A 72089-nucleotide genomic window follows, 5' to 3' on the forward strand; every position below is an offset into this window, starting at 1 on the left:
TACCCCCGACTCTATGTTTAAGTGACTACACTACTCATAGAGCCGTTATGCTGTCGAACTAGTGTCACTCATGTATGCTCTTACGAGCAAATTTTTCATATATCAAATGTGGATAATATTAGTAAACTTTTATGTGCTTTGTTATGATATTACAAATTGCTATGTGTTGAGAGTTTATGATTTTATGTTCGATGGTAGGAGTGTTTAAGTTCGTACCACGCACTTAGTCAATAGGGTCACAACCTCACGAAAACTACGTACACTCAACATCTTTCCGTTTCATGACAGAAAGATGCCTCTCCGACCTACTCGCGGAAACCCAGGGCCAACTCCACCCGAAGTTGACTCAGCCGCGTTCCAGGCAGCTGTATCTGCTGCGGTCATTGCAACAATGGCGCAAATTCATCAAGGGAACAATGGAGGAGTCATTAGGGAAGGGGCCGGAAGTTCGAACAACGGAACGAATCAGGGACCCACCAAAACATGTACCTACAAGGACTTCACAAACGCTAAACCACAAAGTTTTAACGGCACTGGAGGAGTGATCACCCTGAAGCGATGGATCGAGAAGGTGGAGTCGGTATTCGAGATATGCGATTGTCCTGAGCAGATGAAAGTGAAGTTCGCGGCCTGCACTTTTGTCGATCAAGCGCTCACCTGGTGGAACGGACATGTGGAAGCCATGACACTCCCTGTAGCCAACTCTATGCCGTGGGCGGAGATGAAAGAAATGTTAATGGCTGAATACTGCCCACGAGGTGAGATACAGAAGATGGAGCAAGAGCTATGGAACCTCACTGTGCAGAATGCGAATATCGATGCCTACATATCGAGATTTAGTGAATTATCTCTGTTGTGCCCGGGTATGATCACCTCGGAAGGAAAGAAGATTGAGCGATTCATCTGGGGACTAACATCACCAAGTCAAGGGAATGTGATAGCTGCAAACCCCGAAACATTTGACAGTGCAAAAAGATTGGCAAAGAAGCTGTATGACCATAACAACAAGAAGGGCGAGAAGCCAGTGGAGGCTGAGAGAAAGAAGGAAGGTGATGGCAAGAAGGGAAAGAATAATAAGAGGAAGGGGCGCCAGGGCCCCGAGACCTCTAAAAAGCAGCAGACAGTGGCGGTTAACGCTGTCACCGTACCGATTCCAGCCGCACCACATGCTCCAGCCTCAGCTGCTTCAAATGCTTCAAGACCTTATTCCGGTAATCTTCCCAAGTGCAACAAGTGCGGTTTCCATCACCATGGAGACTGCAAGGAGTTACAGTGCACTAGTTGCAACCGAAGGGGACACACGGCAAAGTACTGCAGGGCTTACCCTCCCCAAAACCAACAACAGGGAAACAGCAACCACAACAACAATCGCAACAACAACAATGTCACCACCGGCGGCAACAATGCAGGGCCTAGCCACACCTGCTATGGGTGTGGAAGGACTGGGCATTTCCGCCGAGACTGCCCTAACAACAACAATCCAGGAAACAGAGGAACAGGAAGGATGCTGACCATGGGTCAGGGAGAGGCGATTCAGGACCCCGCTGTTGTTACTGGTACGTTTCCCCTGAATCACACTTATGCATGCATCCTATTTGACACCGGAGCTGAGCGAAGTTTTGTAAGCGATAAGTTTAAGCATTTATTAAAACAACAGCCCCAGAAGCTAAATGAAACCTTTACGGTGGAAATGGCCAATGGGAAAACCGAATCTACCAGGGAAATCTACATCGGATGTACCCTAACCCTCAATCAACACGTCTTTCGAATAGACTTGATGCCTGTATCAATTAGGAGTTTTGATGTGATTATTGGCATGGACTGGTTAAGCCCCCACCATGCTGAAATTTTGTGTCACGAGAAGGCCGTTCGCCTTCGCCTTCCCAATCACGAAACCCTAGTAATTTACGGAGACAAACCTAGCATGAACCTTCGCCTCATCTCGTGTATCAAGGCACAAAACATCTACGAAAGAACAACTTGGCGTTCTTGGCTCACATAGTTGATAAGACCAAGGAAGAGGTTAACGTTCAAGACATTCCCATAGCATGTGAGTTCCCAGACGTGTTTCCAAAAGATCTTCCAGGAGTACCCCCGGAGAGACAAGTGGAATTTCGAATCGACCTCGTTCCAGGAGCAACTCCTCTCGCTAAATCACCCTATCGGTTAGCTCCTGCTGAGATACAGGAATTATCCAGCCAACTCAGCGAACTCTTGGACAAAGGATTCATCCGCCCTAGTTACTCGCCATGGGGAGCTCCAGTCCTCTTTATCAAAAAGAAGGACGGATCTTTTAGAATGTGCATCGATTACAGAGAGTTAAATAAACTCACTGTTAAAAATCGCTACCCACTCCCACGAATCGATGATCTATTTGACCAGCTCCAACGAGCTAGTTATTTTTCTAAGATAGATCTACGGTCCGGATACCATCAACTCAAAGTCCAGGAAGAGGATATTCCAAAAACCGCTTTCCGAACTCACTACGGACATTATGAATTTGTCGTAATGCCCTTCGGTCTGACAAATGCCCCTGCAACATTTATGGACCTAATGAACCGAATCTGTCAACCATTCCTCGACAACTTTGTCATTGTTTTCATCGACGACATCCTCGTCTATTCTCGAAGTAAAGAAGAGCATGGCCAACATCTCCGACAAGTCCTAGAAACTCTGCGATCGGAAAAGCTATACGCCAAACTCTCCAAGTGTGAGTTCTGGCTCCAGAGTGTGAACTTCCTAGGTCATGTAGTTAGCCAAGATGGAATTCATGTGGATCCCTATAAAGTCAAAGCGGTTGAAGGATGGGCAATCCCGACAACACCTACGGAAATCCGGTAGTTCTTGGGTCTAGCAGGCTACTATAGGAGATTCATTCAAAACTTCTCTAAGATCGCCAAGCCACTTACCTCGCTTACACAAAAGGGAATACCATTCAAATGGACGGACAAACAAGAAGACGCATTCCGAACCCTGAAACAAGCTCTCTGTAGCGCCCCAGTACTATCGCTACCGGAGGGAACGGAAGATTTCGTGGTCGACTGTGACGCGTCAAATCAGGGCTTAGGTTGCGTCCTCATGCAGCGTGGAAGGGTGATAGCTTACACATCTCGCCAACTAAAAACACACGAAGTAAATTATACGACCCATGACTTGGAATTGGGAGTTGTGGTCTTCGCTCTGAAAATTTGGAGGCACTACCTGTACGGTACGAAGTGCACCATCTTCACGGACCACAAGAGTCTCCAGCACATCTTGAACCAGAAAGAGTTGAACATGAGGCAACGAAGATGGGTTGAATTATTAAACGATTACGAGTGTGAGATCAAGTACCACCCAGGCAAGGCCAACGTGGTAGCCGACGCATTAAGTCGGAAGGAGTACTCAAATCGTCGTGCGAAAACTCTCTCTATAACCATTCAATCTCACCTAGTCACTCAAATTGCGGTAGCCCAGTCCGAGGCCATGAAAGCGGAAAACAGGGCAAGCGAAGCATTGCGCGGGATGGAGAAGAACCTAGAGGCAAAGGAGAATGGAGTATACTACTTCATGAACCGTATTTGGGTCCTTAAAATAAGAGGATTTAGGGAGGTAGTTATGAAGGAAGCCCATAAGACGCGATACTCCGTTCATCCTGGTTCAGACAAGATGTATTTGGATATTAAACAACACTACTGGTGGCCTAACATGAAGGCAGAAATTGCTACCTATGTTAGTAAGTGCCTTACGTGTGCCAAGGTAAAGGTGGAATACCAGAAGCCCTCAGGGTTATTACAGCAACTGGTAATTCCTGAGTGGAAATGGGAGGGGATTTCTATGGATTTCGTGACCAAGCTACCCAAAACGTCGGATGGACTAGACACCATATGGGTAATAATCGACCGACTGACGAAGTCTGCCCATTTCCTGCCAATCAAAGAATCCTACAAGATGGAGAGATTGACGCGTTTATACATTCGAGAAATCGTGAGACTCCACGGAGTACCAGTGTCTATTATCTCGGATAGGGACAGTAGGTTCACTTCACGTTTTTGGCAATCACTCCATAAGGCAATGGGAACTCATCTCGACATGAGCACTGCTTATCATCCGCAAACGGATGGTCAAAGCGAACGAACCATCCAAACGCTCGAAGACATGCTCCGTGCATGCGTGATAGACTTTGGGAAGTCTTGGGATACCCACTTACCTTTAATCGAATTCTCGTATAACAATAGTTATCATTCGAGCATCAAGGTCGCTCCTTTCGAAGCACTATACGGGCGTAAGTGTAGATCACCGTTATGTTGGGCTCAGGTAGGTGATGCCCAACTAGCAAAAACGCATACATCAGACAAGGCACTAACAGGACCGGAGATCATTCGTGAAACCACGGAAAAGATCGTTCAAATCAGAGCTCGATTACAAGCATCGCGCGAACGACAAAAGAGCTACGCCGATAAACAATGAAAGCCCTTAGACTTTCAGGTCGGGGATCGAGTACTGTTGAAAGTCTCACCCTGGAAAGGGGTTATTCGTTTCGGAAAACGGGGAAAACTGAACCCATGATACATTGGACCTTTTGAGATCGTCGCCCGAATAGGTCCAGTGGCGTATAAGCTGCAGCTACCCATAGAGCTAAACAGTGTTCACCCCGTGTTCCATGTCTCTAATCTAAAGAAGTGCCTATCGGATGAAACACTCGTCATTCCCCTTGACGAGATCGAAATCAATGAGAATCTCCTGTTCGTTGAAGAGCCGGTTGAAATCATGGACAGAAAGGTGAAGCGTACCAAGCAAAGTCGCATCCCGATCGTGAAAGTACGGTGGAACGTGAAGCGTGGGCCAGAATTCACGTGGGAACGCGAGGATCAAATGAAGCAAAAGTACCCTCACCTATTTTAGCATTCTCAAATCTAGCTTTCGAACAGAATTTCGGGACGAAATTCCCTCTAACGGGGGGATGATGTCACAACTAGAAATTTTGTGTCATGTAATCACTACATTCAGGTAAAAGTGTAGAATCAAAAACCTAAGTGCATGTATGATACTTACTCTATGACAACAAAATTTCAATCCAATACACCATACAAATACTACTAATAGTCAATAAGCAATTGGAAACCCTAGAAGTTTGTGTTAGGTCCATTTTGGACTAGGACTTCCTTATTGGACTCATTGGGCCAATAAGCTTCCAATTTGACTATCATGGGTTTAGAACCTTTTAATGGGCTCTAATTGGACCTACCTTCATTTATTCCAACAATTTGGGCCACATTGGGCCTAGAAGGGAATAAATCAACTTCATGAAACATTATGGGCCATAATTAATTTAAACTAGCCCAACAAAGTATAAAAATCACCATCAAATTTTATAAGGCCAATAATCATTCAATTTAACTTCTATATGGGCCTAGGGGCAATAAAGCCCAAAAATCTATTCTTTCTTTCCAAATGTCGGCCCAAAACAAGCCCAAGAAGAAGGGTTGACTTAGGCAAGCCACCTCATTATTATATGGTGGGTATCCAAGCTAATATTCATCATACATCCACGCTTTACTCACATTCCCATGCAACTTCTCTCTCTCCCTCTCCCTTCTTGTTTCGGCCGATAGTAACACACACACACACACACCTCACAAACTCTCTCTAAATTACTCAAGAAATCATCCCCTCTCTCCATTCAAAAATCTCGAAAATTTGGCTTGAAACCTAAGGATCATCATAAAGAAATTCATTATCTAAGGTAAGTTAATGTTTAACTTATGATCTAACTCCCTCCACTTCATTAAAATCTCTTCTAAATTCATTCACTCTTATGATCTTGCATCCTAGAATCACCTCAAGGTCGAAATCTTCATCTAAGGGTGCTAAGGCCAAAAATCACTTCATTTCTTCCATCTTTTCTCCAAAAACCGAAACCACACCCTAAGGTGAGCTTCATACCCCCTTATTTTCAGTTTTTATAAGTTTTGTGTGTGGGGGGGGGGGGGGGGGGGAATACAAGCAAATGTGTAGATCTATCATTATGTGTATGCCTTGTATGATTTCTATGTTTATTTACATACTTTTGTGTGTTTATGGTGTTGAAACTAGTCAAAAGGACCTAAAAATCGAGATTTGTGTTATGATGCATGAAACAAGTGCTAAAACATATCATTATACCTAAGCCATTACTAGAAAAATAACCAAGTTGGTTTAGATGAACATCTTGGGCTAAAAATCACATTTTTGGACTTAAAATGCTAAGAATATGAAGTTTAAGGGCCCAAAATGTAAAAATACAAATTCTGGAGGTTAAGAAGTGTCAAAACAGTTTCATAAAGGAATTTTTCCAGAAGTATACACTTTAGAATGTTTAAAATGTAAATTTCTAAACTTAATGGGCTAAAAATGAACTTTTCGGCCCAATAGGGCCCAATATGCAAAATTTTCCAATTTGAGGGGCTGAAACTGTGTTTTTCCGTAAAACAGTGGACTACTAGTGTTCCAAGTCCTTTTCAAGGGTTAAAAATGCTTTTCATAATTAAAAAGGACCAAAGTTGCAAAATTTTTCCAATTTGGGCCAAAAGTGTAAAAATTGCGAAAAAGAGAGGTTACAGCCGAGAAAACTGTATTTTGAGGGACTAAAACTGTTTTCAACTAAAAATGTGCTGAAAAATATCAATTTCAATAAGTTTTGGTGTTAGAATGCCAAGAAAAATGGTTTAAGGACTAAACCGGAAATTAATTTATTCAAAGGGTTGAAAAAGTAAATTTACAAAATAAAGAGGGGCTGTAAACAGAAAAATTTCAATGTTAATTCAATACATCCGTTGTGATCAAATATTGACACTGCGACTACCGACGAATTACAACATACAACAACACCAAAAATCGCTATCAAACGAATTGATTCGGTCTCGAATCAATAACAAATCTGAAACTACTAACACGACGACAACTCGATTCATACACAGAAAATTTGGGAATTCGATACACACGTGAGAGTGCACAGACGTCGATACACCATCTTTGGGCCCAAAAGTGTAAAATCTTGTTTGTTGGGCCTAGCTAGCCCAATGACCTGATCTTTAGGCCCGAAGACATCAACCTTACGAGTTGTTGGGTCTTACATGATCCAACACAGCGTAAAAGGACTTTCAATGGCAACGGGCTGCTGGTCCCCAAGGGTCCTTCGGTACTGCTAGCAAAGTCGAGAATTCACCAAATGCGAGTTGGGCTAAGGGCCCTTCGCATTCACTATAGCCTTGAACGACGTAGGGAATTACCTGGGGCTTTGCACTCACTTTTTCCCCTCGGTTGTGGGGCTACATGAGTCCGGGTGGTTGGGTTAAGTGAATAGTGCGAGCGACGCCTAAGGGAATCGTTTGTACGGTTGTCAGCGGGTCATTTTCATTAATGCACGGTTACAACAATTCACAATCCACAATTAATCCAACGTCCCCGGAGCTCAACGAATACACCTGTCGTAACGAAATAACGAAACATAAAATTATTTAATGCAAAGTAATGGGAAAACGTCGGGTTTTCCTAGGATTTTCAATTATTACACCTACGAATTACATACCGAGCTTTACAAATCGTACTCTTACATTTATAGAAACAAACAAGCATACTTTCGGATCTTCACACCTTTTATACTATACAATTTTCAGAAAATATCGGATTTTCTGGTGGTTTTCAAAACGATACAAAACATTGGATTTCAAACATTACTTATGAGCTCACCAACATTTCATATGTTGACGTTTTTCAAAATACTTGTATTCTCAGGTAACAGATAAAGTGAAGGAAGAATTGTACTCTATGACGTTTTGCTGTTGTTTAATTAATATCGAACAATTTACTTTTGGGAATGTAATATTTTGAAACTATGTACTGAATGTAAACGCTACCAATTGTAATATTCCAATGCTTGGTATTGTATGATGTTATGTTTCATGTATATTCATTGTGATGGTATTCAATTGAGTCACGACAGCCCCCGGACGTTTCCGCCGTCTGGTTCGGGGGTGTGACAAAGACCAAACGAGTAGAAAGAGTGAAACTGGGATGTACGCTGGGCGTCATCCCAGTACGTGCAACGTAGGGGTCGAGCATCCCCAAGTCGAGTACACCCAACATAGAGAGCTGGTACACGCAACGTACGCGTTGTCGTTGACTTTTGGTTAACTTTTAGGGTTTGGTCAATTTGTGGACTATTAAGGCCACGTAGGGGTAAAATGATCTTTTACTCTTCTGTGAGTTTGTAGAAGGGTTGGTCTAGCTTCATTGAGAGTCGTTATTAATTAGGGACAATTATCGTATTGTGATAGGCGGAGGCTAGACCGGTGATTCGAGTTCGAGATTATCTGAGTTCTTACGAGGTGGGTCTTCTCACTATACTTTACCATGAGTGGTATCTATATGCGACCGGATGGTCTTTTGTGCTTATTTGAGTTATGTGATATTATTCATTTTGTATATGTGATATACATGCTATATTTTGTGTTTACTGAGATCGGACCGGAAGGTCCAACCCGAGTTGTGGGACCAAAGGGTTTCCACTAAGACAGGACCGGAGAGTCCAAATCGAGTTGTGAGACCGGAGGGCCCTTATTGAGACACATGACCAGAGGGTCCACACCGAGACGCATGAGACCGGAGGGTCCATGCCGACTTATACCCATGAGAGACATATTATTTGTGTATGTGGTATTTTGGGGAACTCAATAAGCTTCGTGTTTACCGGATTATGTGTTATGTGTTTCAAGTATTTCTCAGGATCGCGGGAAGACCCCGACTTGATTGTACACACACCCGCATTGGAGATTTATTTTTTGGAGGGTCTTGGATTTGTGATAAACAATTTTTGAAATATGCGTTGATAATTGATACTTGAGATTTTTGTGAAAATGTGACATGTGTTTTATTGTGTTTGAAAATTTACGATGTTACATTATGGTTATTTGAAAACAGGATATTTGAGCATAGTAACGATTAGGTACAATGCATATGATTATGTTTGACCAGCATTACTTCTAGATACTATTTTATCCTAGGAAATTAGTCATTATAACATCTAGGTAATATCTCTTCCTAGACTATCGAACATCATTACTCTTAGAGATAATATCATAGGTTACAACTAGGTATAGTATCTATAGCTACATTATCCTAAGGTTTCATTCTTTATAAATCGATTTATATTTATAGATATAAATATATTTTGATAAACTAGTTTGATAAGAATGTATCCCCCCCCGGTAAAACTTTTAAAATAGTAAAATGGGGTCGTGAACTCACTCTAGTAGCGTAGTCTAAAGCATTCATGTTATTGTATCCGAAGCTTCGCGCCAGTGAGCACCTCTATTTATAGTGCTTGTGTGCGCGACTCACTTCATGCGCGACATGCACTCGACTCGTGGCTTCATCAAGGGTTTGCCACATGTCACACTTCTGATGGTCCACATCTCTCTAATCTCGACGAATCTGGGTGTCAAACGTACACGTCGAGCATGGCGCACACTTGGCGTGCACCTCTAAAGCTTTTGTAAAAATCCATATATTTCTTATATGAATCTTGTTTCTTACCCTCTTTATATATTTGTGTAGCTCTCTAAGAGTACTACAACTTTCATTAATGTTGTGTTGCCAAATTTTAACTTTTATTTTTAACTCGTATTTCACATTTTTCTAAAAATCGTATATTCTTCATACAAACTCCGTTTTTGACATTTTTTCTTTTTAAAGTCCTTATCTTTCGGAGTACTACGATTTTTCTTTTAGTGACATTAGCCAAAACTCAACTGATTTATTTATACCATTTTGACGTTAATAGTGTTATTTACATGGTTGGTTTTTATTTTTTTTTATAAAATCATAAGTCCTCTAATCGGAGTCAGATTTTCACAAAATTTATATCCTTGAGGCCGCTTCGTTGTGTACTTTCCAAATACATTGATCATTATAAAAAGTGGTGTAACTTTTTGATCACTCGTTTTTTACTCTATCATTATCATTATTATTATCATATTTTTCTTGAAATATAAAACTTTCTATTATCATTATCTGTCGATGCCAATATTTGGTGACAGAAATTTCCCAATTGTCACAGATTGATCGTCTTTGTTTCGGTTCGGCAGTCGGCATCAGAGTAGCCAATGAGAGAGGGAGAAGAATGCTCATTCCCATGCTCCACATTCAACAAGTCTTTTGGCTCGTTGGTCATTAACAAGTCAATTAGTAAGTCGTATGCATAAGCTCCACTACAACAAAACGAGCATCTAGCAACCTTTTAGAAACAACATTTTTAGGGTTTAGCCGGATTGAAACTTTGGATTTAGCCTGAAAGGTGATGAAAATTCTAGCTTTTTTCATGGTCTCATTAATTGGAGAAAAAGCTAACGGGCACTTTTTTTGCTAATAAGTTTGATAATTCGATGTTAGTGAGACCGAATCCTATGATTGGCTCTTTTAAATAGATTTTCATGTAAACAAGATCTTCCTTAAGATGTCTTTTTGCAACTTGAAAATAAAAATTAATTCAAAATTGAAACTTAAGTATTCAAAGTAATGTATTCGAATTTCGAGATAAATAGATATTATTTGTAGAGGACGTATTCTCTTGCTGTATCCCACACACCATCATTACCATGCATGACTTCATTATCTCAACCTACCTTCTTGTGGATAGCTTGAGGTGGTGATGCTGCAGCTACTGATGTTGTCCCTGCTTTTTAACAAATAAGAAAGATGAGCAAACATAAGAACAGAATCAAGATTTCATGATCATATTTCTTCAAAGGAAAAATTAAGTGGGCAAGAAGGGTGATGTTTTTGTAGCTATTTTCAACAAATTATTGCTTTACATACCATTAACTAGAACTACCTTTTTTCTTGTCGACTACTTTGTGACCCCAACAACTCCAGCAGCCACCCCTCAAACCAGAATTCCCTGGTGATGGTGGTATTTTTGACACTACTCCTAATCGTTGTGCTTCAACTGTTATCGTAGAAGAAATGAGGGTAAATGCAAAAAGAACAGTCAAGAAAAAAGCCATACCCTCTAATCTCATCTTCAAAAACTGTCAAATAATTAATGATATATTTAGCATTCTTGTTTCGTTTATATAAATGTACATATTCTAACAAAGTCAATTGTAAATATTTGGGTTCACATGGAGACCTGATTCATATTCAAATATATTTCAATACAAGTTCCACGAAACATCAATATAAATCCCCAATTTTCTATTTGAGTGGATGGAGCTAGTTGGATATAGGTGGCAATTCTCTACATCTAGAGCGACATGACACGAAGTTAAACGTGTTTGGGTTGAGTTTCTCTGATCCGCCAACTTGTTTACTATATGGGTCGTGTTCGTTTTTGCAAATAATTTCACGGGTTGACCTACGAACCTGAATCTACCCCATGAATCAAAATCCGACTCACGAACATGTAGAATTAAACAAGTTATACAAGTTGACATGTTTATGGGTAATTCGGGTAAAAGTTGAGTACAACAGAAATATTTATATGGGTAGTGTCCGGGTTGAGCTTTTATGACCCGCCAACCTGAACACGACACAACTGCCACCCCTAGTTGGATATTCGGAATATGGAATCATATGCAATGCATTGAATTACCGACGACGGAGCAGCGAAAAGGTACTTACTAAATGCATGGATTTTTCAAATTTAAAAGAGATCACTGAGATGAGAGATGCGTAAATTAAAAAGATTGTTATGATTTTATGAAAAAAAAATGTTCAAAATGAGAACGTACGTTTTAAATTAATATTACTCACAAATTAAAAGTCTCACACCGATGGTAAACCTGCAGTAAAAGTGGAAAACTAAGTCATGGTTGAACCCAAAATCTCGTCATGTTTGCTAGAAGCATCGACTTTTTAAAGATGCAACGCATGTTTGACTTCAAATTGCATATGAATTCTTCCAACCTTAATTTGTTGAAAAATGCATCCATACCTAATATACAGATAACATATATAAAACTTTTAAATAAGTTAGTAAATATCAAAATGTACCTTGAATGAGATAAATTAATGTAATGTTTTTCTTAAACCGAAGACTCGAAATGCCTTACTCGAAGATATTGAACTTTTGACATTAAATATCTCGTCATGTTTCAGAATTATCTAATTATTTTAGCCACATTTTAAGTTTTATGGATGACATCAAGTTTAACAAAATGGGTAAGAAGTTCAGGTAAACGCATACTTTATGCTGAGGAAATGATTATGTAACGAGGAAACATATATATATATATATATATATATATATATATATATATATATATATATATATATATATATATATATATATATATATATATATATATATATATATATATATATATATATATATATATATATATATATATATATATATATATATATATATATATATATAGGGCTAGTTATAATATAGATGATAAGTATTGTATGGATGTAAGGATGAATGTGGACCAAGAGTTTAAAATATATATTCTAATAGAATACATATTCTTTGAATGAACATTTTGAATAATAACAAAATTTTAAACCATGAGTTGAAGGATAACAAGATTCTTAAAGAATATTATTAATATTATTGAAGAATCTATGGTCCAAAAACAAACAAAAAAACAATATTTACTATCACATTCTATAAAAATACAATGTCATTTTTTGCATTTTTTGTCACATTCTATAAGAATACAAGCTTTATAGTAAGTCAGTCTTGAAAACAATCTTCATTCTATAAGAATACAATTCATCAAAGAATCTTCATTCTCATTTTTGTTTCATCCACCATTGTTGTTCCAAATAACTTTGCTACATTCCGAGTGGTCCTGGAAAAAAAAACACAAACAAAAAATGAAGTTCAAGAATATAAATACATACAACTTGTTGCCTCAATATACATCATTCTTGATACAAACTTTTTCTTGACCGGTTGAGATTCAAAATTTCATTCTTGAAGAAGAAGAACATTCTTCAACTATCATTTGAAGAAGATTTGAAGTGCATCTTATAGAATAACATGTAAAACAAATTATGAAATGATCAATTAAGCATACTGTTAACCAAAATACTCACAGGTAAAATGAATCTAGAATTGCAGGAAGAAAACTTTGATCAATTGAATTGACAAAAAAAATAAAATTAAAAAACACTGATTTAGATTGAGGGATCGAACAACATACTGATTTTGTGGAATCGAGAACTCACTTGGGAGAAATTGATGATGGCTAAGAGAATACGGTCGGCTGAATTGATGAAGCACACAGTGGTCAGGAGGGCAGCAGCCTCCTTCGCATCTCCCCAGATTGTGTGTTATTGCTGCTTGACTTGACCCTCTCGGATCAGCCTTCTCCCTTCTCTTCACATTTGATTGTCGGAGCAGACCTTGCGCTGCTTTTCCCCTTCGGCCTCGCCGACCCAGGAGACGACGACCTCCCCTCTTCCCTCTATCTCTTCAACCTCTTCGAACCCCGAAGACGATCTCGATTAGTCACGATAACCGGAATGGAGAACAACGCACCTGAGAACTTCCCTCTGACGATCTTGACATCTTCAATGGAAGCAGGAGGCGATTTTGTGTCGACGATCTTGACATCTTCGATGGAAGCGGGAGGCGATTTTGTGGGTGTAGATGAAATAGGCAGTAGGGTTTTAAATAAAGTAATTTTCCTAAAATAAAGGATGAAAGATTTAATTAATTATTTATTAAAATTAAATAATACTTGGCACATATTAATCCCTACATCCACACAATATTTGTTAATCAATATTTGAACCTATATATATATATATATATATATATATATATATATATATATATATATATATATATATATATATATATATATATACTTGTAAAGGAAATATTTTTCTTTTCACTACAGTTATTTGAAACTCCTATGATTTTTCAGTATCTTTGTAATAATGATTATAAGTTAGTTAATAAGTTTAACTAAATATCAAACCTAAAGTGTAATCATATATAAACCAAATTTCAATATTAAAAAATATTTTTACTTCTACATATAAAGTTATGTTTTTTTAACTTTTAACATATTATACTTAATTTAATTGTTGGATTTAACCATTATCATTTTAAGGCTATAACTTTTGAACAATTAGTATAAAATACTTAAATTATTAATTTAAATGTAATATTGCAGGGTCAACTAAAATATAAACTTTAGTTGAACCTAAACAACTCAAAAAATATTTTGTAAATAGTTAAAAATAATCAATTATAGTGTCTTTCTAATAATTATTATAATTTGGTTAATAAGGTTAAATAAATATCAAACCTAAAGTATAACTATAAATACACTAAATTTCAATATTAAAATAATATCTTTATTTCTATTTATAAAGTTATGACTTTAAATTTTAACATATCATACTTAATTTATTAAATTTAATATGTTGTTGTATTGTAAGGTCCTGAAACGGATCTTACCAGTGATCAAACAACCAAAACAATGAATAACAATGAAAAAGAAGTAGAAACAGAAATCAGAACAAGCTTGCACATGCTTCTATTGATAAAAGACGTCTGGTAAACTTGTGAATATCTACCGTAAACTCTGAGGCATCAACAACCATCAAATGACCTAGCTAGCATCTATATATAGTGGACCTGGGCCAGCCTTGGGTTTACGACCGTAAACTCATCACACGACCATAAACTACACACAAACTAACAAAAGTTGCATATTGACTCAAAAGAACCTAGTACAAACGAAAGCCTAGACCAAACCATTAACTGGACCCTTCAATCTCCCCCTTGGTATGGTGCTAGCTTGAAGTTAATCTTTGTTTACCACCATCACGTCTGCCTGTCCCATTGCCCCGTTCCACATGCGCTTATTGATAATCTCGGAAACCATAGACGTGTACTTTTTTGCTGCTTGTTCAAAAAGTTCCTCGACAACTACTATTTGAAAAGCACTCAGGTGATGAATGTCCCACCTCCAGAACTGGAACAAATCCCTTTGATCATACAGATGAATGCACCCAGTTTTAAGCTTGATAACATCAGACGCTGTAGTCTCGTCGAAAACCCAATACTCCATGGAGCTTAGAGATCCATCTGGGTAACTTTGAAGCACAGGGATTTGTTTGACCTGATTGGTTGCAGGCCACATCACCACTTGAAGAGGATGACCAGTCTTGGGATCGATGACATCAGGGTAATGCTTGATAATAGACTCAGCAGTCTTCATCGAGGGAAAACCCCTTTTCACCTGGTCTTCTAGAAAATGTTTGAACTGAGTTGCCTATGGATTATCCGAGGGATTTGAAAAAGGAGATCATGACAGCTCTGATAAATCCACCCTAGTCCATGAATTGAAATCATGACTGTCTTTGTAGAGCTCGGTGTTGACACTCTTTCTTCGAACAATCCACATATTAAGAGGATCATGAAATCCCCAAGAAATGATCCAAGATTTATCACCATACGTATCTCTAAAGCGAACGGCTCCAAGATCCGTAACAGTGAGTTTTGCTTGATCCGCAGGTACATTCTTGTCAGAACTCCTCTTGAACAAGAGTTGTCCTTTTCTTAGCAGCTTCAGCTTGTCTATCACACATGATTGCCTCAACATGGGGAGCATGAACGGGCTCCTCTTCGAAACGATTAACAACCCGTGAAGTCTGAGCGGTTGGCATGGTAACAGGAAAAGCTTGAGCATGTAGATTAATCTTATACTCATCTGCAGATGTTTGGTATCTGTCACCAAGATCACTTTCAAGCTTTTTCTTCAACTCAAAATAACTGGAGGTCAGGAGATTAAAATGGTCTTGAAGATCAGAAATCTGCTTTGTCTTTATTGCTCTATCATCCTGAAGATCAGACACTTGAGACTTCAATTTAGCATTCTCATTCAACAAGTCATTGACTTGAATATCAAGTTTGATGTTCTTTTGATCCAGGATACTGATCCTCTTGTGAAGCTCATAAATTGACGGTTTGTTTGATCCTTGACGACCTTCTTCGAAAGAAATCCCTTTGCCACGCGAAGAAGGATCTACATTTTCATACTGAGCAATATGCACAGCTAATCGCACAGATGCATCATCAGGATCTGTCCTAGGAAGAGAGAATCCTAGTGGAGTAGAGGAGCCACCGGCTTCAAAATTGGTGCTAGGACCTCCATGAAATGGTTCAGTTGATACGATAGCAGGTATAGTAGTTGGTGTAATCAGCACATCATGAGACAAGTCAAAATCCAAAGGCCCAAACCTAGGATCATGTCTTCTTCTTTTAGATGGAGGCTGCAAGGTCTAGTTTGTTGCATCATCACCCTGAAGTGGTTCAATAGTAGGTGAGACAACGTCAAGGGGAGGAATCCCTAACACTGTCACCATTGGAGTTGTAGAGACAACCACTTGTTATGAGGTTATGGGTGTTGATTCGAGAGCGTCTTCTGTATCCCTTCTCTCTGTTGCCGTGTGAGTAACATCACTGAGATTATTAAGCAACGAGTTGAGGTTGACATTAGACAGAAAGTCATCATTAGTTGGAATCTCATCTCTATCGAAACCTGTGAGATCAAGGTCTTCATATTGATTAGGCTCAGCAGTATTCTTGGAAGACCCTTCATTGTTATCTCCTTCAACTTGGACTGTTTGTAGGTCATGCTTCTCAGCTACTGATACAACAGGAGCAACAAACTCTTCCCCTTCTTGATTTGATACGGTGATCACATCTCCTTCCGAGATCACCTTTTCTGATGAAGTGTGCTCCGATGATATCTTATCTGAAGATCCGTGGGACTCGGTTGCTTCATTCGGCTCAACAAATCGTCCGAATTTAACCAATGGATACAGTCCTTGAAAGATCACCTTCCCTTTGTGGTTTTGTTTAATGAGCCCAATAGTGTGAGGTCCCAAATACTTCATATCAAGCGTTTCTCCCTCATTTACCAAGTCAGGAAATTATTTATTGATGAAGAGTTGAACGAACCGAGGGTACATTAGGTAGGTATCCCGAGTGGTGGCATTATTGTTGACCACAAACTCGTCCAGGATAAACCTAGAAAAGTTGAAGTCAATCCCCGCAGCAAGAGAAACAATAGCACAAGTGTTTCTCAGGAATATTTCATCCGCACTGGACCTTCTGCCGAAGATGCAGCTCACGAACACGTGGGCTAGAAATCTCCAATAGGGCGGCAGAAGCTTCTTCATTGTAGGAGGAGAATCACCTTCATACCCCATCTTCTTTAATATCTTCTGAGCATCTTCAATACCAATCTCCGTGGGAAAGCTCGGAAGGTTGTTGATCAACAATGTCTTTCTCACAAACGGCTCATCGATCACAATTTTGCATCCTTGAACGATTGCGTCCACAATCACAGCCTCATCATCATCTCTTGTCATTTTGGCAGTCTGTCAGAACTCCCGTATGATTTTCTGATAGACAACAGTGTTCATGGTGATGACTGAGGCCAAATAGCATTCACGTAATCCATGAATCATTGATTTGAAATCCACATGAGCCACTGGAGGATCAGCGAGAACCATTGTCAGATTGTGCATGTCTGCAAACTTTGATGCTGCCATTTTGTCTGCACTAAAACACACCAAGTAAGACAAGAGAGAAATTTAAGCAAATAATATTTTAAATGATTTAATTTCGAGCCCAAAAGAGAATTATTAATTTTTAAAATTAAATTTCAAGTCAAGGGGAGTTTACGGTCAACGGGGGTTTACGGTCGTAAACTCGTGACCATAAGCCTGTGGTCGCAAACGAAGTTTACGACCGTAAGCTCTTCACGGCCTTAAGCTTGGGCCGTAAACCTCGACAATCCCTTTTTCGTCGATTTTAGGCTCAAAACTCGTTTAATCTCTGAAATAAACGCATATCCATGGTCGAAAACATGATACCTTCGAAGTGATCGGAGCAATTTCACATAAAACGAGAAAAAAATTTCGAAGCGAGAGAGAGAGAGAGAGAGGAGAGTTTGCGGCCGGAAATTGAATAATGAGGGTGATTCCGGCTGTCAACTCTATTTATACCCTTAATCCTTTTACCTGTCGACTACATAGTATAAGACACAAATTAATATTTTCAAAAAATTTCAAAAACAAAACCTTTTGAGGATTAAAATTAAAATTAAAATAATATTAAATAAAATAAAATTAATTTGTAAAAAAATATTTAAAAACTAACAATTAAATTTTAACAATTAAAAATAAATAAATAAAATAAAATAAAAATAAACTAAATACAAATAAAAAATAAAAATAAAAATAAAATAAAATAGAGTAAAATATACAACCTAAAAGTTTTAATTACTGAGAATAATTTTGTGACATTGGGATCAAAGTTGTTGGAAAGCCCTATTCCACTTGTCGGTACCCTTATTTTCATGTCTTCGTCTGATCGATCGTCAGTATTGTGGTTCACTTAAGCACGAAACATTTGTGACAGAATTTGGACAATTGACGAATGATATGACATTTTAGCCCTTATTCTTAAATATATTTCCTATGGACCATTTAGCTGACGACAACCAGGGATATTGTTGTCCACCTAAATTGAGCAGCAAGATCTACAGACAATCCGTATGAGTTCAATTTTAATTGTACTAGAACGTGTTTCCCGCTTCCTAATATGCCCCAGTAGTCAAGGATTTCCAGAATACTCCTTACACCGGGTGAGCAGACAATTATTGAGAGAGAAGATAGATTTAGAATGCATATGCTATACATCCAGGTCGGATCTCTTCCAATCATGCAGAGGATGAAACATATAACTAACTGAAGTTCTAGAGAGATTGAGAAGAGAATGATGCATATACTGTGTACCAGGTCGGATTATGAGTCACGTAGAGGAGACAGTATATGGCTAACAGATAGAAAGAATTACATAGAGAGAGAAGATGCAGAGAGATAGAATTGCATATGTTACAGTCCAGGTCGGATCTCTCGATCATGCAGAGGAGGCAACATATGACTAACAGACAGAAAGCAAGAAAATAACCTTCTACAGACCTATTTTATCGGAATTTCCCAGTCACCCCATCAAAACCGGAATTAAGGACAGAATCCGCACATCGAGGAAAAGTTAATCCACAGTTCTAGATACGGGTTCTTTTAATGCGACCGGTAGATTCTCATGTATATATCCCTGCTCAACCTATCCGAGCGTCGTGTTGTCAGGCTAAACGGATCTAAGTAGTTCAATGTTTGTCAAGTCCTTGAATTCCTTAAGTTCAACTTTTCCTGGTCAAGTCCATTTAAAAATTTTCGCGCCTACCAGCGCATCAAGCACAGAGCGTAGACAATTCAATTTTGGTATGTTACGCAGATTCAGATTGCCCGTTATCACTTGATAATATCATTTCTCATCACAACACCTACAAACAAGACTGTTAGCAACATTTTTAATTTTCTAGAATTTTATTGTTTTTGGATTTTTGGATTATTTCTCCCCCTAAATTTGTGCATGGGTGAGAATGAAAATAAAAATGAAATAAGATGCGCAAATTTAAACTAACCTATCTACAAAAACAAAAATAAAATAAATAAATAAAAAATAAAAAATAAAAAATAAAATTTAAGAAAAATAACGAAAAACTTAAAAATAGGAAAGAGAAAAACTTAATCCTCAAAACGAATCATTTTCAAAAATCCCACAAGCACATCGAAGCGAGCTTTGTTAAAAGGCTTAGTGAACAGATCCACCACATTATTAGCAGTGGGAACTTGTTCCAGCCGGATGAGTGAACGTTCATAACAATCTCTGATGAAATGAATTTTAATATCGATGTGGTTTCAGAATGTTGGACAGGATTTTTGGCAATTTGAATAGCTACCTCATTATCACAGTAAATGGGGGTTTCTAGGTAATTCAAACCGTAGTCCAACAGCTGATGTTGGATCCAGATAACTTGAGAGAAACAAGAAGATGCAGCAACGTATTCTGCCTCCGCTGTTGAAGTTGAGACAGTGTGTTGTTTCTTGCATTGCCACGACACTAGCCTGTCACCAAGATATTGACACCCTCCTGAAGTAGATTTCCTGTCAAGCTCACAGCCTCCATAATTACTGTCAACAAAAGCATATAAATCAAATTCAGAATTCTTCGGATACCAAAGACCCAACTTTGGGCTGCCTTTGATATACCGAAAAATTCTTTTGACAGCAATAAGATGCGAAATTTTAGGATTAGCCTGATAACATGCGCATTAACAAACTGCAAACATGATGTCAGTTCGGCTTGCAGTAAGATACATCAACGATCCGATCATCGATCTATAGTGGGTCTGATCTACGGATTCGCCATCAGGATCTGGAGTCAGAAGAGGTCTCTCAGCCATCGGTGTCGATGCAGACTTAGCGTCTTTAAACTTGAACTTCTCAAGAATATCTTCCACATACTTGGCTTGATGTAGTAGGATTTCGGTTGAAATTTGTTTGACCTGAAGCCCCAGAAACATGGTCATTTCCCCCAACGAACTCATCACGAACCGCTTTTTCATAACACCTTCGAATTCCTTGCAAAGCTGTGGACTGGTCGACCCAAAAATAATGTTGTCAACATAAATTTGAACCAGAATCTGATCATTACCGACATGCTTGATAAACAAATTTTGATCGATAGTGCCACGAGAGTATCCATGCTCGAGCAAGTGCTTTGTTAGAGTCGCATACCACGCTCGAGGAGCTTGATCTAACCCATACAATGCCTTGTCTAACTTATAGACATGATTAGGAAACTTCAAGTCAACGAACCCAAGGGGCTGATCAACGTAGATTTCTTCCTTCACCTTGCCATACAAGAAGGTTGTCTTGACGTCCATTTGGTAAACAGTGAAGTTCATGTAAGAGGCATATGCAAGGAAGATACGAATAGTCTCCAAGCGAAGTACAAGAGCATAAACCTCAGTGTAATCAAGACCCTCGACTTGTCAAAACCCCCAAACCACCAATCTAGCTTTATTTCACACTAACCCCTAAATCATCCTGCTTGTTTCGATAGACCCATCGTGTGTCAAGAGACTTTTTGCCCTTCGGTAACTCAACTAACTTCCAAACCCCGAGTTTTTCAAATTGATGTAACTCTGCATGCATAGCATCTACCCAGTTGGGATCATTCAGAGCCATTTCAACATTCTTGGGCTCTATTTGAGAGATAAAACAAGAGTAAAGACAAGTATTGACATCTCCACTCTGGCTTCTGGTTTGAACGTCTTCGCCCAGCTGACCAATGATGTTCTCGATCGGATGATCGCGTTGAATTATTGAGGGTATCTCTTGGCTGATATCATTAAACAAGACAGGAAGATTGTGAACATTGCCACCTCCTTCATTTGTTGATTGTGCCGCACCAGATGACTCTGCTACAAATTCATTAGAAATGTTTTCAGGGAAGAGTAATTCCATAAAGGTTGAAGTGACAGCAGAAGCATCTTTAAACATGAACTCTCTTTCTATAGGAGTAAGTGGTGTAGTTTTAGCATCAAGAGTATCATTCTGAACCAGAGATTTTGGACTATCAAGTTGTGCATATGACTCCCCCTCAGGCGCAGCTGAAGACTCCCCCTCAGGCGGTGAAGAGGATACCGTTGGGGGTCTGTAGACAACTTCTTCGTCTTCGTCTTCAAAAACATTCTTTGAACCAGAGATAGATCCAGATGAGCTACCCGAAGACACATTTATGGACTTGAAGAGCGATGTGTAATCAAACAACCAATCCGGACCCACTCGAGCATCCGTCTCATTCTCCTCCAACCAGCGCACGTCATAAGATTCCACAACCTGTTTTGTCTTTTTATTGTAGACCCTATATGCGGTGCATGTAGCATACCCTACGAAGTAACAATCATCGGCTTTGGCATTAAACTTCAGGTTGGTCTCTAGGTGAAGAAGGGTGCAATGGCAGCCAAATACACGGAAATGACTGACTGAGGGCTTGTGACCATATAGAATCTCATACGGAGTCTTCATCTGAGATTTGTTGATCAATACACGATTCTGAACGTAGCAGGCAATATTAATCGCCTCGCCCCAAAAGAAAACTGGTAGCTTGGAGTCACACAACATCGTCCTTGCAGCGTCTTTTAAAGTTCTATTTCTCCTCTTGGCGACACCATTTTGTTGAGGGGTGTGAACGGAGCTGTATTGATGCATAATACCCTTTTCTGCACAAAAATGATCTAGAATAGAATTATTGAACTCTGTTTCATTGTCGGTACGAAGCGCCTTCACTCGGTTGTTAGTTTGGTTTTCAATCAACATAATGAATTTCTTAATTAGATCAGCAACTCCAGCTTTGTTGGATAGAAAGAAAACCCACGTAAAACTAAAGAAATCATCAATCACAACCAGACAGTATGAATTTATGTTAATATTGAGAACGTTGACTGGTCCAAACAAATCCATATGTAGCAATTGAAGCGCCTGACTGATTGAGTTAGCCTGTTTTGGCAAGTGTGGTTTTTTGTTATGTTTACCCTGGGCACATGACACACAGTTTTCAAAAGTTATAAAGTCTTTGAAAGGCAAACCACGAACCATCTCATTCTTCGAGAGACGATTCAAGTTTTTGGCGTTAGCATGACCGAGTCTTCGGTGCCACAGCATTGTATTTTGTTCAGATATCTTTGAGAAGAGGCACGTAACTTGTTCTGGAAGATTGCTATTCATATCAATGATGTAATCATTCCCATCCCTTTTTGATTTGACAAGAATCCACTCTTCTGGGATGAAAAAGCCTGGCTTGAGAATCATACATTCCTTGTTAGTGAAATGTGTAGAATAGCCTTTGTTGCATATCTGAGACACACTCAACAAACTATGCTTTAATTCGGGAGCAAAGTTGACATTCTCGAAACTTAACACCCCATTTGTGACGGTTCCTCTCTGAGTGATCTTGCCACCTTCTCCACCCACAAAGGAAACATACCCCCCATTAAAAGATTGAATGGTGTTTAGTTGGGAGATATCTCCTGTCATATGTCGGGAGCAGCTGTTGTCGACGAACCAAGGTCTGACGACATTCCCCTGCAACTGTCCCTGCAAAATGTGCGGGTTTATTTAGATTTGGGAACCCAGGTCATTACTTTCCTAGGTTGTCTCGTTTCCTTTTCAGATTTATCATTATTTACAAATTTTTCAGAGGATACACATGATGGATTGGAGGTTATTTCGGGAAACCATTGATAATTAGGTTTTCTAATAGTCCCGGATGGTTTTGAAATATGATTTTTGTCAGTTTGCTTTGAGCACTTAGGTTTTCTATCTGAATTGGTTGAAGATCCATTGCTGCTTCTTAACGAAACCGATCTTGGCTTGACCTTGTTCGGTTTTGGCAAACTGTTTGGGACTTTATTATGAAAGACCTTTTTATGCTTTTGAAACACAGCCCTTTTTCTACTACGATCGTCCTTCCAATCATCATTCCGAGAACGAATTCTAGAGGAATTTCTAGTTAAAGACCTTCCTCTATATTCATTCTCTCCTCTTGATGACTCAAAATGTACAAACACTCTATTAGGACAATTCCTAGCTATATGACCCCCAACACCATATAGTTGAAACAAATCTGTTTGTTATTGTTAAAACCTGTACTGCATTTTTCAGATTTGTTTTCCATACCAACACGCTTGCTTTTCTCACATGAATATGAACAAGAATTAGGTTGTGAGACAAGTGAGGGTGTATCAGATGGAAAAACTTGTGAAACTGGTGGTTTTTCATTGGTATTAGCATAAACATTAGAATTGTCAACCACATCATCAAACACTTTAAAAACATTCAAACCAGTATAAGAAGGTGCAGTAAATTCACAAAAAAAACATTGTCACTTTCAACATCAGAAAAATTAAAGTCTTTATTTAAAACTAAAACTTCAGGTTCAGACTCAGTTTGATTTTCAGAAACAGATCCTTCAACTTCGTGCTTTGACTGATTTAAGGATTGATCTGCAGGAGAAGTAGAAATGTTAGTACTTTCAACATTAATAAATCCTCCCAAAACAAAACAAGACGGTTTGCCATAAACCATGAATGGTTCATTGGCAATCTCCTCCTTGGACAAAGGTTGAAATTGATATGAATGGTTGAAAAGAGGAGGCACTTTATCATACCCTAGAACCTTTGACTAATTATGTTTAAATTGCATGTAGTGGTCTATCATATTGGCAACTACCTCACTTGAAACATCAAACTTTCTAAAATCAAAATCAGCAGTTTCAAATTTGCCCTTTAATGTTTCAAGTTCAGTAATTAACTCGGTATTCTGTCTCTTTATGTAATCATAATTTTCATATTTATTATTGTAGTCTTCCTGAAGTGTTCTAAAGTCCTTTATTTTAGTTTCTAACTGGGCCTTAAGAGGTTTTTGTCCTTTTCTAAGTTGATAGCCCTCATATCTAAGGTCTTCTACTTCTCTACGTAGTGTTTCAATTTCCTCATGAAGAATTTTTAACATAATCAATACAGGCTTGAGAGCAAGAAGGCAAACTTACCTCATTTTTCTTCAATTCAGAAGTTGAAGATACCATCAATGCAAACTGCAGCTCCATCATTTGATCTTCAACTGCAACACTCTCTACGGAAGCTTCACCACCAACTTGAGCCAAATGAGCATTTTCAGGTCTTGATATATTCAGGGCCTGCGTCTGACCCTCCCAGTCAAATGACTGAGCAACCATGGCCTTTTCACTATTGGCCTGAGCACCGCTTCGATTGTTCCCTACTGTAACCATTGTCCGGTCATTGTTCAATCTTCTATCCAGCTGCGGGCACTCACGAGCAAAATGACCTGGCTTGTGGCAGTTGCAACAATGCAGCTTTCCCTTGCTGAACCCTACCTTTTTATCAGCACTCATCCCCAGTTATTCTTCCCGGTCTTCTTCGCAAACTGCTTTTCCCTGAAAACTACCATGGAAATTTGCTATGTAATATCCATTTCTTCGACGTCTTCAGGATGTATCTGATCAAGATCAGCAAATGACAGTTGTGGCGGAAGATCTCCAGCTACAAGAGCATTGTAGCAGTTAACAAGTCCTGTAGCGAGAGCAAGATTTTCATCACCCTCCTTGTTGTTTGAGGAAGAGGCAACAGTTGAAGGAGAAGCAACTTGAGTAGCATCGAATGATTAGTTCTAAGAGAAAGGCATGGCTGATGGAGCGGGAAGTGAAGTAGTTGATGGAGTGGAAAAAAACTGAATCTGAGCTTGCTAAGCAGCAAAGGGCTGACCTGCAGAAGAAAAGATGAAAGATGAAAGAGCATTGTTAGATGAGATTCCAAGGTTTGCAGTTGAGTACGAATTCACATGGTTTATCTCCCACTGTTTATCATCAATATGACACGCCTTGATGATAGCCATCACTTCAGCGAGAGTTAGGAGATTTAAGTCTTTGGTCTTCTTGATAAATGCTACATTCATGTCCCATGACTTTGGAAGGGCATTTAGTAGCTTCTTGTTTATTTCAGACTTTTTCAAGAAGATTCCAGCTATGCTCATCTCAGTGGTGAGAGTTGTGAATCGTTGTAGCTGCGCCTCCAGGGTCTCACCAGGAATGTAATTGAACATGTTGAACCTTTGACGCAGCATATTCTGGCGACTCTCCTTCATATCTTCATTCCATTCATATACTTTAATTAGGGCTTCCCACAAGGCATTTACTGAAGTATACTCCCTAAAACCTTGAGCTATATCCGGAGAGAGGGCCATGGTTAGAGTGGCCAAAGCCCTTTCTTGCTCTTCAACCTTCTCAAAGGCTTCATCAGTGTAATTCTCAATTTTTTTTTTGTCAACCACTTGCCCTGCAATAGTGGTGGTTATTCTGACAGGATCTTTTACGATGCTTCTCCAAATTTTAAAGTCCTTCATTTTGATATACTTCTCAATCTTGTACTTCCATTCAGGAAAACCTTCAGTAAACAGCAGTCTTGGGATTCGAGTTATTGAGCCCATTACAAAGTATAACTCATGGTGATGTGTTTAACTTTATGAATCCATTTAAAATTAGTTTATGTAGAAATTAAGTTATTAATTAAAAAGAATTTGAATTTCCGGTCAAACAATAGTTCACGGTCAAAAGAATGTTTACGGGCGTAAACTCTGTTCACGGTCGTAAAGAGTTTGCGGTTTCAGTTTACGGTCTAAGAGTCCAAGTTTCCGGTTGTTGAAGAATCCTTATTCACGGCCTAAGAACAAAGTTTACGGTTCAAGAACTGAGATGAGATTGCGGTTGTAATATGTGTTTACGGCGGTAAGCTCTGGCCGTAATCTCCCAGAAATTCGAGAAAAACGTAATTTTTGAATTAAGCTTGAAACCCTTTTGCAGCAAACACCAACTTCAGTCGTAAAAAATGAAGAATACGGTCAAAAATTCGATTGTAGGATGCTTTGACACTGGTTTTGCTCTGATACCAACTGTAAGGTCCTGAAACGGATCTTACCAATGATCAAACAACCAAAACAATGAATAACAACGAGAAAAAAGTAGAAACAGAAATCAGAACAAGCTTGCACACGCTTCTATTGATAAAAGACGTCTGGTACAACTTGTGAATAACTACCGTAAACTTTGTGGCATTAACAACCATCAAATGACCTAGCTAGCATCTATATATAGTGGACCTGGGTCGGCCTTGGATTTACGGCCGTAAACTTATCACACGACCGTAAACTACACACAAACTAACAAAAGTTGCATATTGACTCAAAAGAACCTGTTACAAACGAAAGCCTAGACCAAACCATTAACTGGACCCTTCATGTATATAACCATTATCAGTTTAAAGTTACAACTTTTGAACAGTTTTGACAAAATACTTATATTGTTAATTTAAATATAACATTATAGTGTAAACTTAAATATAAATTTCAGTTCCATTTAAAAAACTCAATGAATATTTTATGAATAGTTAAAAGTGATAAATTGTAGTGTTAAATGCAAAAATTAAATTGTAATCTCAATTTAACTAAAATATTTCCTAAAGATATTTTATAATCATTAAAAGTTTTTAAATAAGTATCTTAAAATAACTTATGATTACAACAGCTAAAAATAACTTTATATAAATGATTATATTGTTACCTTTAGAATCAGAAAACAATGTTTATGTTTTAAATAATTATAATGATAGAAATTAAAACGTTAAACAAAAACATATTTTCATTACCAAATTCAAAAGAAAGATTTACATAGACGTAGCGGGTAAACGAGCAACAAGCTGTGCCACATATTATATTTAATTTTATTCATGAGTAACTCGCAGAGAGAAGTCATTCAAACGATTGAGATTATGCAGTTATAATAGATGTATATACTATCATATAATTCAAAATAATCAATATATTATATCAATTTAGTATACGAGTTATTATATCAAATTTAACACCATCGTTATTGTTATATTAAAGAAACATATATTTGTAAAGATTTCAATTATATTGGTCTTTCTACGCAACGCGCGGACATTCGTCTAATATACTTATAGAGGAAGTAGTTTTCTTTTCACCACTTTCATTTGAAATTCCGATTATTTTTCAATTTCTTTTTAATAATGATTATAAATTGTTTAATAAGGTTAAATAAATATAAAAACCTAAAGTGTAATCATATATAAACTAGATTTCATTATTAAAATAATATTTTTACTTTTTACTTACAAAATTATGTTTTTAACTTTTAACATATTATATTCAATTTATTAGTTTGAAAATGTTGTTGTATGTAAGCCATTTTCAATTTAAAGTTACAACTTTTGAACAGTTCGGATAAAATACTTAAATTGTTAATTTAAAAATAACATTATTGGGTTAACTTAAATATAAATTTTAGTTCAACTTAAACAACCCAAATAATATTTTGTAAATAATTAAAAGTGATAAATTGTAGTGTCTTTTTAATAATGATTATAAATTGGTTAATAAAGTTAAATAAATATCAAACCTAAAGTGTAATCATAAATAAACTAAATTTCAATATTAAAATAATATTTTACTTCTACTTACAAAGTTATGTCTTTAACATTTAGCATATTATATTTAATTCATTAAACTTAATATGTTATTCTATGTAAACCATTATCAGTTTAAAGCTACAACTTTTGAACAGTTTGGATAAAATACTTAAATTGTTAACTTAAATATAACATTACATTGTCAACTTAAATATAAATTCTGGTTCCACTTATAAAAGCCAAAAGAATATTTTGTAAATAATTAAAAATGATAAATTGTAGTGCTAAATGCAAAAACTAAATTGTAATCTCAATTTAACTAAAATATTTCCTAAAGATATTTTTATAATAATTAAAAGTTTTCCAATAAGTAGCTTAAAATATCTTATAATAACAATAGTTAAAATTAACTCTATATAAATGATTATATTGTTACCTTTAAAAAAACAAAAAAAAAACAATTTTTGATGTTTTAAATAATTACAATGATAGAAATTAAAACGCCGAGCATAAAAAATTATAAAAATTAATTAACAATAATAACAACTATAAATAACATTAAACCATATATTATTTTTTATTTTTCATTCATGAGTAACCCGCGGGTAGAGGTCATTCAAACGATTGAGATTATGCAGTTTTATTAGATGTATATATTATCATATAATTAAAAATAATCAATACATAATATGAACTTAGTATATGAATTATTATATCAAATTTAACAACAACGTTATTGTTATATTGAAGAAAACATATATTTGTAAAGAGCTCAATTATATAGATGTTTATGTACAACGCACGGGCATTCGCCTAGTCATCATATCATACTATATTTTAAAGGAAACATTTTTTCTTTCACCTCATTCATTTTAAACTCCCAACTCTTCATATTTCCATATAATATACTTAATTTATTAACTTAAATATCTTTTTAGTTGTAAACATTATCATAAATGGAAGACTTCATGACTTATCAATATGATATATTTAATTTGTTAACTTCAATATATTGTTAAATAAATAATCTACATTAATATATCAAATAAGCTTAAAATTTTAGTATAAAATTTAAAACCTAAAGTAAAATGTCAAATAATATTTTTAAAAAAAATTCAATATATAGTTTTTTAACATAGTTAAAAGGAAAACATTAAATATAATAAATATAAAAGAACCTAAATCTATGAATTCAATTAGTTAAAAGCTATCTAAATACTATATTTTATAATAACTAAAATTCAATTCAGTTGTTTTTAAATTAATTTATAATAATAATAGTTAAAAATAATAAAAACTTAGAAATTAAACTATGTTAGATTACAAACAGTTGTTGAAAATTTAAATAATCATCATGATGAAATTAAAACACCGTCAATTTTTTTAAATTAATAAATCAAAACAGTAATAAATTAAAACCGTTGACAAATATAACTAATATTATACACATATAAAATATGAGTAGAGACCATTAAACGATTTGATTTTAATAAGTGTTATTTTATCTATTGTTCAAATTAATTATAATTTTATATAAACTAAATGTAATAATTATTATTTTATAGTTAATGGATAGTCTACTATAAAATGCAAATCTATTTGAGTAGAAACACAAATACAAGTCATATACAAAATTCACAAAAAAAATAAGTTTAAAGGTTTTTGTGTTGGTTTGAGGGCTTTGGACCATTTTTTGAGTCATGTTATTATGTTAAAGTTTTTAATTTGTAAGTTTGTTGTATACTAATTCTTTATTTTATTTTATTTTCTTGGTTTAAGTATTCTTTTAAGACAATCATTGTATGTTGTGGTTGAAATTTTACTGTAATTAGATTAGATTCATGTTATCGATCATATGTTATGAAATGTGATAAAGATAATATTTAATTAAATATTGTATATATGTATGTATGTTTGTGTTGCTTCAAAGCAATAATTAATTAAAAATCATGGATATGTCATATTATTCATATTATCCATGTAAATCTCTTTTAAAATGCAAATTGTTTATCTTATCACTTTATATTTTAGTATATTAACATTTTAAGTATAATAATAAGTGTTTTTTAAAAGTTTTCTTTCACATATTAATAATAATAAGTGGTTTTTAAAATTAACGAACAAAAGTTATAAATAATAAAATCAAATTATAAAAACCATGAATACATTATATTATCCATGCAAGTCCCATTTGTAATGCAAATTGTCAATCTTATCACTTTGTTATTTAGTATATGTTTAGTATTTGAATAATAATATTAAATGTTTCTTAAAAGTCTTCTTTGACTTATTAATAATAATAAGTGGTTTAAAATTAATGAACAATAATTTTAAATGATAATTACATCGAATTATAAATTACATAACTTTAGTTACAAATAATTGTATTTTAAATGAACATAATTAATGAAATTAAAAAATAATTGTATAAGTAAAAATACAAATTAATCAATTATAACAATTGTTAAAAATAATACTAAATAGATAATTATATTTAATTCTATTAATGAGGAAGGTAGGTTGATGCCAATGTATATTATTGTTCAAAATAGTTGAGATTATATATATATATATATATATATATATATATATATATATGTATATATATATATATATATATATATATATATATATATATGGCTAGGTTATTTTCTTTATTACATCTATTGTGTGCCAGAATGCATAGATCTGGACCATCGGATGAAATATAATCAATGGTCAATTGGTCATGATCTGAGAGTCTACAATATTACAATGGAATAGCATGTACCATATAATCACACAAATTTCAATATAAGGGTATTTTGGACAATTAACTATATTTAAAAAATGAAATTTTTGGATTTTTAGGGATTATTAATTCTCCTGATTTTAAAAATCTGGATTTTTTATATTAATTCATTTTTAATTCTAATTTAATTTGTAAACATAACTGATTTTATTCCGTCAGAATATTTTTTTGTTAGAATGATGTTCTTTCATAAGTTTATTCTATTAGAATATTATTGAAGAATAACATAATTCTTGAATCCCGGGTTGAAGAATAACAACATTCTAATATATTCTTACACATTCAAGCTTAAATTCAAATTCTTACATATTCTAACAGACTAATAGTCTTATACATTTTAATATAATTATACATATTCTAAAAGAATATCAACAAAAATAATAAACTTCTTAAAAAAATAACAACATTCTTAAATTGTGCGTGTGATCAATCTTTTATTCATTCTTCAAGTTATTCCTATCATATCTTCAACCCGTTATTCCAGCCATTCCTATCACAAATACAAAAAAACGAAGAATGGTTAAAAGCATGTTACTTGTCAACAAACATTCTTAAAGACATTCTGACAGAATGCATTTATACAAATAAATTCTGACAAAATACGTCACAAAATACACTTAAATCATATTATTTTCTTCTATATGACAAAAAATACATCACAAAATGTTTTTACTTTTCCTATCTTGACAAATAAGGAGATAGAAATCTAATTTTGTCAGAATAATAGACATCAAATTGTTACTAACCTCATTCTAAAAGAATATTGTGTTTTCTCATTCTATTGTTTATGTTTTGTTCTTTGGTTATATCCATCAAATACCTATTAAAAACATACAAGCATGTATATACACATCAGATCTTGTCAAGTGAAATACAAGTAACTGAATACATTCTGCTAGAATACACCTAGCATGTAATAAGATAAAGTACAACCAAACAAACTAACACACTAAACACACTAACACACTAATCAAATTCACCTAAAATAAATTATATACAAAATCAATCATGAGATAATGCACATCCAAACCCACCGATCAAACAAATTGTATTTATTATATCAAGTTCTCTTTTAGACATTTTCACAAACACCTTACATGCAATAAGATAAAGTACAGCCAAACACACTAACATACTAATCAAATTCATCTAAATTAATCACATACAAAAACAATCATGAAATAAACAATTAGATTTACAGAAAGGGGAAAAGAGCAAAAAGGGAAAAGGGCTAATGCTTGCAGAAGCAGCAATATTGTACTCCTCAATTGTCTTGCACCTGAATAAGCCACCAATTCCTGTCAAACGAAACCAAATCTTGTTTACAACCCAAAAATCTAAAAAACCAAGTCAATTAAATTAAAAACAACCATTACAAAGTCTTGATGTCCTGCTCTGTTGCCTCCCTGAGTCATTTAAAGGAAAATATCATGAAAGTGGAGAAATTTAATTGAACTAGTTTAAGGAATGATGAGTACCTTTTGGAGAAGTTGTTGTTTGATGTGACAGAGATCTTGTTCTTCTCACGAGAAATCGTAACTGAATCACTGAGATTACCAGCTTTACCACCGACTTTGATTCTCTTTTGAAGAAACTTCTCGAGTGAGGCTATCTCCATGATCTTATCCTCGACAGGCTTCCCATAATCAATCACAAAAGTTGTTGACTTCTTCTTTCCCCACTTTTCTCCGGTACCTCTTTCTCGACTCATCTTCGCTTCTTTTTCTAAATCTCCCTCTACAAACAACAACAATAAAATCAACAAATCGCAAGCTTGAATAACAATTTCCAGATGTCTGAAAATGATCACATACAGAGATGGATAGAAGATTAGTTGCGCATGCTTCGAAGACGAAGAGCTACAACCTATGAATGTGAAGAATAATCGGTTGTGTTCTTTGCAGGAGGATTGGTAGATGTGATTTAGGGTTTGCGTAGAATAATTCTTGTCGTTTTAAATAATGGATGTGAATCAAGAATAATTATTAGTTTCCTAATTTGATTTACCAATTTACTATACTACCCTTATTTATTTAATTAATGATTTAAAATTTTCTTGAATTCTTATCGGTGCATACATGCACACAATAGTTGCTAGAAATATTTGAACCTAGATCTCTCTCTCTCTCTCTCTCTTTCTCTCTCTCTCTCTATATATATATATATATATATATATATATATATATATATATATATATATAAGTTAGTGTAAAAATATTATGTCAAAGTTGATGTCAATAACATAACCATTATTAAATATATATTTTTCAATATTCTAACAATATATTTTTAACTTGCGCCGCACAACGTGCAGGAATTCATCTAGTATACTTAAAAATAGACATATTTCCAAGCACTACATTCATTTAAAACTCTCATGTCTTTTCATATCTCCAAATCCTTTTTAATAATGATCGATAAAATGCTTTTGCATCAAAGATGGTATATAAACTATTAAATGTTACCTTGGTTTCTAACAATCTCAATGATGAGTGCCTTATACTACTTCATATTTCATCATTCAATTTCCTCTCTTTTTCTTTTGTAATGGCCTCTATTAGAAAAGAAAGGAAAATGTTTGAACTTTTTCAAAAACACAAGGACTATTTTGTTCGTGCAAAGGCCTTTCATATAAAGAGGATTACTTGCAGGTAAAAAAAATACATTTATTATGTGATCAAATTATTTGAGTAATATGATTTTTTTCCCATTAAATGGTTAAAGTTATGACTATGAGTTTAAAAGAAACTCAAGGAAAAGACGGTACTCAAGACTCCAAATGAATTCTACTTTAAGATGATCAATTCCGAGATTATTGATGATGTATATAAACATGCGTAATTTTTTATACCCCACCCTCTATTTCAAAAAAGGCAAAAACCAACAAATTGCTTTATATTACAAGGGGTGAACCAAACAAATACATTCAATAAGAACTTTTATGGATGAAGTCACAAGATATAAGTTATATCTTGAAAAAAGTTCAATATTAGAAAAAGATGGAATATTGCAATTTTTTTTATAATTTTAAGAGTATTATATACTTAATCCATTTTCATTTAATTCAGAAAATTGAAAAGCTAACTGCAACACTATAGTCACTTGCTTCCCAACCATCAAACATACATGTAAATTATGTTGAAGATACATCTTAACCTCTTTAAATGTATCTCAATTTTTTTTATCAAAACTAATTAAGAATACTTATTGAATATTATGTTATCACTAAATATATTTTATGGTTAAATATTTTATCTTTTTAGGGAAGATTCTAAGAGAATACTATCGGAAACAAACAAGGTTGGTAGATCTCAAGCTTTTAAGATTGTGTGGTATTGCTTTTGGTTTCGATCAGTTTGACACCACCACTACCAAAGGAAATAAACAACTTCAAAGGTTCTTCAATCGGTTGTACTTATGATTCACTATTGTAGCTTTTATCGAAGTTCTCTACGTACATCCAAACAAACATCAATAGGTTTAGAAACATAGGAATAAATTATGTTAATGGTCCATGTAATTTAGAGAAATAGTTAACTTTGGTCCAGTTTAACTATAAGGTTATTAAGTCATTATCACCTAGACGGAATGGTATGTTGCACGAGTCATGAACCCATAAATAGATCCATATTGAAGTTTTGGAATCCAAAAAATGATCTATATTCAAATCTGACAAATCTATATTTATCTATACTAAGATCCAACGAATCCAAAATGGATCCATATTGAAAACATTGGATCCATATTTATCCATATTGCACTTTTTGAATCCTAACTATATTAAAATATAGTGTATCCATATTACTTCAATTTTGGATTTGAAATTATCCATATTAATATAGATCCATACTATTTTAATTACTTGTAGAAAAACATCATAAATGGTCCATGTGGTGTCCCCAAATCAGAAGTTTAATCCCCGTGGTCTAAAAACATCATATATGGTCTTTGTGCTTTCAAAACTTTTGATGTTTGGTCATTTTTGCTAACTCTGTTAGCCTTCTACCGTCAAATGAAGGGTATTTATGCCATTTACCTATGCAGGGACCTTTTATGTGGTTTTCGTTTATTATTTTTTTTTAAATAAATTTAATATCCAAGGTATCTCTCTCTTTCTCTCTCTCTCTCTCTCTCTATATATATATATATATATATATATATATATATATATATATATATATATATATGTGTGTGTGTGCTTTAACCAAAGAGATTCCCAATAGAGTTTCCTTTGTTATCTAACCAAATTATCCAACAAAAATTTCACCAAAACAAAAATTCGTTCTGCACTTGTTTCTCCCTAGCCCTATATCGGAACTCCCTCTTCCTTTTTCCCCTTGTAATCAATTACAAGTGGTGGTCTTGGGTTGTGCTATGGCGGCATGAAGATGATCAGAAAAGGGTATGACTCATATCTGCATTTGATGATAAACACAAGGATATAAATACTCAGATTTAGAATCAAATACAGAGTAAGAAAATCAAACCCAGATATGGAATCTCTCTCTCATTTTTCTTGAAAATGTATTCCCTGTAATAATACAGATCAGTATCAACAGAACATGAAGAAGACTGAAAATTTCTTGTACGACCTCCTCTCTCCCTGAAATCTTTCTATTGAGCCTTTCTATTGCTACAAATCCTTGATGTCTAGAAATTAAGGGCCAGCACCGCCATGGCTGCAACAACGGTTGCCTCGCCAAGATACAGGATGAAATTTCACCATTTTCCGAATCTGGTGCTCAGATCAACTACAAAAACGAAATCATCACAGCCTCTTTATAACCAAATCAAGTCTCCAGGTGACAAATTATAAAAAGGAACATGAAAGTAGAATGATGAACGAAAGCGAACAGAAAAGAGCCTGAAGAAACAACACAAGAAGTGATTGGAAATTTCACACTCACACACCTGTTAGTGAGTGAAAATAGTTTTCTTTTGTGTTCGATAATACAAATTATTGATTGTTATGGTTCATGAAAAAAGAGAAAATGAAATCATTGACTAGTATGATCCGATCGAAGCTCAACGACGTGGATCTAGTCATACGGCGGTGATCGAGGGGCAACCACCATTGACACCTCAGTCTCACTTGTCGGAGCATGGTAGCAAACGTTGATGGAGAAGACAAAGAAGGTGGGTTCGATTTTGGAGGATTATGAAGTAGATGAAGCTTCAATGGTTAGGGATCGCAATTGGGTAGAGAGATTGTTGCATCCAGGAAGAAAGTAAGTGAAGACAGGTTGGGGTGCAGGTGGAAGAAGACACGAGAGAGAGAGAGAGAGAGAGAGAGAGAGAGAGAGAGAGAGAGAGAAAGAAAGAAAGAGAAAGAGAAAGACCTTGGATATTAAAATTCCTTTTTTTTTTCTTTTTTTTAAAAAAAAAAAACCTCATGAAAGGTCCTTGGATAGTTAAATGACAGAAATACCCTTCATTTAACGCTAGAAGGCTAACAGAGTTAGCAAAAAGGACCAAACATCAAAAGTTTTGAAAGCACAGGTGAAACATCGCAAAAAATACAACCCCAAAATTTCGTTTTTAAATCATTATTAAAACCATAATATCATCACCATAGTATAAAATCGTAAAACATGTGTCTCAAGATATCATGGTTTAGTTACAATCTTGGACTATGACTCTAAGAATTGTTATGGAATGAAATATTACTCATCTTCTTGATTTAACCACTTCAACAATTCATAGCTCTTCTTCTTAGCTATCAGAATGCACTTAGAGAATGAATTGCGATAAGGTCTCTTAGTCATTAAGATGATCATATATGCATGATTACTAAAGTACTCTCCCATCTTTTCAGATTTGAGAAACTTTTATCCTTTTGCCTAATTTGATTCTTCTTATTCGCTCTGTCATACATTGAAAATTTTCCAGTGTTTCAGAATTATACTTAAGCTTGTAAGTATAATCATATTTACTAAACCTTAGTAAATCATGACGGATAGTCTTATCTGTCTTTTATGGTGGACTTTGATAAGTGCACAAGAAAGTGTACTTGATCCCTTACTCCTTCACTTGACTCACACATCCATGTGAACAAGTAGTTAGTCTTAATTTTCAAATGCTTGAAAGTTCTCATTCATCATGCTATACAGCTTGCATGATTCCAAGTTTCTATCCAACTGAAACTTGGGTGATGATTATCTTTCCTTATTTGGTAAATTTAGACACTACCACAAATGAAAGAATCAAATTCATATTTCCAATATTGATATCAATGGAATCATATAAGCAACACTTCTTTTCCACAAATGCCATTGTAAGGATATTTTAAAATAAATAAAATTAAAAATTTTCTTTTATTTTAAAACTTTGTGGAAAAACTACCCTTACAATGCAAAAGAGCAAGAAAACTATGTTGTTATCTGTTCCTAAGCAATATATCATAACTCCTAAGAGGTAGCTCAAGAATCCGATCTTCAAACTATGTAATAGAAATCCATCTACGCAATCAGATTCAACATATTCTTTCAATAAGTTTCTTCACTTTTCTTTGATTCTTAAAACATCAACATGTGACCCAGTCACATCATGTATCAAGAATCTCATAATAGAAACTTAACAGAGTTAGATAGTGGACTTTACCTGGAGTAGAGTCAAACTTATTGACTTTACCAGCCTTATGATCTTTCAGGTAAATTTGGCAGCTTCGCAACCAATGCCCCTTCCTTTGGCAATGGACCCTTGATAATGGGACTATCTCGGACTTAGCCTCTCTCTTTACCATTTGGTCAACCGAGTTGACTATGGCCGATCCCTTTCCATTGGGAAGAGAGAGCTTTACTGGGTATCCAATGTCATCATTGTCAATGTCCATAAAGTTTTAGGAAGTTGATCTTAGCAAATAGATAAGATCATTAAGGGTTTTGTCATAGTCTGTTTCATAGGAGTCCCAAAGGAACTCACTATGAGACTTAGAAAGTGATTGAACCACCAACTTTCTCAAGACTTTGACACCCAACTCTCCCGGCTTGTCAATATGTGACTACATCTCCAAGATGTGATCACACATAGACCTTTCTTTGCCAATAAGGCTTGAGTGACCTTAAATTTTTCAAGAACTTGTGGGTTAGGGAGAATAACTGGAGGAAGTGAAAGAAGTATTATTTCCATGGGACATCATCTTCATTTAGGAAAGCTTGTTTCAAGAGATTTGGGAAGATCATAAACGTCTAAACCAGACATCTTTTGGGAGATATTCAAGATAGTTGAACTAAAGTCCTTAATATGACACACAATATGAAATATTAAGGCTAAGACCCAACAAACTATTTTATAACTTAGAAGAGGAATGTCGTAATCCAAACTATAAAATATTTGAAGGTAGGTGAATGATGATTCACCAATTTCCACCAAGATAAACGAAATGTATTATTAGGTTTTAATTAGATTTGAAACTCCTAGATCTTTTAAGATTCATTGAACTTTTCAATGGCATGTTTCAATCTCGAGTGTGCCCTTCAGGTTTTGTGACTGGGATGCCGAGGATCACAAAACAAGGTGTGAATAACCATGCAAGTATACTTGGTACCCTTAAGTGTTTACCCTTCAATCGATGTGCCGGTTAACCACACACGCTCCATCGATACTATGATAAACATTAAGTTACCCTTTGCCTACCTTGTTAAATACGAGTTAGTGTGCCGGTTAACCACACACGCTCCACTAACCGACTTAAACAAAGTGCAAAGTGTAATTTCATGGATTAGCACCTTATTCACATTTTCCTAAGTAACTAAGATTGGGTATTTATAAATGGTTTAGTTACTTATTATTTATCATTAATACTTTTAATGAAGGGAGAATTCTAGTCCTTGTCCTACCCGTTCGGCTAACGACCTCCACCGGTCAAGGAAGCGGTGGGTGAGAGTGGACAGCCATTAAACTGCCATTTTATAGGCAGTAACCTTATACCCCCCTTATATATCGGCCTCGTGAATGAGGCCTACTAATGGTAAGACGACTTGCTCTTATACATATATATATATATATATATATATATATATATAAATATTATTAACTTATAATATTATAATGTATAAGGGTTGAATTTTAACTTTTAAAATTCTGAGGGCTTAACTTGGAATTAAAGTATTCATAAGAGAAAACTTTTTCAAATTCCAAAACTTGAGGGCAAGTTTTGAAACTATTCAAAACTAATTAATTCCATAACTTATGAGTTTAAAGTAGTTTTAATTAAAAACTCTTCAAGTTCCATAACTTGAGGACAAGTTATGAAAGACTCTAAACTAATAAAAGAATTAACTTTTCTTTATTTTATAACTTATGGAATTAATTAAGGTTACACATTTTTATTTATTTATTTATTTAATGAAGAGACTCTTGAACCTCCATAACTTGAGGACAAGTTATGGAGTCCGAAAGCCATTTAATTAGAACTAGACTCTTCATTTTGTAACCTTTGCCAACTTTTATGAGTTTTATGATTCTTAAATGTGACTTTTCATATAACTTGAGGACAAGTTACAAAACACACTTTGGAATTAACTCTTAGATTAAAATGGATTGAAATCAACTATTTCACACAACTTTTCTATTAATCTAAGAACAAGATAATTCAAATCATCAATCTTCAAGAAATTAGCATGAACATACAAACTAATACAAATCTTGAAATTATGACAATTATCTTAGAAATTGGATTAGCATGAACATTACCACATCAAAAACAAGTTTTTAAGTCCAAAAACATCTTAGGGTAATGTTCCTAGTCCAATTCCAGCCAAAACAATCGAATATATGCTGTCAGGGGTCCAACTCGTCGAGTGCACGAACCAACTCGACGAGTTGGATGCATTTTGCCTTAGACTCGGCGAGCCCATTCATGGACTCGGCGAGTCTGCTGTGCAGACAACATCAAAACTCGATTTTTTCAGCTACTTTTGCAAGTATGACAAGAAAACAAGCCTAGGCTCTGATACCACTGTTGGGTTATAAGCATTCTAACACTCCTAAGTGTATATGCAACCCTAAATACCTTGGATCTATGTTTTCTCTATTATACATGCAATTATGAACGTCCAAGGTATTATCCTAATCTAGCATACAAAATAATGAATATAACAAGATAGAATACATACCTCTTTGATGTAGAATGTCTTCATGAAGCTTGAGTGCCTAGTGCCTCAAGTGTGACACCTCAAATGGTTCACACAACACCAAATACACTTGGAATAACTTGAGAGAAATTTGAACACTCCTAAAATCGGCTAGCCCTTTCTTATTATTCATAGTGGCCGATTTTTCCCAAAGAATATGATCTTATATAGTTGTTACAATTAGGGTAAACCCTAATTGTCATGGCCTTCCATTTCCTTGGATCCATGGGTTGAAATACACCATAGAGCATCCATGGACCATCCTATGGGTTTTAGCCCAACTTGATTATCCATGGAGCATTAGCCCACTATACAAGTATGGATGATTTACACAATCAACCCATATATTTAATTAGTCTTCTTTTGATCACTTAATTAATTCTAGATTAATTCTTGATCAATACTAATTAAATAATCCTATTAATATATTAGAACTTATAATATATTAATCAACCTTAAGTGTTATTTCTCTCATTATAGTCTATCTAAGTGCATGATGCCATGCAACCCAAATGGACCATGCCGGGTCGGGTCAAGTCTTACCAATTATAGTTATGGACTTAGACATTAATCCAACAGATCTAGGTTCTTAACATCTGTTGGACACATAAAGTCTCGAGCTTTCCTTCCATGGATGGTCTTTTAGGGCTAAAAAAGGCCATGAACTTGCTTATAAGCTTGCATGGGGCTTCCATGGCCATAAAGTTTGCACCTTTATGCTATGGAACCCTTCCTAGATCCTAGATTTGAGATATAAGTCACTTGGGACGTCCCAATCCCAAGGACCAAGGTTCTTGAACCAAAACCTTCATAAAAGGGAAACAAATAGATCTAAGAGAAGAATGATCAAGTTAGAGACTTGATTACCAGAAATTGTAGTAAATGGAGTGTAGTTCCTGGATCTACTCCTTCCCCTTTGAGCCTTCTATCTTCTTCTTCCTCCACAAGCTTCAAAAGGCCCAAATAACACTTAAAATGGCAATAAATAGCTCAAAATCACTCAGGGTGAATTAGGGGTTTAAGATTAGAGTTTGGAGGTGATAAAGGTTAGGATGGAGGCCAGCTATGATGCTTAAATAGGGTGCAAGCCCTAAAGATTAGGGTTTCATCCAGCCTATCCTACTCGCCGAGTCAAGACCCTGACTCGTCGAGTAGCTCACTTAAAACCTGTGTATATACTGCCTTTTACTCGACGAGTTAGGGCCACCAACTCGTCGAGTAGCCCTTCTAAGATGCATAAGTGATTAAGTTAAATACGTACCAGGAAACCTGGCATTACAGTTCTCCCCCACTTGTCTTAGACTTCGTCCTCGAAGTCTGCTGTGTCTGAAAACAACTCCGGGTAGTGCTCTCTCATCTCCTCCTCGGGCTCCCAATTCCACTCTGATCCCTTACAGTGTTGCCACTGCACCTTCATTAGCTCGACCCTCTTGTTCCTCAGTTCCTTCGTCTTGTGATCTAAAATTGTGACATCCCCAAAATCTTGGCCAGAAAAGACCGATTTCATTTATGCTTTTTAAACATTTTCAGAGTAAATCCTTTTAGTTTTAAAAGAGATGCGGAATTTGTTCCCAAAAACAAAACATGATAAAATAGATATTTATCAAAACATTTCATAAAGAAATATGATTTCATTTCATAATCAAAAGTCGGGATGTCATGTTCCGATATAGATCATAAAGCATAAACGATAACACTACAAGTTGTTCAACAAATATATACATATACAGACTTGTAAACAAAAACAACTTGATGATTCGCCCATCTTACGCTCTTGCGCCACTTCCTGTAATACAAATCAACTGAGTGGGTCAGGCTTGGGAGTCTGGTGAGCATATAGGGTTTTCAAACCCACAATAATTATAGTTAATTACAACAATCAACAATAAACCCGATTACCCATTCCCGTTATCCTCACCTTACGTTCCTAAAAATAACGTCTATTATAAGGAACCTATTTCAGGATTTTCATCGGGACGGACATTACTGCAGAGGGGCTTCCTCAACAATAAGTGTCCTAAAGGCAACCATGTGGGGGATAGAGTACACCGGTGAACACGTCGTTCACAACACCTACAGGTAATGAGCATGCTAGTGTTCCACAGGACAGTCTAGAATAGTCTGTGGTCGTCATCCATACTCTGCTGAATGACTAGAATAACACCAATAACACCGAGGCCTCTCATCTGTTTATTTCACACCAATTATCTACCCATATTCTACCCAACATATTAGTAGATAAAAAAAATATACATTTTTATACATTGTTTAAAAACCTGTATAGCATGCTTTAATCAATACATATTCCACACAACAGATGAGGCAAACACACATAACACGTATTTCATAGAGAATATATCAGATCTATGAGATAGAAGAGAGTGAATATACATTCACACATATAACCACAAAATATTTACACGTAGCACGTATTTTATATTAAATACTTCATAATATTGCGTTGGAATGAAAATAACTACACACTCACTTGATCAGAAGATGATCAGGCAGCACTACGGCTTGCAGAAGTAGTGTCTCTCCGTAGATCTGGAAGATCTTCACAAAAACCGGGCTCCTCGCGGGCAGGGCTTCGGCTCGGGAATAACGCTCTTCGGGATCCTCGGGGCTTCGGATCTTGCTTCGGGGCTCGGGAATGATACCGGGGCTTCGGGATATGATTGGCACGCAAATCGAGGCAAAAATTAGAGAGAAGGAAGAGTTTGAACAAGAGAAAATGGCTGATTTCGAGTTCTATTTATAGGCTGAGGGTTTGGGATTACGCGGGGCGTAATCTCAAATTTCGCAGGGCGTACTCAGTACGCGGGGCATACTCGAGTTACGCAGGGCGTACTTTGACGTCACTGCATGCATCGATCTGTGGCACTCGAGTATTGGTCAGGCAACTTGCATCCGCCTGAGTACGCGGGGCGTACTCAAATTACGTTGGGCGTAATTGACTCGTCGAACTTCTAAATTGCGTAACTTTCGCATACGAGCTCCGTTTTCGACGTTCTTTATATCCACGCGAAGATCAGACCATACTCTACAAATTTCATTTAGACTCTGTCGGCTAATTTTAAATTTTATTTTTATTATTTATTTTTAGGAGGCCCTGACAGGAAAACTTCGTTATAAAATCATAACTTCTTCGTCCGACGTCCGTTCTCGCCTATCTTTTCATCGTTTCGCTACTAACAACGAGATCTTCGATTCTCATTTAGATTGTTTCGGCTAAAAACCGCTCGATCTCAAATCGAGTATTCGGGCTGCATACTGCTAAGTCGAAACTTAGAAAAATCATAACTTCCTCATACGAAGTCAGATTTGGGCGTTCCTTTTATGCACGCTCTCGGTTTAACGAAATCTACGACTTTCGTTTAGATCGCTAAGGCTAAATATTGCTCTATCTTAAATTCATATTTTACGTCACTCGACGTCGTGTCGGTTCTGTCGCGAAACTTCGACAGGTCATAACTTCTTCGTTATAACTCAAATTTTGGCATTCCTTATATATCCGGAATCCTTGTTTCGACCACTACAACTTTATGCAAAGATATCGGGCTTATCTCACACTTTAATTTTGACGCTTATTTTATTCTTAATTCATTAAATTATAAAAATCAAGAAAATAAACACATAAATCACATAATTCACATAATTCACAAATAATACATTTTTATTATTTCTAATTTAGTTACAAAGGTTAACCTAGACTATTACATTGCTAAAAATGGCAAGCCCAGAAACATGGGCGTTACAAAAATCGCTACTGGTCTCTCAATGTAGTTCAGGTTGTTATCAACCTGAATATCCTCAAGGGGTACCACTACTGAATCATCGACTAAGAACTTCCGCAACTGAGAAACAAAGGAAGTGTTGTGAATATGGCTAAGCTCAGCGGGAAGATCCAATCGATATGCTACCCTACACACCCGAGCAATTACTCTAAAAGGGCCAATAAACCTGGGGCCCAGCTTGCCCCGCTTCTGAAACCTGATAACACCCTTCCAGGGTGACACCTTCAGGAGGACCATATCTCCCACCTGAAAATCTAAATCTGAATGCCTCTTGTCAGCGTAGCTCTTCTTCCGACTCTGAGCAGTCTGGAGCCTACTCCTTCACAAACAGGATCGGGGCTCCCCCATGGTGAACTGCTCGGCCTGATAAAACCCTTGTCTAGCAGTTCTTGCAGTTGTGTAGACAACTCCTGCATCTCGTGAAGAGCCAACCAATATGGTGCCTTAGCTATCAGAGCCGCACCAGGGACCAGGTCAATCCTAAACTCAGCATGTCTCTCCGGAGGTATCCTAGGTAAATCCTCCGGGAATACGTTCGGGTACTCTCACATTGCCGGTACAACATCAACTATCGCCTTACTGTTATCCCGGGTATCCATGACATAAGCGACATATCATGCGTAACCCTGTTGAAGGTGGTGCCTTGCCCTCACTGTTGAACAGAGAACTGATCCACGTTGTGGCCTCTTTCCCTGGATCACTAACCCTCCCCCACTAGGAGTCCGAACCCTCGCTATTTGTTGCTCACAGTCGATCACTGCCCCATTGGGGGCTCAACCAATCCATACCCATTATAACCTTGTTCCCTCGCAGGGGAATTGGTGCCAGATCTACTGAAAATTGTTGATCGAATAACTGAAGAGTACATCCTCGGTGAACCCTTGCAACCCTGACAGCCCTATCATTAGCTATCTCAACATCAAGTGGGCAATCAAGCTCCCCCGGAGCTCTTGTAAATCGCTTGCTAAGCGCGAGCAACACAAAAGATCGGGTGGTACCCGAATCAAACAATACCAACGTTGATATACTGTTCACTAGGAACGATCCTATAACAAAACATATAAACATAAGTAACAATCAATGTAAATAAAGAGATAAGAAGAAGATACATACCCGTAACAACATTAGGTGCTGCACGTGCCTTCTCTGCTGTCAGCTGGAAGGCTCTACTCTTCGTCACTAGCGCCTTAGCACGGCCCTGTCGGCCATATGTAATCCTCAATGTAGCGGGAGCGAGTGCTTCCACCTATCCTACTGATGCCAATCTCAGACATTGGGACCGCTTGTAGCCCCTCTGATTGCATTGGAAGCAAATCAGATTAGATGATGTAGTGGTGGTGGTTGTATAGTCGCTACTCACATGACCCATTCGGCCGCACTTAAAGCAGCCCGAACTACCCGCCCTACACGGCCCATCGTGCCCCCTGCCATAATTGTCGCAGCGGCCTCAGCCCTACTGGCCCTTCCCTCAAGAATCTATCTTAGGGTTTTTGCCCGAACCCTCCATACCAGATGCCGCATCTGGTTTCCTATTCCTCTCCATCTCTAAGTCAATCTTTTTCTCTCTCTGGCTCTGGCAATCATATCCTCCAGTGTTTTACAGTTGGATCGGCTCACAAACTGCTGAATGTCACTCCTCAACATCTCATGATATCAGGGCTTCTTCATCTCCTCTTCCTCTGCATACTGCGGAACAAGAAGGGCCTTCTCCCTAAACTTAGCGGTGATCTCCATCACCGTCTCAGTAGTCCGATGTAAATCGTGGAACTCCCTAGCAAGCTGTTGCACCTTTATCACATGTTCAAACTCGTGGCCGAGAAGTCACCCCATGTCATCGCGTCCAACGTAGCATCATCCCTAATAGCATGCCCGACCTCCTCCTACCAGTCATGTGCCCTATCCTTCAGAAGACAAGATGCTAGTATAAACTTGTCCCCCTCAGGACATTTGTTGGTGCAGAATGTGTTGGCGACATCAGCCAACCATCTAGTACTCGCAGTGGGGTCCCGAGCCCCATGATAGTCGGGAGCTCCACATACGCTGAACTCCCGAAAAGTGAGTGTGCGCGACCCCATCATGGCCGCCACCTTAGTGCGGAAAGCACTCAATCTCTCCTCCATAAGCTCTAGGATACCCTCCTTGATCGAACCAAAGATCACAGGAGTCTACTTAAGAACATTGTGCATGATCTCTGAGGAGATTAACTCCCTAGTCTGCTCATCTAGCTGCTCAGCCCTAGAGCCTGAGCTTGATCCCTCACTGACACCTGAACTGCCAACTGTTGGTCTAGGGCGTAAAACCACCATTCTGAAAAGAACACATCATAACAAACATCAGAATACTAAACATAACTTGAGGGATCTCATACACTACAAGTTCCCTGGATTCATCCAGCCTTCCTTGATTCGAGTACGGATCCTCTGCTTTTAGTAGTACAGGCCTATACAACCTTCCACATCTATCCATACTTTCCTCAAGAACTGCCTTGACTCCACCAAGTCCCTTCTACTGCTATTGTTCTCTGTTACTCTCATCCTAGGCTTGCCCTAGGGTAATCACCATCCCACTCTCTGCCATCAGCTGCATAAGAATTCCATGCAATCTTCCCCTAACTAGCTTGCGAATACTATTACATATCACTAAGACTAGATAATTCTTTGAATGAGAGATCCTACCCTACAACGGTTGGAATCAAACAAGAGTTGTTAAATAGAGCTAGACCTAACCTTCTTAAATTATTTAGTCCTTGCAATATGTAACTTAACATATTAGTTTACTAGTTAGTAAAAGACAACTAGAACTCCTAAAAGCACAAAGCAATCAGCATTCGAGCATTGAGTAAACATAATCAAGCATATACTAATCAGGCCATCATACTGACTAATTTGTACTAGCATGCAGTTCATAAAGTTGATACACATATAACAGGTACATAAGGCATCCTTCCTAGATCTTTATCCCAAATCTAGCATGCAGTTATCATAAAGCTGATACACATATAACAGGCACATAAGGCATCCTTTCTAGGTCCTTAGTCCTACTCTAGCATGCAGTTCTCATAACATATCTTAACATAAACTTGTATGGGTAATTTGGGAGTACTTACTTGAGCTCGGCTGATTGCATGCACCACACCCTTTTCTCTTTTCAAAGTTCTTTTGCCTTTTCAAATTCTTTTCTCTTTTCTAAATTCTTTTTATAAAAATTATTTCCTTTTGAAAATTTTCATACCAAGTCCTTAGTTTGAGTTCAGACACACCCGAGAGTGTGCCCGAATCCCTCAAACCAAGGCTTTGATACCAACTTGAAACATCCCAAAAATACAACCTAAAAACTTCGTTTTTAAATCATTATTAAAACCATAATAACATCGCCATAGTATAAAATCATAAAACATGTGTTTCAAAATATCATAATATCTGTCAACATATCAAAATCTCATATCAAATATCAGAGTAAATCTTCCAGGCTAAAGACTGTGGTGTGTGCAATGCGATCATCCCGAGCCCTTCCCTTTAGTAGTTTAAGTACTTGAAATCAAAACTGAAAACTGTAAGCACGAAGCTTAGTGAGGTACCACAAACTACCACATACCATACAAATAACATCAACTAGGAGATACGGGCCAATAAAAAAAGAAAAGATCATCATCAAAAAAACCTATCGTTCCTAGGTTTAATATGATCAAATGCACACTTGTTTCTGAAGTTAAAGTTACAAAGACACCACCAAGCGGCAGCAACAATATAATCCAAAATTGACTTTTGAGCGATACAAAGAAAAATTGAATCAAGAAACTCCCCTAATTCGGTGATAAAATTCATGTTCAAGAAATCAACATTACACCACAAACCAATTTTGCAAAAAATAGTCGTCGCAACTTTGCACCTCACAGAAAAGATGATTAACATCTTCAATGTCTCTGTCACACACACACACACATACACACACACACCTATATATATATACATATATATATATATATATATATATATATATATATATATATATATATATATATATAGCATGGTAAACTCAATACATCAAATTAAATTTGGAGGGAAGTCGATCCATAAATAACCTCCAACAAAATGTATTGACTTCGATTGGAATCAAAGTGTTCCATTTAGTTTGAAAACCAGATTGCAATAGAGAAACAACATCGATGTATACGGGTCTCCTTGACCATATACTCCACATTAGTAGTAGGATCTCATTTCCATCCATCATTACGATCAGAAATGGATACAGAATTCAATATTTCCGCCAATTTCGAGAATTGAGTTTGTTGAACTCCCCCTCTTGGTTGATGCCTCCAATTCAAAATCCAAACTTGGTTTTGATATATATATATATATATATATATATATATATATATATATATATATGTGTGTGTGTGTGTGTGTGTATGTGTGTGTAATCAAGCAATTAGGGTCATTTTACAAAGCAGCAAGCCTTGGAATTTATCTTGAAGTGAAACTTCTCTTAACCAAATTTCTTTCCAAAATTGTATATTGCTACCATTCCCAACCACTCTCTTAAGAGCAGACAAAGGCATAATTTGACACTAATGGGGATTCAAAATATCCTTTACAATCCCTAACCACACCTTTGTCACCCTAAGTCGAGAGCTCCCTTCAAAACCACCTGACTCTCCATGTATCGATTTCAAAACTTGAACCCATAAAACTGTAGGATTGTTAACAAATTTCAATCTCCATTTAAGTAATAAAGAGTCATTGAAAGCCACAAGACTTCCTATTTGTAGCCCGCCAAACTTCTTAGCCACCAAAACTGAATTCCATTTAACCCATACAATTTTCTTTTCTCTTATCTCAGTTCCCCAAAATAACGAAGCTCTTGTATATTCAAGAATTTTGTTAATTTTAGTTGGCATGTTGAATAGAGAAAAGGAGTATATAGCCATCGAACCAACAACCGAACGAATAAGAGTGTATCATCCACTTATATACACCATCTTAGTTTTCCACACATGCTGTTTCGAATATAAAAATTTCAGAATTGGCTCCCAGTTTACTATTCTACACAATGTAACAAATGGTAAAAATATGTCAACGTTCGCAGGTCAAACAACCACAAACACCATTCTGATAGGGCCTATTGTATAGTATTCCTTGTCTTTTTATTGCAATTGAAGTCATATACTTAGAACTGCAAGAAGAATACCCTAGTTGTCTCCAAATTATGACGATCGTTAACAAACGAAAAACTATTCACAAAAATAAGTGTTATTAATACATGAAAAATAAAAAGTTTGTGTGTTAAGCATGCTTAAGAGCAATTGACATTGTAATTGGATAGTACTTGTTAACACAACTTTGTGCATATAAAGATCGTCGAAAATGGATATCGTATGCAAAAGCTATGCTCTTTTTAAGAAAACAAATCAGTTATATAACTGATTTTTCCTGAAAAGAAAAATCGAATTGATTCGTAAGGATAGCTACTCGATTCGTTAAGCGTCTTTTATCACGTTTTTTTTTTAACTCGGGCTATTCCATAATATTTGATTTCATTATCAGAATATTTTTTACTCAGAGTTATATCATTTTCACGAAAAATATTAATCGCGAGAAGTTATAAATATAACTTATGGGTAACTTTGAACGCATTTTAAACCTAGTATAGTTTTTGTTTTGAGAATTTTGATTATAACTAGGTGAGTGACCCCGCGTTGCGGGGTCAGATGTGAGATGATTTGTTCGATTTATTCTCTGTAAATATTGTTTCATGATCTATTTATTTATACTTTGAACACGGCATTAGGTTAAATAGGGTGTGTGGAAAATTCCTCGAGATTGTATGTGCTCCAGATTGTGTGTGGAACATTGAGGAGATCCGAAAGTGGAAAATCTGTATATAGTATATTATCTATCAATTTTGTTTGGTATTTTTCAAATTTAACCAAAATGTCCTTTACTCAAAATATCACCTAATCACCTCCTAATAATAAAGATCCAATTACTGTCCATACCATTTATGATCCACTTGACAAATTAAAAAAAAAATTACCAATATACAAATTGAATGTCTCCCAATTATACATTTGACTAAAATACCCCTTCATCCAAAATACAAACAAATTTGAACCTTCTTTATAAATATGATTTATGGAGCTTCCTTTTTTCCACTGCAGAGAGATCACCAAGATACAAACATAATACATTAAATTAAAACCATTTATAATCTTTGACAATCAAAGTGAACAAAATGGCTTCATATATCCCATTATCCACTTTAACAATACCTTTTGTCTATGAGTAAAACGAACTTACATGTGGAAAAACTATTGCAAACAGTAACAAAATAAAGAGTCTTAACGAAATCATAGTTACCTGAAGATTAAACCCAGTCAAATTAAAGGAATACTAGATTGAAAGTCTCATTGTATATTGTATTATTGTATATTCTCATTAAGCCTAAGAGCTCATTTTAATTTGGGGGTTAAGGATGTGATTTTAATACTATTTTTTTCCTTTAAAACAGAAATAGTTGTCATGTCGTGCTTATAGAATTATGAAAAACTTTTGTGTATTTGAGAAAGCTTCATCCCCTGCATATTAAAAAGGGAAGAAAGTTTGTTATCACACAAACACCATATAAGAGAATATCAGATTTGGTTCTTCTTCTTTTTTATTAATAATTTTGTAGACATTATTGACATGTATGTGACTTATGGTATGTTTACGAACGATTTCCCACTTGTTTTCATATAGGCGATAAAATCATAATGTCATTTAACAAATTATGAGAAAATAAAAGTACCCTTTCGATAAAATCATTTAATTAGGAACTCACAATTTTCAGTATTTTATCACTGTTGGAAAGATGTCCCACTTGTTTTCATAGGGGTGATCCATATACAAAGTTGTTTATTTATAATGGGTCAAAGAACCACCCGAATCACTATAGCAATCTTACCAGAACATGAATTTGGGTTGTCAGAAGAGTCATGAAGATCTATGTTTTTCTTCAAGATCTGAAAAGGGAATTTTATATAAATAGTTACAACCCATAAAATAAATCAGAAAATCCATGAAGATCTATGGTTTTTCTTAAAGAACTGAAAAGGGAATTTTGTATAAATAGTTACAACCCAAAAAATATAAAACTTATCATATACTTATGTAGAAAAATGGAATCTTGCAAACATGAAGCCAAAAACTTTCCAAATAGAAATTTGAACAATTAAAAAAATATAAAGTAATCTTTGAATATAACTGACCTACACCATATCCTAATTCTACAATAGAACATCCTTGTTGTTTCTCAAATATCTGTTGTACAACAAAAGGTAGTAGTCTACTCAATGATGTTTTGAAAGATACCAATGTAAGACAATGGTAGTATGCTTAATTCATAACAAATTTGAACAATAATCACCACAAAGATCAAAAAAATATACATAATAAAGGGTATATTTGGAAGATCACCTTGATCATATAGGTCATTGGTTTCAACTCTTTGCTGATGTGGACTAACTTTTGTTCCTCTTTAGTCAACCGCGTGGGAAGATTTAAATCGCCTGTTAACTCGACAACATAAAATTCCTTCTCCAGATATAAATCGAACAACAACAGCTAGTATGAGAAAGAAGATCTCAGATGCAACAGGTAAAGCACATGATTTTCGAGGGGAAGTCTGTGGTCAACATGCTATACTGATAACAACATGGTGTTGGTGTGCAGGCTGTGCGATAAACCCTAAAATCATTCGACGACCAGCACACTCGTCCACCTACTCATCGCCTTGCAGAAGCCCAAAAATTGAGAGCGGTGGTTGGAGAGAGTAAAGATGAGGTGTTGAATTAGGAAAGTCTAACACAAAAAAGGAAATAATACCTGGCGCGTTGATTAAATTTTTCTTGAACCCAGGATCAAAGCATGACTGAGAGTGAAATTGATACCCAATCCAAATATGAACAATAAAAAACCCAATCCAAATATGAAATTTGTTAGGGTTACCTTTTCGACCAACCCAACAATCCTCGCCACCATACGTCACATGTTCATAACAAAAAATAGAAAATTGAAGTTGAAAGTTATAAGAAGAAAATCGAAACAAAACCCTCATTGTTCAGATACGGAAATCGACAACAGAAAAAAAAAATCGAAGTTTAAAGGGTATTTCTTACCGTTCGATAACAGAAAAAAAATCTATGGAATTTCTAATTAGATGAACAATAGAACAACTGTAAGTACATAATTAGTTAGTAAAATTTGAAATTGAAGGATCACTACCTTGATAGAAGGAATACGCGTATCAAGATTACCATCCTAATTAGATGAACAACTGATCCAATTTGTAATACTGGTCCTCACATGGAAGAGTAAGAGGATCGATAAGTAGCTTCAAATCACATACAGTCTGAAGGTAGTCGGATAACTGAGAAAACCAACCTAAGTTGGAGCCATAGAAAGCGAACACAAGAACGACGGAAAGAAATTGGAAGAATCGGAAATAAACACACCCAAATCGGAAAAATTATGGACTTCATGACTGACCTACCTTATAGTGCAGCAACGTCGGAAACAAACAACAAAAGGAGCAGATGGAATTTAGGAGAGCGAGCAGAGTCGGTGAGAAATGATGGAGCGGTTGACTTTGATAAAAGAATTTGAGAAAATCAGAAAGAACGGTGAATGATGGTGCAACCGGAGATCTTTAGACTTGGAATTCATTGCAGTCGGTGTTTCCCTCTAAACGCTCGAATGGAGACGTTTGGGGCTACAAGTCGTTGCAGACATAGTTCCGATCGGTGCCTTCGATCTCTGCACACCACCAATTGTCAGTTTGCAAGGGTATCTGGGAATACCTATTTGATCGATTGCAAGTATGAAGACCCAAAGCGACAATTACAAGACCGTCTAGTACGGACATCCAAAACCCTAATGTCGTTGTCTACGACCACCTTAACAGTCGTAACATCCTCCACCACTAATGGTGCAGTGACAGACGCCAATAGAAAGAGCTAATCGAAGATGCAAGCGTCAACATCAAGGATCAGGCAGTGGTTGTGGTGGAGGGAGGAAAGAGTAGAAGAAGAGAGGAGGGTCGATTTGTGAGGCGGTGGAAGGATCGTGAAGCAAATAGAACGATAACAGATAAACATCAAATACTGAGAGACCGACTACGATGACCAACACGTGAGTGAGTCGGTGTTGCAGTCTCTTGTAACCGGAGGCGATCACATGTAGCAATTGATGTCAGGAAGCCGATGACTCGGTAGCAGCAGAGGCCGTGCGAGATCTGATCGTCAAACATTGGTTGAGTTAAAATAACCTTATGAATATTATGTGGGTCAGGTACTGTAGCTAAGATAGGAGAATTTTAATATATATATAATTTTGGAGTCAGCACACTTGGAATAATTGACAAGCATGTTCGGAAAATTTATGAAATCGAATTACGGGGCATGCAAATCGAGGCGACGTGTGTCAGGGTGACATCATCAAGATGACATCACCATTTTTGCTATAAATAAGACCACAATTTTTCATAAAAGTTTGCACCCATCACTACTTCTCTACTCTTGGTTTCTTTCTCTCTCTCTCTCTCTCTCTCTCTCTCTCTATTGTGATCTCCGACCACTGGCGTAAGGACCGACCATCGATGGCACCCCTCTTTTCGTCATAACCCAACATTGTGAGCCACCGATCGGTTTTGCCTTTTTATTCCGACAAACCCAGGGGACGAGCCAATTGTTGTCGAAGAAAGAAACAACTGAGGACACTCATCTTGTGGTCACGCATCGCCGTGAAGCGGTAGAGCTCCAAAGAAGTCCCGTTTAGCACAAAAATTACTTTTTTGTGATCTTGACAGGCAGATCTTTAATCCTGTGGTGTTGGTTTTCCAAAATGCCTTCCGTTCAAAAGCCGAGAAACGCAAAACGATACCTAATTCTCGATACGAACACTTTCTACGCTTCAAGGGTGATGTTGGGAATAAAACCTTAATTGTGATTTGATGAACAAGATGCAAAAAATAAGAACAAACACAAATAAAGAAGATATGTCGAATGATCACTCGATTTATTCAAAACATGAGGAATAAATTACACTTTCAGCATAGACTAAAGAACCTAACACTACATAAGAAACCTCACAACGTGGCGGCTACATTTTGCCTAACTCTTAACCCTAATCATGAATAATACATGACTATTTATAGGGAAAAGACAAGTCTTGGGCTTTTAACCTACACTTCATCAAAGGGCCCATTGCCATCATCCATGGAGTGCTTTGAAAACCTACAATCTCCCCCTCAAAGTATGGAATGGATGAAAATGCTTTAACTTCCAAAACAAGCATCTAGCAAATAAAAAGATCTGCAACGAGGACTATATGAAGCAATCCACGAATCTTGATTCTTTAATAGTCTTTAAACACGGGCTCTAGGATACATAAATCAAGCACTGAAGTAATGTCTTTAAACTTCATTTCGAATGTAATCCCAAAAAAAATCTTCATGAAAACCAAACCCGCCGTAAAAACCCATTTCAGAACAAAGAAACCAAATCACTTCTTGTCTTTGAAGAGCTCCCCCTCCAAGTCACAATGATCTTCAAATAAGCTAATGATATAAGCAATCAAAAAATATCATGTAACAACCCAAACTTTAAGATTCGTAATGCCACTTGATCGAGAAAATACTAGAAGTCGGAGATATAACAAGTCCTTAGATGAGCTCGATGAAGAACTTCTACTGTAAAGGATACTTCTCTTTAAAAGCTTTAGCAGAGCTTGATGAAGAACTTCTACTGTGAAAGCTACCTTCATAATTCTACCACAAGCTTTATCAAAAATCTTCAACTTTGAAAAGTCACAAATCCAAGTTCGAATGGCCATACCAAATTCACCCCCGATTTATTATAAAAAAACATGATTATATATCTTTCAAATGGTCATGAGAATGATCTTGAATGGATGAAAATATACTAAGCTCCCCCGTGACAAAATGATATACACAATGAAGTATAAAATCCGAAAAAGTCGTGAAAAATTTGATGTTATCACGAAAAAGACTTTTCGAACCGCCAAGACTTGATGGAATCCTTATTTTCTGTTCACGAAAAAATATGTGCGTTAAAAAATCCAAAACTGTTCACCGGCCCTTAAATATGTAAACTTTTCTGAATATAGGGCAAAAACTGTCACTTACTGAAAGACAGGGGCTGGAATGGTAATTCTGCATCAATATACCACTTTATTTGTAACATAATCTGGAAATGGTCCAAAACTGCCAAGGCATGAAAAGTATATGGACCAGATCGTCAAATTCTTGAAGTTGCAGGGACCAAGTGGGAAACTTTGAGTTATCTTCTTCCCCACAGCGACTGGTAAAAGAAGAAACAATACCACCACGATTTGTTCATTCGGTCCGACCACAAGCAACCGAAACCAAGTTCGGTCCAAGATTGTTGATACAAAAACCATGTTCGATCCGAAATCCAACTTCATGACAAGCGAAACCTTAGCCAAACCGAATCACAGGTTCGCCTTCGGTCCTCCCCTCTTTCTTCCAAGTGCTACCAACCGAACTCAAGTTCGTTCCAGGTACATTCCAAGGCCATTGATACAAAAGCGAAATCAAGCATCACGATGCCAACAAGGAGTGAAACCTTTGCCAAGCCGAACCACAGGTTCGCTTTTTGTCTTCCCTTCATTCGTTCCAAGGCAACAGAAGAACCCAATCATAGATTCGGTTCAATATCGTCGATTATACCCCAAAGAGAAGCACAGTAAACGATCGTTCACAGGTAAGGCTTTTGATGAGATTAAAACTTAATCTTGAAGATCGATTAGATCTTAAACAGGTAAAATAATGATTAAACAGCAAGAACACGAAAATAAAGAACAAGTCAAGAATGAATCAAACGAGTCGAATGATTAAACTTAAACCCTCAGAAGAGCTCGATCAAGAACATCAACTGTAGAGGGTTGAAAGGTTTACAAGAACGATAAAGAAATCTGCAAAGCTATCGTTATTCTCTCAAGCGTTAACCTAATATGCATGCAAGCATATCCTTATATAGTAAACCTAACAAGCTCACGGTGGGACAGGCCCAAAACCGGAGCACAAAACATATGGACTAACAGCCGAGCCCAATGACGCAATCCTTGAACGAATCTTCAACCCAACAATCTCCCCCTTTGCGTCAATTGGAGCGAGATCTTCACTTGTTACTTGGGCCAGCAGCGGTGGCAGGTACTTTCTTCTTCACAGTATTAAACAGACGCGAGATAAGAGCCAGTATCGTCTGTCTAAACCTGATGTACCATTGGATCATATCGTTGAAGTATTTAACATCATCCGCTGCATTCTCTTTACACCTTTGGATGATCGACAACACGTGCTCTAGACAAGCAGTGGTGTAAAGATGTTTGTCAGCTAAAGCAAAGAGACATTTCTGTCCTTCTGCTCTAGTGAACATGACCGAATTGCGTCTCGAATCGATCTTGCCCATTTTCATTTGATTGAGATCACTGGCCGATCCCACAGGAGTTATCTTCGGTTTCTTCTTGAAGACAGTGGCTACCTCCTGATCCATTAGGGCTACCTCCATGATGTAACAGATTAACATCCTTTTGAGATGGTCTATAATCGGACCATATTCGGCTTCATTCGTCAAGAGGATGTTATGCAAGACGATCCAATCATGAGGATTTAGGTTCGGTAGATCTGCCAGGGATATAAGATGTTCAGTTCTTACAGACCCTCGAATCACCTTGAACCGAACATTGATGAATCTTCCTTCGGTATAAGGCTTCAATACCCGAACATTCACTATCTTCTGGGCACTCCATGTTAGATACTGAGGACGAGCAGCCTTCAGATAGAAATCGATCAGCTCCCTATCAACCTCAGGGTTCGGATGAGGGACTTCAAAAATATTGGAGAAGGCGTGGAAGATAAACGCCTTTCGAGTCAACGGCATGTCGAACTGCGAATCGACAGAATTATAGCAGTCGAAGGAGATCACCGGCTCAAGCCATAGGATGCTAGGAGTATCTATGGCCTCCTTAATCATTCGCTCCCGAGTCCAGGCAGGGAAGAGAGTCTTCCTGCTCTCAAGGAGATCGTGGGCTTCTTTCTTCTTGCGTTCGGCTTCTTCAGCCTCTCGCGCCACACGATTGATATCATCATCAACATTGCGGCTGTTTTTACGTTTCAACATGTCCGCAATGGTTTCTTTATCTTCATCTTCATCTTCTTCCTCAGCTATGTTCTTCCCTTTATCCTTCACACCCGAACCCGAAGTTTGACCAGTTGGAGGTGGTTCGGTTGTGTGAGTAGCTTTGGAGGAAGGAGGTGGTTTCAATCCGGACTTCACTTCTCCCCCTTGTTTCGGAATGGACACAAAACTAGGTAAGCCTTCGATTTTGCTGAGAAGGTCCATGGCAGGAGCAAGTTTTTCAGCAAGGGTTCGCCTCACCGAATGATTGAGAATCGGATCGTGTGCTTCTAGGATGTTAGATAGGGCAGCGTGTACATCCGAAACACATGTTTTTATGACCTCCCTTTCGGATCGAAGAGCTTCAAGCTGTTGTTGTGAGTTTGAAAGCTGAGTGCTCTTGACCTTGAGGGCGGTGGTTTTGCTTGCCAGAACGTCCATTAATGAGTTTTCAGCTGCGAGATCCTCTTGAAGCTTAGCGAGGCGCTCATCAATGGAGGCACGAAGGGCCGAGTTGTCATCGCTAATAGATTGGCGAAGGTTAGCGAATGACTGTAACTCCGTTGAGACGAACTTTGCCAATTACTGAGCGATTGGTTCCAAAGTTATCTTGGTGGCATCAGCGCTCTCCTGTAAGGACTTCAACAGGGAAGAGGCGTCTGAGAATAGTTTATCGACTTTTGCGGTCGCAGCCTCATAGGCTTTTGTAGAGGCGTCTATGGCGGCTGTGGCTGAAGCTACAGAATCATGCTGAGCCCTGGAGAAGGCATCAACAATCTTCTGAAGAGCGGCTTCAGAGAGAGAGGACTGGTTGTTGGAAGAAGAAGCAAGAAGTAAGTCAACCTTCTTGTTTAGCTCCTTAAGATGCTTCTTTGTCACTGGAGCATCGTCCTCTTCGTCACTTTGAACCTGAAACGGACTAAAGTAGACCGAATCGAAGGTCATGTTTTCACCGCCAAGAAACGGGTTATCTCCATCAGAGGCATGATCTGGAGATGGTGGGGGTGGTGAAGCTGGGGGTGTGGTGGTGTTTGTAGGTTCAGGTTGAGTGTTGGTTGGGGTAGTTTCGAGTGGTTATTGAGTGTGGGTAGGTTCGGTTGTATGCTGGGTTTCAGTTTGAGGTGGTTCGGTTACGGATGGTGTTTCGGTTACAGGCGGTGTTTCGGTTACAGTTGTGAAAATGGGTGCTGGTATAGGGAAAGATGTTGGAGGGATAGTGGTAGTGGGGTTTATGGTGGGAATGGAAGTAGGGATGGTTTGAGTGGGTGAAGGAATGGGTGAATTATGGATTTCCATGTCTGGGGTAGGAGATCGGGGTGGGGTGTTGCCTCTTGGAGGGGTTTCGCCTCGTTGAGAGTTGTCCAAATCCAAACTCTCGCCTTCTGAGTCACTCGAAGAGGAAGGGATGAGAAGCTTTCGCCTCAGTTGAGTCTTCCTTCTCTTCGGTTGCGGTGACTGGGCAGGTTTTGTTTGTTTCCTCTTCTTAGGAGAAGGACCTTTAGGAGCTTTGGTCACTTGCTTCCCTTTTTCCGCCTTTTTGCCCCTGTTAACCGGTTTGTCAGCATCATGGATGGACTTTAGCATTTCCGGTGTAAGTTCCCTCGGTCCTGACTGTTTGAACTCCTTAATCGTCCTGATGATCCTGCTGTCAGAAGAAACATCACCGTACATTGTCTCCGGAATAGAGCCAATGAAAGAAAACTTGGATGCATCAGAGACGATGATCTTCGTGGTATGAAAAGTACCGACCGAAGACATCGATGCACCAGCAGTAGTGGGAATATCCAACTTATCCATCGCCCATTTGGTGATAAGAATCCAGAACTGGGCAAACGACACCTCAGAATGTCGTGATGAAGAAGAAAGGCTCTGGATGAGCTGTTGCCAGAGGACCAACCCAAAGTCTAGGTTGACTTCGTTGTAAATTGCATACATAATCGACAGGAACAGTCGACTTGAACCATCGGATCCTGAGCTCCTTTCAGATAAGCCCTTGAAGAGGACTGTAAACATGCCGTTCCACTGTGGCGGCAAGCAGGATTTCTTGAACTTCGCAACGGAGGTGAGCGCCTCCGTGTACCCCATATTATAGAACATGTTGTACAGATGGCCAAGAGGAATCGTCTCCGGATTAATTCTCGATGGGTCAGCAGCCAACCCTAGCAGTGTACAGAATCGTTGTCGAGAAATGGAGGTCTTGTGATCAGCAACCTCGAAGAACACCCGCTCAACGGCTTTGTCGTAATATGCAGTCGCATACACCTGCGAGAGACTCTCCATGGGCACAGCCTCAATCCTGGAGAGAGCTGGAGCGATTTGGGAGTACTTCAGGCACTCAATGATCGGCGACATGTAAGAGTCGTACGCCAGAGGGTTCAGATCGATCACCAAGCATTGGTGAGGGCGAATGGGTAGTATATGTGAGGTAGCATGGACGGAAGATGATTCTGCCATTGTTGAATGTAGAAGAAGAAGATGAACAGTGAAGCTTTTGGGAGTGTTTGCTCTCTTGGAAATTCCGGATGCAGTAAAGAGGTAAATGGGAGTGGAGACTGCCTTTTATAGTGATTGTAAGGAGAGAGAAAAAATCTGTTCAAATCTTCTATGGAAATACGAAAAGGTTTTCCGGAATGACAGATGCGTGACAGTTAAGGCATGCGATGATCACGTAGGAGAGAGAGTGTCAGATTCCTAGGAACACGCTGCCCAACAAGTGCCGTTTCAGAACAAACCGTTTCAAATCCTCACGCGCCTTTAAGTGCCAGAGAGGAATCGCTTGAAATTCGCACACGCGTCCATTATGTCAGTAAAAGAGTGGGCGTTTCAAATTCACACGCGCCCCTTTTTACCACTGGTTGAAATTCAATCCTTTTGTTTCCCGCCTGAGTCAGCAACCCTTCGTCTTATCTTTTGAATCGCATCTTTTGAATAAATTGCCCACGTGGATGATTTTTGACCACAGCTTGATAATGAACCACCAAAGCAATAATACAGCCTGTAATAATTAGTAACGGAATTTTGGAAAATCAAAGATTTTCGTGCGAAGAGTGTAAAAGGAAAAGAAATAAAGCAACTCTTTTGTGGAATGACTGTGATGTCAATAATGACACGAAACAAATGATCCCGGGCACGAATCTCTTCCTTCAAGATCAAGAGAGACCTCAAAGTGTTAATGTGGATTCCCGTTGAATTACGATCAAACACTTATTAATAAATGTTGAAAGGCTTCTTTTAATTAGGCTATTTCAGGGTGGCTTTCGCTTTGATGCAACAATTCTAATCTTGAAATAAGAAAGAAAGTGATCAAAGTACTTGTGAGACCGGTGTAGTCTGTTGAACAAGTAGGTAGGAAGTAATTTTAAATAGCTTGGAAAATATAAAATCTCAAAAAAATTTAAAAACTGGATCCCAAGGGAAGAAGTGTTATGGTGTTTAACAATTTCATAGGAATCACACAAAATAAAATTTGAGATTTCATGAGGGTACATCCGTCAATTCTTTGGTGAAAACTTGAGCAAATTAATTGTTCACCGTCAATTCAGATTTGGTGTTGAATTGTGGGTTTCACTCAGCTCGTAGTAGCACGAAACTAAGATCATAAACACAGTTGTTGTGTAACCATAAACCTCAGTGGTAATTTCTGAGAGTCTCAAGGGTTACATTGATGAAACGAATGTAATGGAGAAATGTAATGGAGATGGTGTAAGAAAATAAAGTACCTCAGCTGCAAAAAGAAGGACCAAGTAGAAAACTCTTAACTCATGTGAGAAGAGAGTGAGGTAGCTCACGATTAGAATAAATGTGGTAGCCTTATTGGGAAGACAAGGTTTGTTTATACCAGGTCATGAAGGCTATTATTCAAAATCTTATGAGGCTTGGGACACATACAGCAGCATGCTTCTAGGGACACTTAAGTAATCCAACAATTATATCCCCATAAACGAATGAGCAAAAATAAAATTAAAAGAGAAAAAATATTTTTGGAGTTTTTGAAATAGATAATAAAAAAAATAAAAGGAAAAAAAATTAAAAGGTAAAAAGTAAGCAAAGAAAATAAGACTTGGAAAGAGTAAAAAAAAAACTTTGGAAAACTTTGAAAAACCGAACCCGAACGTTCGGTTGGTTTCGGTTGGGAAAATTTTGAAAAACCGAACCCGAGCGTTCGGTTGGTTTCGGTTCAAGAAATTTTGAAAAACCGAACCCGAGCGTTCGGTTGGTTTCGATTCAAGAAAATTTTGAAAAACCGAACCCGAGCGTTCGGTTGGTTTCGGTTTAAGAAAATTTTGAAAACCGAACCCGAGCGTTCGGTTGGTTTCGATTCAAGAAAATTTTGAAAAACCGAACCCGAGCGTTCGGTTGGTTTCGGTTCAAGAAAATTTTGAAAAACCGAACCCGAGCGTTCGGTTGGTTTCGGTTCAAGAAAATTTTGAAAAACCGAACCCGAGCTTTCGGTTGGTTTTGGTTTTGGAAAATTTTGAGAAACCGAACCCGAACCTTCGGTAGGTTTCGGTTTTGGAAAATTTTGAGAAACTGAACCCGAACCTTCGGTAGGTTTCGTTTTTGAAAAATTTTAGAAAACCAAGGAATTGAGACATGCAATCAGAATATACTTTTGACAATAAGATAAACAACTTTGTACAAGAAATATACAACCAAGAAAACTACCTTTGTGGTGATGAGCGAGTCAGATTATGTAACCGAACCTGAACGTTCGGTCAAGTTCGCTTCTTACGTTTGAGGTTGAGAGGTAGTTTGAGGTACTGACTCTGATTCCATCATACCTAGCCCTTGCAGTATTCTGTTGAATGATGCTTCAGGAAGAGCTTTGGTAAAGACGTCAGCCAGTTGATCAGTGGTTCTGACAAAGTGTACTTCGACGTTTCCATCTTCCACGTGATCTTTGATGAAGTGATACCTCAGTGCTATGTGTTTGGTTTTAGAGTGTTGCACTGGGTTATGACAGATCCTAATTGCACTTTCAGAATCACAATATAATGGGATCTTCTTCATATTGAGTCCATAGTCTCAAAGTTGACTCTGGATCCAAATCACTTGAGAGGTGCAGGATGCAGCGGCTATGTATTCTGCTTCGGCAGTAGACAATGACACGCACGTTTGTTTCTTGGATTGCCAGCTAACCAACTTCCCGTCAAGGAATTGACAGCCACCAGTAGTGCTTTTTCTGTCGAGTCCACATCCTCCAAGGTCAACATCTGAATAGGCTTGAACGAAGAAGTCTGAGTTTGAAGGATACCATAGTCCTAAGGAGGCGGTTCGCTTGAGATAGCGTAAAATGTTCTTCACTGCAAGCATGTGAGGTTCACGTGGGTTTGCCTGAAATCGAGCACAATAACACACAGAAAACATGATGTCAGGCCTGCTAGCAGTCAGATACATTAGTGAGCCTATCATTTGACGATAGAGCGTGATATCCACAGCCGGTTTGTCTAGAAATGGAGTTAGCTTGGTGTCGAATGCCATTGGGACTTTGACTTTGGAGTCTCCCATCATACCAAACTTTGCTAGGAGAGTCTTCGTGTAAGCTTCCTGATTGATAAAGATGCCTTCGGATCCCTGTCTAATATTTAAACCAAGGAAAAAGTTAATAGGACCCATTGAGCTTATTTCAAATTTAGTCTCCATCAGCTTTCTGAATTCAGCTGTTAGGCTGGGATTCGTAGAGCCAAAGATGATGTCATCGACGTAAATTTGAACTATCATAAGGTGGTTACCTTCCTTTTTGCGAAATAAGGTTGGGTCAACCGAACCTTGTTTGAATTTAGACATCTTTAAGAATTTAGTAAGCGTTTCATACCAGGCTCTCGGAGCTTGTTTGAGGCCATACACAACTTTATCCAGAATGTAGCAATGATTTGGATATTTTTCGTTCACAAACCCAGGAGGTTGCTCCACATACACGGTTTCTTCGAGTTCTCCATTAAGAAATGCACACTTGACGTCCATTTGGAAAACTTCAAAGTTTTTGTGGGCAGCGTAAGCAAGAAATATTCTAACAGATTCCAGCCTAGCTACGGGAGCGAAAGTCTCTTCATAATCAATCCCTTCCTCCTGACAATATCCCTTTACTACCAGACGACCTTTGTTCCTTATTACATTCCCTTTCTTGTCCATTTTATTCCTAAAGACCCATTTGAGACCAACAACCGAGGCATCTGGAGGAGTTGGAATGAGGCACCAGACTTTGTTCCTTTCAAATTCGTTCAGTTCGTCTTGCATTGCTTGAACCCAATCGGAGTGATCGAGAGCAGTATTAACTGTCTTCGGTTCAACTTTTGGTACGAATGAGTTAAACATACAAAACTCAACCTTTGAAAATAAGGATGTCTGTTTTGCCTTCAGTTGTGATCGGGTCAGAACCTTTTCGGAGACATCACCAACCACCTGAGAGATAGGATGATCTCTGGTCCATTTGGTAAGAGGAGGATAGTTTGGATCATAGGTTGGGTCTAGTTCAGCATTGATCATTTCTTCTGGCTCGGATTGGCTTTCGTAGTCAAGTGACATATCACCATGCTCCCCCTCGATTGATGAGCTATGAGAAACTTGAGGTTCAGAGGTTTCTTGTGATGCTGGACTTTCAGGCGTTGATGCACCTTCGGTTGGAGAAGCACTTTCGGTTGCAGTTGGATTTTTGGTAGCAGTTGTAGAGCTTGGCTCCCCCTCAACATGTGAGCTTGGCTCCCCCTCAACTTGTGAGTTTGGCTCCCCCTCGACTGAAGCATCGTTGGATGGAGGTTCATCAGAATTCGATCCTCCTTCATTCATTCTCCTGGCAGCTTCTTCGACAATTTGCTTCATGTGGTCTACCTTGTTGTCTGCTGCGCCTGCTTCTGAGAGAGTAGCTTTCTCTGGTTCGTCAAATAGCTCCAAAAACTTCTCGTATAGATTAGCGATCGAGACTGTGACTTGGCCAGTTTGAGGAAAGATGTCCCCAGCTGTGTCTTCTTTGGTCTGTAGCTTTTTGACATAGCTATCGTCAAAAGTCACGTAATAGGTCTCTTCGATTTTTCTTGAACGCTTGTTTAGGACTCTGTATGCTTTGGAAGTGAGAGAGTAACCCAGAAAGATTCCCTCGTCGGCTTTGACATTGAACTTGTTGCGGTGTTCTTTAGAGTTAAAGATGAAACACCGTGAGCCGAACACATGGAAAAATTTCACGTTGGGCTTTCTGTTGTTGAGAATCTCGTATGGTGTGAGCGTGAATCGTTTGTTGAGATAAGACCTGTTCTGTGTAAAACAAGTAGCAGAAATTGCATCAGCCCAAAAGTAAAGAGGTAAGGAAGCGAAACTTAGCATAGTTCGGGCAGCTTCACACAAAGATCGGTTTCGTCTTTCGACAATTCCGTTCTGTTGAGGTGTGTAGGGAGCTGAGAAGTTGTGACTTATTCCCTTTTCTGCTAGAAATTCTTCAAATTCCCTGTTCTTGAATTCCATACCATTGTCGCTTCTGATGTTGCGAACAACCTTCTTGAGCTGTACTTCAATCTGCTTGATGAACACTTTCAGCTTATGAGTCGCTTCAGATTTGAGCTTTAGAAAGAACACCCATGTAAATCGTGAAAAGTCATCAACAATAACAAGAATATACTTGCTACCACCGATGCTTTCGATAGATGATGGACCACACAAATCAATATGAAGTAATTCGAGTGGTTCAACAAATTTTGTGTTAATTATAGATGGATGACTTTGACGACTCTGCTTCCCCATTTCGCATGCAGCACACAAATGATCTCTGTCGAACTTGAGCAATGGAAGGCCTCGAACATGACCTCCAATGACAAGTTTGTTGATATCTTTAAAGTTGAGATGAGAGAGTCTTCGGTGCCACAACCAGCTTTCGTCAGATTGAGCTTTTGATAACAAGCATATAGCTGGGTTTCCTTTGATAGGTTTAAGGTTTAGAGGAAACATTTCACCCTTACGCTCCAATTTGAGAATTACTTTCTTCGTCTTCTTCTCAATAATCTCAGAACCTTCATCGTCGAATGAGACTTTGAGACCTGTACCTCCAACAAGCTGAGATACACTGATGAGGTTGTGTTGTAGTCCTTCCACATAAGCCACCTTCCTTATAGTAAAATCACCATTAGATCATTCTGTATCCCTTTATGGTGCCGAAAGAGTTGTTTCCGAACTTGACGTTGCCACCGTTTGAAAGAGACCTGTATTCCCTGAGCTCTTCTTTCCTTCCTGTCATGTGACGCGAGCAGCCACTATCGATGTACCATTCTTCGTCGAACTGCTCGTCACTTATAACCTGCAAAAATTAAGCAGATTTAGGAACCCAAAGTTTCTTGGGTCCACGTGAGCTTTTCATAGGAACATGAATAGTAAGAGAGATGTCAACAAGATATGTTCGTTTTATAAGTGTTGTTTCATCTTTCTTTTTGATGGTAAAAACTTTGATTTTATTAGGATTAGGTGCTTTCGGTTTAGACTCTGGATTGGATGCATTAACCTTCTGTTTGCCTTTTTGTTCAGCTGACGAATGAGATTTTTGAGAACGAACAGAATGAGCTTTAGAGCAAGATGGAGATGAATTGGAAGAATTAGAAGAATTAGATGAATGAGAAGGAGTGGGCTTAGATTGAGATGACTTCTTGGCTGGAGACTCTAGGTGACCCTTTTGCTTTTGATCATTGGTGGGACTGACCTTGGAGTTTTGATCTTTTTTGACTTCTGAAACGAACCTTTGCTTTCGGTTGGAGCAGTTCTCTGAACCGAACCTATACTTTCGGTTGGAGTCATTCTCAGAACCGAGCCTTTGCTTTCGGTTGGTATTCTCTTCTGAACCGAACCTTGGCTTTCGGTTGTTGTGGCTTTCATGCTTTTTGACAGGATTGTTCTCAAACTTCATATTCTTGTCTTGATGAGAGAAATATGCATTTTGGGATTGCCAGAATTGTTTCCTTTCAGAGAGATTCTTCATGTATCTCTGGTTTCTTTCACGTTTCTTATTCCTCATCTGCTTCGGTTGATGATGAATATTGGCTTTCATTTTCGGTTTCTCCTTGGCTGGTTCACTTTGAACTGTAGGAGTTTCACTTTGAACTGAGGAACTAGAGGGAATGTCTTCTTTTGCCGAACTTCCATTCTCTTGAGGAATGTCTTTCGTACCACTAGTACTTGGCTCACCGAAATTATTTGGCTTATTCAAGGGTTCTGGTATGTATCTACCTTTACTCATCCATGAGGTTCTTTCTGATAAGCCTACCGTTTCGTTTGCATTATCTATTGGAGCTGACCAGAAGTACTCATCGTAGCCATCAGCATTGTCTTCGTTTACAATAGTTGTGAGTTCAGCGGTCTAATGTTCGGTTACTCCAGTGACCTTGTACACTTGATTTGGAGTGGTCCTGACCTTTTGATATACAACCGCTTTCTCTGCTAAGATCGGGGACTTTTGTTGGGACAATCGAGCGAACTCCACTGAATTTTCAGAAATTAGATTCTTGTGGTTTTCAGGCTCGTTTTTTACAAATTCTGAGCAGTCAACCGTGTCCTCTACAGAAATTTCACTCATGTTGTCGTCCTCATTAAGCTCAGATGCATTTTCAACATCAATTTTGTTTTCTGAGCTCAAGTTGGCGTTTAAAGAGTCAAATTTTTGTATGGTTTCGGTTCTCAGTTTAAGTCTATCATTTTCATCCAAAAGGTTTTTAAGCATGTCCTTGTGGTCCTTGGATTTAATGAAAGATTCTATTTTGTCCAGTCCATACATGTAGGTCGGATTAATGTCATCAGATGATATCACACTCTCACAATTATAAGCTTCAGCATCGATTTCATCCTCCTTAAACTCAAGGAAGGGCAAAATCATGCGATGGATCTTTTGGCCTATTTCACAGTCCAAGTGAAGCTGAGTAATATTAGAATAAAGACGTTTTGCAATTAAACAAAAAACATTCCGCTGTTTTAACAACTTTAAATTGTCTCTTTGTAAATAAATGTTTTCGTCTTTTATTTTAACTAATTCAGACTCCTTCAACTCGATCCACATGCGCCGCTCCTCACTCTTCGATGACACCCTGCTTAATTGATCAGTTAGGTTAGAATTGGTGACTCGAGTTTGAGTTAAACTACTATCTAGATGAGAAATTCTTGTATTAACATTTTTTAGTTCTTTCTCATATGAGGATTGTGGTACTTTAAATGAAACGAAAATCGATTGTACCTTCTTGATCAGTTCATCGAGCTCGTTGAACTGCACGCTGAGCGGTTTGGCCGTAAAGCACATATTTTGCTGCTCCTTCGGTTCATTGCTTCCACCATCAGTGTTGTATCCCCTCATCTGAGATACATCTGACACCATGAAGCACCTTCCTCCACTGCTCTCCTCCTTTGCCACGCAAGCCTTTCCATGAGAAGGCTTCCTCACTTCATCGTCTTCAGAGTCGGTTGACCAAACTTCCACTCCATCGAACTCGTCATCAGCAACCGAACCCTGCACAATAAGAGCATTCATGGAAGGGTTAGCGGTAGATTTCTTCTTCCTCATCTCATCAAGCTTTTTCTATAGCAAAGCTTCCTCATCCTTTTCCTCATCTTTTTCAGCCATTTTTTTGAGGACACAATCCTTAGCATAGTGATTTTTGCCTCCACAATAGTAACAGCTTACTCCAGAATCACCATCTGCTTTCGGTTCCTTCTTGGGCTCTTCAACCTTCGGTTCATTATTAACCTTTTCTGAACTATAACTCCCCTGCCAGTTTTGGTTTTTGTTGCTGGGGAATCTCTTCTTAATGAACCTCTTGGGGTTAGACACCATCATAGCATAATCCTCAGACGTGAGGTCATACTCCTCCAAGTTGAAGTCTTCATCCTCCATCACAGCTTTACTTTTTGACAGGAGGACCAGCGAACCTAGGCTTGAAACCACATTCTTTTCCTGCAGCACAATCTTCTCCTGAGACTTGAGAATACCCACCAGTTTCGCCAAAGAGTATGATTTAAACTGCTCATGGGCTTTGACTGTTGACACCACTGCTCTCTATTCTGACCTTAGACCATTTAAGAACGTAACTTTCTGCTCGATAAGCTTCCTTTCGATGTCATGTTTGATCATCCTGCTGAGAAGATGATTGAAGCGATCGAACGTCTGGGTCACAGTTTCTTCAGCTCCTTGCCTGAATTCTCCAAACTCAGATAAGAGCAAGGTTTGGATAGAATGTTCAAGATCCTCGTCTGTAGAGTACAGTTCGCGAAGTCTATCCCAAACTTCCTTTGCCGTCGTGCATGAGCTGACCAACCTGAAGGTGTCGGACTGAAGGGCGAATCTTATCAATCTTAACGCCTTGATATTACACTGGAATTTATCCTTTTCATCTTGCGCAATATCTTTTACATCCTTCAGCAGATCATTATACTCCTTTTGAGTTTTAATAATCCTTGACGTTGTAGAATGAGAAAAAGGTCCATTAATGATTGCTTCCCATATGAGGTATCCATTATCCTCAGATCCTATAACGTAGTCTTCGAAGTGATGCGCCCAGACTTCATAATCATGGGTATATAGGATTGGAATCTTCGTGGTTGAACCGATGCTGTTGGAAATATTGATGGGATTCGATTGTGACTCGTCCATTATGATCGAAAAACCTGTTCAAAGATCAGACTTGTAATAAATCAGATTAGGGCAAAACAATAAATATCAAGATACGTCAATAATGAGATGACGGCTCAATAAATATCAGTAATTGCAGAAAAACCCTAATTGAAACCTTTTCACAGAAAAGATGTGTATCGATTACACAGCCTCCTGCTCTGATACCAATTGATGAGATTAAAACTTAATCTTGAAGATCGATTAGATCTTAAACAGGTAAAATAATGATTAAACAGCAAGAACACGAAAATAAAGAACAAGTCAAGAATGAATCAAACGAGTCGAATGATTAAACTTAAACCCTCAGAAGAGCTCGATCAAGAACATCAACTGTAGAGGGTTGAAAGGTTTACAAGAACGATAAAGAAATCTGCAAAGCTATCGTTATTCTCTCAAGCGTTAACCTAATATGCATGCAAGCATATCCTTATATAGTAAACCTAACAAGCTCACGGTTGGATAGGCCCAAAACCGGAGCACAAAACATATGGACTAACAGCCGAGCCCAATGATGCAATCCTTGAACGAATCTTCAACCCAACAGCTTTCATAGCGATTTTGACTTTTCGTTTAGACCATTGTGCATACCAATTGATCCCTGTTACGATTTCATCCTGATAAACTCTCAAATCTGATTACATTCGTTCTCAGTGAGTTCACTTGCACCAAATATTTTGCAGTACCAATTTTGGCCTGCAAAAGCGAACAGACACACAAAGACCATTTCATCTCATTTCGTTTGACGCCATCCAACATCACTATTCTGAATATGTCTTTCATTTTCAGTTCCTTTTCCGATTCATTCCAGCCAACATCACAATTTAGGAAATCTAATTTTGAGATCGGAAATTGGTTCTGATTCCGAGACTTCAATCCAATTGCGAAATAATTCATAGTTCTGAATTGACTTTTTATATTCTAAGTTCCGATTACAATCCAATTAAGAGACCCGTTCGGATTTGAAAGACAAGAAATTATTCTTTATGTGAGAACATCAGTAAACAACGAGACCGTCTTTCCAATTGCGAGACAATCATTGCAAGTCTGCTCTTTGTGCTGACAAAACGATTACAAGACCAGATTAATGATACCTTCTCATCATCTATATGCAAATCAGCAATCTTCATTCAGATTTACTTTTGCAATTGCAATCGATCCTGATGACTATACACAACCACATATCTACCAGAATTTGATTCTTCAACACATATATTGTTTTGTATATATCGAGATTACCAAAATCAACAAATATGAACCACTTTGGAATGATAATAGAAAATCAATAGATATCAATTGCTCATATCAGCAATTCATATTTATGATGAAATCGACAATCACAGTTGAATGACAAGCCTGAAAAAATCCACTAATCGCTAAATGATTTTGAAGAAAAGAGATTCGATTGAAAAACAAAAATCAATTAAATAAAGAATCAATTTGAACAAAGATCGACATCATGAGAATCGTGATTCATAAGGAGCTTGAATCGATTACCCAAAAAGTGATTTAGGCTTCTAATATCGATAATTGTGAACGGGTGAAGAACGTCAACAGGAAGACTGAACATGTGTGATAGATTAAGATTAGACGAACAATGATAAATTGAATTTGGGCCAGAAATAAACGGATGAACAGTAAAGAACTGAATCTTTGGACAAAATCATAAGAAATTGATCTACGAAGCAATATATTGATTTTGGACTAAACAATCGATCAGATCTAACAGAAATAAAATACGAGATGGATTAAAATAATACCCAGATGAACAGTGATAGAAAACATAAGTTTTCATATCGGTTGCTTGAACAGAAATATCAATTCCATACCGCCAAAACACCAATAATATTCAATATATGTGTAGAAAATCACCAAACCAAGAACCGATACTTCAAAAATCAATAGATCTTCAAAGACCCGCTCTGATACCACATGTTGGGAATAAAATCTTAATTCTGATTTGATGAACAAGATGCGGAAAATAAGAACAAACACAAATAAAGAAGATATGTCGAATGATCACTCGATTTATTCAAAACATGAGGAATAAATTACACTTTCAGCATAGACTAAAGAATCTAACACTACATAAGAAACTTCACAATGTGGCGGCTACATTTTGCCTCACTCTTAACATCAATTACGAATAATACATGACTATTTATAGGGAAAAGACAAGCCTTGGGCTTTTAACCTACACTTCATCAAGGGGCCTACTGCCATTATCCTTGGAGTGCTTTGAAACCCTACAAGTGAGTGAGATGGTAAACTTCGAGGACGAAGTTTAGTTTAAGTGGGGGAGAGTTGTAACACCCAAGATTTTGAAAACCAAGAAAGTAAAAGAAACCCTAAATTTAGGAGGGACTCGGCGAGTCCAAGGAGGAACTCGGCGAGTCCGAGCGGGATCCGAGTCGAGGATTAAGTGACCAACTCGGCAAGTCGGCCAAGGCGACTCGGCGAGTAGGGTCTATGCAAGGAAAACCCTAAATTCGGGGCTTGGAGCCTATTTAAACGTCTCATTCTTCTTACTAGGGCTCCTTTACTGCCTCTCCAACCAAGAATACGAACCTTAAACAGCCATTGTTGCTTATTCAAGCTCTTTGCCATTTTGTGGGTGATTTGAAGGAAGAAGGAGGGAAGGAATCATTGAGGCTTCAAGGAACTGCAGCAAATCCAAAGTTGAAGGACCTTTCAGAGCACTTAAAGGTAATAAGTCGCTTCCTTCATCCAGATCTACTTTGGTTATGAGTTTTGGGGCTTTTAAGCCATTTCTAAGTTTAATCTCGAGCTTGAGGTCCAGATCTGAGGTTGCTACCTCAGATCCATGTTTGTTTTGGTTTAGAATCCCGTAAAGTATCAGCCATTGGGTGGATTTTTGGAGCCTTTGGTCTCAAACCCTAGTTCATGGTGTATTTTGCTTAGATCTCCATCTTCACACGTAAAGTTTGCAACTTTATGTGGGGGATAGGCTTGGGAAGAGTAGATCTACGGTTTGGAGTCCCTGCATGACTCAAAAGTCCCCTGCATGTTGTGGAACCGAATGGACTCGGCGAGTCCTTCGAGTGGACTCGACGAGTGTGATGAACAACTCGTCGAGTCGGATGAAGATGGGCATGAACTCGGCGAGTTGGATGAAGATTGCTTTGTGCTCGGCGAGTCTGTTCTTAGACTCGGCGAGACAGGTCGCGTAGCCCCAAACCCTTCGAGTTAAGACTCAAGTCAGCGAGTCGAGCAAGGACTCAGTGAGTTGGTCAGGACAGGATTTAGGAATCTGTAGACTCGGCGAGTTAGGGGCTGACTCGGCGAGTCAAGTCGCGATTGGAAGGACTTGAGCATAAGAACTCGGCGAGTCAGTGAGTGGACTCGGCAAGTAGGGTTGACCTGGAAGGTTGACTTTGACCAGGACTTTGACTTTGGCAAGGGTTGACTTGGTTGACCTTTGAAGGTCAATTAGACTAAGTAATGTGTTGGCATTGATAGCTCGGGGAGCTAGTGGAGCAGCAGTTCGGAGTCAGTGGTCGGGTAGCGGTCAAAGGGATTAGCAGCAACAGTTCAGCAGTATCAGGTGAGTTTCCCTTTGTATGAATGGGTCTACGGCCACAATGCCGGCCCATGTAGTTATGAGTAGAAGACCC

This window comes from Lactuca sativa, chromosome 8 (assembly GCF_002870075.4).
Source record: "Lactuca sativa cultivar Salinas chromosome 8, Lsat_Salinas_v11, whole genome shotgun sequence".
NCBI classification, from domain to species: Eukaryota; Viridiplantae; Streptophyta; class Magnoliopsida; order Asterales; family Asteraceae; genus Lactuca; species Lactuca sativa.